Source organism: Oncorhynchus masou, chromosome 3, assembly GCF_036934945.1.
Source record: "Oncorhynchus masou masou isolate Uvic2021 chromosome 3, UVic_Omas_1.1, whole genome shotgun sequence".
NCBI lineage: Eukaryota > Metazoa > Chordata > Actinopteri > Salmoniformes > Salmonidae > Oncorhynchus > Oncorhynchus masou.
In genome coordinates, this window is record NC_088214.1 from 8,007,899 (window position 1) to 8,079,600 (window position 71,702).

The 71,702-nt window shown below is 44.7% G+C and overlaps 3 protein-coding genes and 1 long non-coding RNA gene across 6 annotated transcripts; 3 read left to right on the forward strand and 1 right to left on the reverse strand.

Moving 5' to 3' along the window:
* The first annotated feature begins 8,842 nt into the window (after window positions 1-8,842).
* On the forward strand, window positions 8,843-20,058 carry LOC135509395 (caytaxin-like). Of its 2 annotated transcripts, none has more exons than XR_010450930.1 (9): window positions 8,843-9,032; window positions 9,231-9,389; window positions 9,611-9,713; window positions 10,162-10,293; window positions 10,457-10,543; window positions 11,475-11,573; window positions 12,126-12,184; window positions 13,410-13,451; window positions 18,652-20,058. XR_010450930.1 is itself a non-coding variant. In XM_064930027.1 (9 exons), the coding sequence occupies exons 1-9, from the start codon at window positions 8,843-8,845 to the stop codon at window positions 18,653-18,655; spliced, it is 852 nt and encodes a 283-aa protein (XP_064786099.1). In that variant the 3' UTR covers window positions 18,656-20,058. The 2 variants fall into 2 exon arrangements, 1 of the variants encoding a protein (XP_064786099.1); XM_064930027.1 differs by having other exon boundaries at window positions 12,126-12,161.
* LOC135509404 (uncharacterized) lies at window positions 11,216-46,789 on the reverse strand. The gene is made up of 3 exons (XR_010450931.1): window positions 46,660-46,789; window positions 46,118-46,349; window positions 11,216-11,304 (listed from the first exon to the last, which is right to left on the reverse strand). It is a non-coding gene; the product is annotated as an uncharacterized LOC135509404 (long non-coding RNA).
* LOC135507642 (nicotinamide riboside kinase 2-like) lies at window positions 32,607-35,551 on the forward strand. Of its 2 annotated transcripts, XM_064927224.1 has the most exons (7): window positions 32,607-32,772; window positions 32,982-33,072; window positions 34,030-34,078; window positions 34,345-34,519; window positions 34,740-34,918; window positions 35,056-35,141; window positions 35,239-35,551. In XM_064927224.1, the coding sequence occupies exons 1-6, from the start codon at window positions 32,747-32,749 to the stop codon at window positions 35,139-35,141; spliced, it is 606 nt and encodes a 201-aa protein (XP_064783296.1). In that variant the 5' UTR covers window positions 32,607-32,746; the 3' UTR covers window positions 35,239-35,551. The 2 variants fall into 2 exon arrangements, with proteins under 2 accessions (XP_064783296.1, XP_064783305.1); XM_064927233.1 differs by lacking the exons at window positions 32,607-32,772; window positions 34,030-34,078 and having other exon boundaries at window positions 32,985-33,072.
* Window positions 46,790-50,901: 4,112 nt separating the features above from the next.
* LOC135507653 (protein-lysine 6-oxidase-like) lies at window positions 50,902-57,049 on the forward strand. The gene is made up of 6 exons (XM_064927245.1): window positions 50,902-51,871; window positions 51,963-52,071; window positions 52,404-52,535; window positions 55,376-55,532; window positions 56,681-56,776; window positions 56,930-57,049. The coding sequence occupies exons 1-6, from the start codon at window positions 50,902-50,904 to the stop codon at window positions 57,047-57,049; spliced, it is 1,584 nt and encodes a 527-aa protein (XP_064783317.1).
* Window positions 57,050-71,702: the final 14,653 nt, after the last annotated feature.

Here is a 71,702-nt window from a genome sequence, read left to right on the forward strand (position 1 = left end):
CACATGACTACCCCTGCTGAGCACAGGGCACGCTTCACCAACATTACATCACTGTGCACCCTGTCAGTAAATAGACTATGTTGTACTGTACTGAATGAAGATTGAACCACAGCTTATTGTGATTTGATTACATGATCTATTAAATATAGGTAGACTGAAGCTCAGAGGGTAACCCCTCTTACACAACCCAAATTATGTGGTTCCCTTCCCAGTGCACTTATTTTTACCGGTCAAAAGTAGTGCACTATGTAGTGTCTCTGGTACCGAACTCTTGTTTGTTTTGTCCAGAAGGACCTGTGAGTTGTTCCATTCGAAGAGGACATTATCATTATCCTTGCCCGAAGCACAATGTGAAGGGTCACATCATGAGTTGATTCTGTTTTTTAGTCTCTGATTATTTGTATCATATTTTATATCATCCTTAGATGTTTTATATGTGTTTGTCATCTTCCCGCAGGGTATGGAAATGACTAGCTCTCATCCCCGGGCCTTCCTGTGCAGTCCTACTTAGTGGAGAGATGTGAACTAACTCCCTAGATGAGAGTTAGGAAATTACTTGTTTTTAGGTTCTCTTTGAACCCATTGCCACCACATTGTTTATTATTTCTCTCTCTCTGTGTGTGTCTTGAAAAAAAGTAAAAACTTCCAAACTGTGCTTACCAGCCTTGCCAAAATCCCTTGTGTTTATTAAGTTTACCAGCATGCCAAAATCCCTTGTGTTTATTAAGTTTACCAGCCTTGCCAAAATCACTTGTGTTTATTAAGTTTACCAGCCTTGTCAATATCACTTGTGTTTATGAAGTTTACCAGCCTTGCCAATATCACTTGTGTTTATTAAGTTTACCAGCCTTGCCAATATCACTTGTGTTTATTAAGTTTACCAGCCTTGCCAATATCACTTGTGTTTATTAAGTTTACCAGCCTTGCCAATATCACTTGTGTTTATGAAGTTTACCAGCCTTGCCAATATCACTTGTGTTTATTAAGTTTACCAGCCTTGCCAAAATCACTTGTGTTTATGAAGTTTACCAGCCTTGTCAATATCACTTGTGTTTATTAAGTTTACCAGCCTTGCCAATATCACTTGTGTTTATGAAGTTTACCAGCCTTGTCAATATCACTTGTGTTTATTAAGTTTACCAGCCTTGTCAATATCACTTGTGTTTATGAAGTTTACCAGCCTTGTCAATATCACTTGTGTTTATTAAGTTTACCAGCCTTGTCAATATCACTTGTGTTTATTAAGCTTACCAGCCTTGTCAATATCACTTGTGTTTATGAAGTTTACCAGCCTTGCCAATATCACTTGTGTTTATTAAGTTTACCAGCCTTGTCAATATCACTTGTGTTTATTAAGTTCACCAGCCTTGTCAATATCACTTGTGTTTATTAAGTTTACCAGCCTTGTCAATATCACTTGTGTTTATTAAGTTCACCAGCCTTGTCAATATCACTTGTGTTTATTAAGTTTACCAGCCTTGTCAATATCACTTGTGTTTATTAAGTTCACCAGCCTTGTCAATATCACTTGTGTTTATTAAGTTTACCAGCCTTGTCAATATCACTTGTGTTTATTAAGTTTATCTGCCTTGTCAATATCACTTGTGTTTATTACGTTTACCAGCCTTGCCAATATCACTTGTGTTTATTAAGTTTACCAGCCTTGCCAATATCACTTGTGTTTATGAAGTTTACCAGCCTTGTCAATATCACTTGTGTTTATTAAGTTTATCAGCCTTGTCAATATCACTTGTGTTGATTAAGTTTACCAGCCTTGTCAATGTCACTTGTGTTTATTGAGTTTACCAGCCTTGTCAATATCACTTGGGTTTATTAAGTTTACCAGCCTTGCCAATATCACTTGTGTTTATTAAGTTTACCAGCCTTGTCAATATCACTTGGGTTTATTAAGTTTACCAGCCTTGTCAATATCACTTGTGTTTATTAAGTTTATCAGCCTTGTCAATATCACTTGTGTTGATTAAGTTTACCAGCCTTGTCAATGTCACTTGTGTTTATTAGTTTACCAGCCTTGTCAATATCACTTGTGTTTATTGAGTTTACCAGCCTTGTCAATATCACTTGGGTTTATTAAGTTTACCAGCCTTGCCAATATCACTTGTGTTGATTAAGTTTACCAGCCTTGTCAATGTCACTTGTGTTTATTAAGTTTACCAGCCTTGTCAATATCACTTGTGTTTATTGAGTTTACCAGCCTTGTCAATATCACTTGGGTTTATTAAGTTTACCAGCCTTGCCAATATCACTTGTGTTTATTAAGTTTACCAGCCTTGTCAATATCACTTGTGTTTATTAAGTTTACCAGCCTTGTCAATATCACTTGTGTTTATTGAGTTTACCAGCCTTGTCAATATCACTTGTGTTTATTAAGTTTACCAGCCTTGCCAATATCACTTGTGTTTATTACGTTTACCAGCCTTGTCAATATCACTTGTGTTTATGAAGTTTACCAGCCTTGTCAATATCACTTGTGTTTATTGAGTTTATCCGCCTTGTCAATATCACTTGTGTTTATTAAGTTTATCAGCCTTGTCAATATCACTTGTGTTTATTAAGTTTACCAGCCTTGTCAATATCACTTGTGTTTATGAAGTTTACTAGCCTTGTCAATATCACTTGTGTTTATGAAGTTTACCAGCCTTGTCAATATCACTTGTGTTTATGAAGTTTACCAGCCTTGCCAATATCACTTGTGTTTATGAAGCTTACCAGCCTTGTCAATATCACTTGTGTTTATGAAGTTTACCAGCCTTGCCAATATCACTTGTGTTTATGAAGCTTACCAGCCTTGTCAATATCACTTGTGTTTATGAAGTTTACCAGCCTTGTCAATATCACTTGTGTTGATTAAGCTTACCAGCCTTGCCAATATCACTTGTGTTTATGAAGTTTACCAGCCTTGTCAATATCACTTGTGTTTATGAAGTTTACCAGCCTTGCCAATATCACTTGTGTTTATGAAGCTTACGTGTCGGCCTCACAGCCTTCGTCAGAGCTTCTCTCGGACAGTGACTCCAGCCCCGAGTAAACACGTTGGTTATAATTTCTATCTCTGTGTGTCTGACTGACAGTTACTCAGTTAGCACCTTGGTTAGGAGCAATTGTGTCTCTCTGACAGTGACTCAGTTAGCACCTTGGTTAGGAGCAATTGTGTCTCTCTGTGTCTCTCTGACAGTGACTCGAAGAATGTTTGAGTGAACATGTTGTTTATAATCTCTCTCTCTGAAAGTGACCCTAGGGCCCAGGCTGGTCCTGCTACCTGATTGGAGGATGGGAACGGCAGAGGTCATGTCAGAGGTCACGGCACGCATGGACAGCATGGAGGTCAAGGATGAGTGGCAGGACGAAGACTTCCCCAGGTAGAGGAGCATTGCGATTTATGAGGAAATGATCAAAACAGGGTTTGAACCAGTAACCGTGTGTTTATTGAGCGAGTGCACTACAACCTACTCTATAAAAGGCTGTGTCTCATGGCAGAGGCAACTAACCTACATACAGTGTGGCTATATTGGCACACCTCAGTATTTTCACATTCTGTTTGAATACTAAAACATTTAATAAAAGATCATAACAAGTAATAACAAGGAGGAGGCAGTTCATTAGTAATACTGAGTTTGTTTTCTGTTTAGTTCTATTGAGACGATTTATAATGTTTGATTTCATGTCATTGGGTTCGACTCTCAACCTCCATTTGATAAATTATAAAACAGTACTGTAAATACACAGTTATTACAATGAATGTAAGTGATTAGTGATTAGCATGAACAGAGATGTTGGGTAGTACTACATTGACATACAGTGCCTTAGGAATGTATTCACACCCCTTAACCTTTTCCACATTGTGTTGTGTTACAGTCTGCATTTAACATGGATTGAACTGAGATTTTTCACTGCCTACACAAAATACCCCCATAATGTCAAAAGTGTAATTATGTTTTCTGAAATGGTTTACAAATTAATAACAATTAAAAAGCTGAAATATCTTGAGTCAACAATTATTCACACCCCTTTGTTACGGCAAGCTTAAATAAATTCAGGTGTAAATATGTGCTTAACAAGTCACATAATAAGTTGCATGGACTCACTCCTTGTGCAATAATAGTGTTTAACGTGATTTTGGAAAGGCTACCTCATCTCTGTACCCCACACGTACAAATATCTGTAAGGTCCCTCATTCAAGCAATGTATTTCAAACACAGATTCAACCACAAAGACCATATTGTGTGTAGATGGGTGATTTTTTTTTTATATTTTTGAATCTATTTTGAATTCACCCTGTAACACAGCAAACTGTGGAATAGGTCAAGGGATATAATTCAGGCTATAACACAACAAAATGTGGAAAAAGTCAAGGGGTGTGAATACTTTCTGAAGCAGTATACATGGAGGCTACACATTCAGCTCAGACTCTCATAACTTGAAACTGATTTATCATAAAACAGACCTGTGTTACAATGATATATAATTACCCATCAGTATGTACAGTAGACATGGGTCAGGTGTTCTGGCACACGTCTTCAACCAGGGGGAAAACAATGGGTAGCAGGTGCTTATATAGTCCTTCAGGTCACTCATTACATCATCAGATTACATCGACAGATTACATCATCAGATTACATCATCAGTTATTCACCTCAGGGTTACGCTGGGGAAACAAATGTTTTTTGAAACGTGGCTAATAAAAACCATACACCCTTGAATCTTGAGGGTTGTGTGCAGTAGACATGAAACGTAGGAACCATTTTGAAACACAAATTATCTTGGATGCAGGATGTAGGTATGTGTTCAATAAGGCTTGGAATATGGGCGCAGTTTAAACTCAAGACAAGCTCATGAATCGCATATTTGAATTGATTGGGGTGATATCTCAGGGTATATCTGCAACAGACAATATCACGTTACATTATACACTGCTTCCCCTGATTTTGACTAACTCACTAAAAACTTAACTAAGTCTGGGATTGGTAGAGGAGTAGTGAAAGGAAGCTATTGGATGGTAGAGGAGTAGTGAGAGGAAGCTATTGGATGGTAGAGGAGTAGTGAGAGGAAGCTCTGGGATGGGTAGAGGAGTAGTGAGAGGAAGCTATTGGATGGGTAGAGAAGTAGTGAGAGCAAGCTCTGGGATGGGTAGAGGGGTAGTGAGAGGAAGCTCTGGGATGGGTAGAGGGGTAGTGAGAGGAAGCTCTGGGATGGGGAGAGAAGTAGTGAGAGGAAGCTCTGGGATGGGTAGAGAAGTAGTGAGAGGAAGCTCTGGGATGGGTAGAGAAGTAGTGAGAGGAAGCTCTGGGATGGGGAGAGAAGTAGTGAGAGGAAGCTCTGGTATAGGTAGAGAAGTAGTGAGAGGAAGCTAATGGATGGGTAGAGGAGTAGTGAGAGGAAGCTCTGGAATGGGTAGAGAAGTAGTGAGAGGAAGCTAATGGATGGGTAGAGGAGTAGTGAGAGGAAGCTATTGGATGGGTAGAGAAGTAGTGAGAGGAAGCTAGTGAGAGGAAGCTCTGGGATGGGTAGAGGAGTAGTGAGAGGAAGCTATTGGATGGGTAGAGGAGTAGTGAGAGTAAGCTTTTGCATGGGTAGAGGAGTAGTGAGAGGAAGCTATTGGATGGGTAGAGAAGTAGTGAGAGGAAGCTATTGGATGGTAGAGAAGTAGTGAGAGGAAGCTATTGGATGGTAGAGAAGTAGTGAGAGGAAGCTCTGGTATGGGTAGAGAAGTAGTGAGAGGAAGCTCTGGGATGGGTAGAGAAGTAGTGAGAGGAAGCACTGGTATGGGTAGAGAAGTAGTGAGAGGAAGCTATTGGATGGTAGAGAAGTAGTGACAGGAAGCTCTGGTATGGGTAGAGAAGTAGTGAGAGGAAGCTCTGGGATGGGTAGAGAAGTAGTGAGAGGAAGCTCTGGGATGGGTAGAGAAGTAGTGAGAGGAAGCTATTGGATAGGTGGAGGAGTAGTGAGAGGAAGCTATTGGATGGTAGAGAAGTAGTGAGAGGAAGCTCTGGGATGGTAGAGAAGTAGTGACAGGAAGCTATTGGATGGTAGAGAAGTAGTGACAGGAAGCTCTGGTATGGGTAGAGAAGTAGTGAGAGGAAGCTCTGGGATGGGTAGAGAAGTAGTGAGAGGAAGCTCTGGGATGGGTAGAGAAGTAGTGAGAGGAAGCTATTGGATGGTAGAGAAGTAGTGAGAGGAAGCTATTGGATGGTAGAGAAGTAGTGACAGGAAGCTCTGGTATGGGTAGAGAAGTAGTGAGAGGAAGCTCTGGGATGGGTAGAGAAGTAGTGAGAGGAAGCTCTGGGATGGGTAGAGAAGTAGTGAGAGGAAGCTATTGGATAGGTGGAGGAGTAGTGAGAGGAAGCTATTGGATGGTAGAGAAGTAGTGAGAGGAAGCTCTGGGATGGGTAGAGAAGTAGTGAGAGGAAGCTCTGGGATGGGGAGAGAAGTAGTGAGAGGAAGCTATTGGATGGGTGGAGGAGTAGTGAGAGGAAGCTATTGGATTGGTAGAGGAGTAGTGTGAGGAAGCTCTGGGAAGGGTAGAGAAGTAGTGATTATAATGTTCAGAGTGTAATGAGGCAGGGCCGGACTGGGACCAGAAATCGGCCCTGACATTTCTAACACACCTGCCCATTTTTTTCCTTGATGATCCAATTATTAGCCAGAAAATTCTAATTTTGCACAGAAAACCCAAGCTAGACAGGCCCATTGGGCTAAAAATGGATCAGCACATCTGGCATTTGCCTGAAATGCCTGATTGCCAGTCTGCCCCTGGTAGGAGGCCCAAGGGTCTACTTGACGTTCACTTTGGTTTTGTGTTTTCCTATTGTTATATTTCTGAGATGCAGCTAAGCCCCATGTACACTATTATGATGCAGCTAAACCCAATGTACACTAGTATGATACAGCTAAGCCCAATATACACTAGTATGATACAGCTAAGCCCCATGTACACTAGTATGATACAGCTAAGCCCCATGTATACTAGTATGATCCAGCTAAGCCCCATGTACACTAGTATGATACAGCTAAGCCCAATGTACACTAGTATGATACAGCTAAGCCCAATGTACACTAGTATGATACAGCTAAGCCCCATGTACACTAGTATGATACAGCTAAACCCAATGTACACTAGTATGATCCAGCTAAGCCCAATGTACACTAGTATGATACAGCTAAGCCCCATGTACACTAGTATGATACAGCTAAGCCCAATGTACACTAGTATGATACAGCTAAGCCCCATGTACACTAGTATGATACAGCTAAGCCCCATGTACACTAGTAAGATACAGCTAAGCCCAATGTACACTAGTATGATACAGCTAAGCCCAATGTACACTAGTATGATACAGCTAAGCCCAATGTACACTAGTATGATACAGCTAAGCCCCATGTACACTAGTATGATACAGCTAAGCCCCATGTACAATAGTATGATACAGCTAAGCCCCATGTACACTAGTATGATACAGCTAAGCCCAATGTACACTAGTATGATACAGCTAAGCCCAATGTACACTAGTATGATACAGCTAAGCCCAATGTACACTAGTATGGTGCAGCTAAGCCCAATGTACACTAGTATGATACAGCTAACCCCCATGTACACTAGTATGGGGCATCTAAGCCCAATGTACACTAGTATGATACAGCTAAGCCCCATGTACACTAGTATGATACAGCTAAACCCCATGTACACTAGTATGGGGCATCTAAGCCCAATGTACACTAGTATGATACAGCTAAGCCCCATGTACACTAGTATGATACAGCTAAACCCAATGTACACTATTATTTTCTTCTATCTCATCTCTCTCCTTGGTAATTCAGTAGCATTATCACACCCAAATAAGTCATCTTTATTGTAACCAGAGACTGTGGAGGTGTTAGGGTGTAGAGTTAAGGGTCGGGGATTCGGAAAGGGGGGAGCGAGTGGAGAAACTGGAATCTAGCCATCCACCAGAGGAGTTTAGTGGCACCTTAATTGGGGAGGACAGGCTCGTGGTAACAGCTGGAGAGGAATGGTATCAAATGGATGCTATTCCATTGGCTCCGTTTCAGGTGTTATTATGAGCTGTCCTCCCCTCAACAGCCTCCACTGCCGTCCACCCTCTTATTTCTTCCTGTGTTAACAGTTGGATTCTCTTGTTATAATGTCAGGGGGAGACATGGTACACACTAACTGTGGTTGAGTTCTCCGACTCAAGACATCCCACTGTTTCTATCTACAGAGAACAATAGTCTATCTCCACAATATCGAGGCTCTGAACACAGGAGTGTATTATTACCAGTGACAATCATTTTCTAAAACAATTATTAGAACGTCTTGGCAAACCTCTCTGTCTCTGTGGTCCCTACCAGGCCTCTACCAGAAGATGGAGACATGGAGGACAGGGGGCTCACTGACAACACGACAAGTAACAAGTTTATTTTCTCCAGTCCAACAATTCAAACATTTCTGCCAGTAAAATGTGCATAGTGATAAACTGTCCTCTCCTCTCCTTTCCTCATCTTTCCTCTCCTTTCCTCCCCTCTTGTTTCCTCTTCTCTTCTCTTCTCTTCTCTTCTCCTCTCTTCTCCTCTCCTCTCCTCTCCTCTCCTCTCCTCTCCTATCCTAACCCCTCATCTTTTCTTCTCCTCTTATCTCCTCTTGTCTCATCTCCTCGTCTCCTCTCCCCCCACTCCTCCCCTCCTCTCTTCACCTCTCCTCCCTCCTCTCCTCTCCTCTTCTCTCCTCCCCCCTTGCCTCCTTTCTTCACCCTCGCCGCCCCTTCTGTCTCCTCTACTAGCTCCTCCTAATACCCTGAACGTTGGTGTTTGGGGTGAGTCGTCGGCCATGCGTAAGCGCCGTACTCTGGTAGCTCCGGACATGAACGTGTCATTGGACCAGAGCGAGGGTTCCGTCCTGTCAGATGACTTCTTAGGTAACCCTGACGACCTGGATGTCAACGTGGACGACATGGACACGCCCGACGACAACGACTCCTTGGAGTTTATCACCAACGGCAACGACCTGGAGTGGGAAGGTCAGACAGGGGTCACATGGTCTGTGGGGGAAGGGAACAAGACGTGAAGTATAACTACAATATACAATATACACAATTAGCACATCATTTTGAGATAAAGCAAGACAAGTGAGTAACTGTCAATTTCATGTTCTCTGATGAAACTAAGATGCAAGTATATTGAGAGGATGACCAGCATCCACACCTGGTGGTTTTCAGACGACACTCCTATAGTGAGTTCCAAGGGTCTGCCTGGGGGCCAGACAGAGGAGGAGGAGGAGGCAGGCAGACTGTGGAGGACAGTGACCATAGGAGACCAGGAACAGAGGATAGACATGGCTGTTATCAGACCATACCTGAGGGTGGTCACACATGGAGGTTGGTGTCAGGGGATGGAGGTTAGGTTGGGAGGGGGGGGGGGTGACGATGACAATATGTGTGTGTGTGTGTGTGTTCCGAATCGAGTAAATGATTCCGCCTCTCTCCCTCTCTCTCTCTCTCTCTCTCTCTCTCTCTCTCTCTCTCTCTCTCTCTCTCTCTCTCTCTCTCTCTCTCTCTCTCTCTCTCTCTCTCTCTCTCTCTCTCTCTCTCTCTCTCAGGTTACTACGGTGAGGGTCTGAATGCCATCATAGTGTTTGCGGCGTGTTACCTGCCAGAGAGCAGCTGTGAGGACTACACTTACATCATGGAGAACCTCTTCCTGTAAGAACCCACACCACGTTGTGTTGTGTGTGTTTTCCCTCAGGAATGTGTATTTAATGAGTTGTGTGTATATTTTCCTCCACACACATTATTGAATTACGACTATAACACATTTCATACAATTATATGGTTTCAGGGTGGAATACTTTAGTCATTATCTTAAACATACAAATTATTCTATCAGTTTTCCCTCAGTAATGTGTATTTAATATGAGTTGTGTGTCTGTTTTCCCTCAGTAATGTGTATTTAATATGAGTTGTGTGTCTGTTTTCCCTCAGGAATGTGTATTTAATATGAGTTGTGTATGTGTTTTCCCTCAAGAATGCGCATTTAATAATTATATGGATTCAGGGTGGAATACTTTAGTCATTAACATACAAATTATTCTATCAGTTTTCCCTCAGTAATGTGTATTTAATATGAGTTGTGTGTTTGTTTTCTCATCAGCTATGTGATCAGTAGCCTGGAGTTGTTAGTGGCTGAGGACTACATGATTATCTATCTGAACGGAGCTACGCCTCGCAGGAGGATGCCTGGTATCAGCTGGCTAAAGAGGTGCTACCACACCATCAACAGGAGGTAAATTACAATTTACGGAATGGAACTTTAAATGTTGTGTCAGGTTAATTGTGTTTATGGTGTGTTTATAGATGTGTAATGTCATGATTATAATGTGCTTATAGATAACCTATGCTGTATGAACATACAGTTAATGTAAATGGTATTTAAATGTCCTCTGCAGATTGAAGAAGAATCTGAAGTGGCTGGTCATTGCTCACCCATCCTGGTTCATCCGTACAATCCTGGCCATCTCCAGACCCTTCATCAGGTAAGACCCCTCATTATCATCACTGCACCTGGGGAGGGCATGGGAGCCAGGAGGAGCAGCCTCAGGACTCAGAGAGAGGAGCAGCCTCAGGACTCAGAGAGAGGAGCAGCCTCAGGACTCAGAGAGAGGAGCAGCCTCAGGACTCAGAGAGAGGAGCAGCCTCAGGACTCAGAAGGAGAAGCAGCCTCAGGACTCAGAGGGGGGAACAGCCTCAGGACTCAGAAGGAGGAGCAGCCTCAGGTCTCAGAAGGAGGAGCAGCCTCAGGACTCAGAGGGAGGAGCAACCTCGAGACTCAGAGGGAGGGCATGGGAGCCAGGAGGAGCAGCCTCAGGACTCAAAGAGAGGAGCAGCCTCAGGACTCAGAGAGAGGAGCAGCCTCAGGACTCAGAAGGAGGAGCAGCCTCGGGACTCAGAAGGAGGAGCAGCCTCAGGACTCAGAAGGAGGAGCAGCCTCAGGACTCAGAAGGAGGAGCAGCCTCAGGACTCAGAAGGAGGAGCAGCCTCAGGACTCAGAAGGAGGAGCAGCCTCAGGACTCAGAAGGAGGAGCAGCATTAGGACTCAGAAGGAGGAGCAGCCTCAGGACTCAGAAGGAGGAGCAGCCTCAGGACTCAGAAGGAGGAGCAGCCTCAGGACTCAGAAGGAGGAGCAGCCTCAGGACTCAGAAGGAGGAGCAGCCTCAGGACTCAGAAGGAGGAGCAGCCTCAGGACTCAGAAGGAGGAGCAGCCTCAGGACTCAGAAGGAGGAGCAGCCTCAGGAACCTAAAGAACCATTAGAGAAAACAATGTTAAAGTGGTTCTAATTTGACATAACTAGTATTGCATTTGAGCCAATTATGCAAGATTTTAGTTCTAAGCTTCCGAGGTGAATGTGATTCAGACTATAAAAATCTCTCTTCCTCTCTCCATCCATCTGTCTCTCTCTGCTGCAGTGTGAAGTTCCTGGATAAGATCCGCTATGTTCACACATTGGATGAGTTGAGCCAGCTGATTCCTATGGACCACATACAGATCCCAGAATGTGTCCTGCAGTAAGTCCCCATTGCCACCAGGGGTCACCGATGAGGCACCTTGTTCAGCCTGCTCACCTTACAGGAGACGCAGCTAAGCTATGGAGTGTGTGCTATGTATATCACAGGAGATTGGTGGCACCTTTATTTGGGAGGACGGGCTCGTGGTAATGGCTGGAGCGGAATCAATGGAATGATATCAAATGCATCAATTCCAGTTGTGCCGTTGCAAACGTTATTATGAGCGATCCTCCCATCAGCAGCCTCCTGTTATGTATATGTACAGAATGAGTACATGTATGTAGGTCTATATGGCTGTGTTTACACAGGCAGTCTTATTCTGATCTTTTTCCACTAATCAGATCAGTATCTTTTGCCAGTAATTGGGCTGCCTGAGTAAAAGCAACATAAGAGAGCTTTGAATATAAGGGTCTAAATCAGTGATCCCTCTCATAATCAGGTTGCAAAGATGGTTAGCTGCCAGGAACATAAAATGAAACTAAACTAGTTGTTTCTGAGGTAAAAAAACAACAACAACAACATTATACTCACACTAGTTATATTTATTTCCAGATATGATGACCAGAAGATGATAGCACAAAAAGAAAGGTAACAGAGACATGTTTTATGTGGTAAGCGTAAATACACGACATGATCAAAAAGTATGTGGACACCTGCTCGTCAAACATCTCATTCTGAAATCATGGGCATTAATATGGAGTTGCTCCTCGCTTTGCTGTCATAACAGCCTCCACTCTTCTGGGAAGGCTTTCCACTAGATGTTGGAACATTGCTGCGGGGACTTGCTTCCATTTACCCACAAGAGCATTAGTGAGGTTGTGCACTGATGTTGGACGATTAGGCCTGACTCGCAGTCGGCGTTCCAATTCATCCCAAATGTGTTCAATAGAGTTGGGGTCAGGGCTGTGTGCAGGCCAGTCAAGTTCTTCCACACCGATCTTTACAAACCATTTCTGTATGGGCCTCGCTTTGTGCACGGGGTCATTGTCATGCTGAAACAGGAAAGGGCCTTCCCCAAACTGTTGCCACAAAGTTGGAAGTACAGAAACGTCTATAATGTCATTGTATGCTGTAGCTTTAAGATATCCCTTCACTGGAACTAAGGGGACTAGCCCGAACCATGAAAAACAGCCCCATATCGTTTTCCTCCTCCGCCAAACTTTGGTGCTATGCATTGGGGCAGGTTGTGTTCTGCTGGCATCCGCCAAACCAGATCTGTCTGTCATACTGCTAGATGGTGAAGCGTGATTCATCACTCCAGAGAACGCGTTTCCACTGCTCCAGAGTCCAATGGCGGCAAGCTTTACACCACTCCAGCCGATGCTTGGCATTGCACATGGTGATCTTAGGCTTGTTTGCGGCTACTCAGCTATGGAAACCCATTTCATGAAGCTCCCGACAGAACAGTTCTTGTGCTGACGTTGCTTCCAGAGGCAGTTTGGAACTCGGTGGTGAATGTTGCAACCGAGGACATACTTTTTATTTTACGAGCTACGCGCTTCAGCGCTCGGTGGTCCCTTCTGCCTGCCACTTCGCTGCTGAGCCGTTGTTGCTCCTAGACGTTTCCACTTCACAATCACAGCACTTACAGTTAACCGGGGGAAGCTACGTTGAAAGTCACTGAGCTCTTCAGTACGGGTCTTTCTGCTGCCAATGTTTGTCTATGGAGATTGCTTGGCTGTGTGCTCAATTTTATACAACTGTCAGAGCAGCGGGTGTGGCTGACATAGCCGAATCCAATCATTTGAAGGGGTGTCCACATACTTTTGTAGTGTACATATGTCCTATCCTTTATAATGTCCGACCCATAATAAATATCTCTTATGGAGTCCATAGGCAGGAGATGGAGCATACCAAGTCTGCACCCCCCACGGAAAGGTGAGCCTATTTCACTGTGCAGACAATACAGCTTCTGTACAGTACAAAGAGTTTCACAAATCAATTGATTCCTTCTTTACATTGCCTGAGACTTTTCCAGCGTGCAAAATTGGTTGAACTGATGCCATCTCAATCAGATAACAATCCATTCAGGTTGTAAACTGATCGTAGTGACAACATTTTGACCAGCTTTTGTCGGCTCGGAAGAGGCTTTGCTGAGGTAAAACAGAATGAGTCATTTCTGCATAAATGCACATAACGCCCTGGACCAGAGCTATGCGACCAACTGCTTTTCGTCACCGTCACAAGTTCGTATTGAATTGTGGCAACAACAGGCTACAACACAAACAGTAGGAGCTGTAGGTATGACGTTTCCGCTGAGAAGTGTTTACAGGCCGAGTTTAATGTTAGAGGACACAGGTCACAACCTTTGAGGTAACATCTCTCCCTATCAGTTCTAACAACTGCACTCTGTTTTAACTGACCACAAGGTTTTCATGTCAGTCAATTTCACTGAACTTTATGATCTATTAAGAGGATGTCATTAGGACATGTATCTACAGGACAACCTCTTCTTAGGTTTTTAACTGTGTCAGCCTGTTCACATTAGGACATTAGGACTCTCCATTTAAATGTACGTACCTGGGTACCTCCCCCCATTAATTTAAAGTCTGTTACATAAAGCTCATCTGCTCCTCTCCTTAGCACATTGTATCTCTCTATCCCCGCCAAAGTTCAGGGCTATTTATACTAGGAAACATTACTAGGACATAACTAGAACAGAGTTGCAGCCGGTTGAAAAACAACACGGTTGAGACGAGGGAAGTACCCTCCCCCTAGAGTCTCATCACCCTAGTGTCCCACCACCCTAGTGTCTCACTGCCCTTGTGTCTGAAAGTACCCTCCACCTAGTCTCTCATCACCCTAGTGCCACAGCCCTCAACAACCCTTCTGTTTCCTCACCCTAGTATCTTAGCCCTCCACCACCCTAGTGTTTCCTCACCCTAGTGTCTCAACACCCTAGTGTAACCACCCTAGTGTCTCACCTCCCCAGTGTCTCCCCACAGCTAGTGACCCAGTTTCTCACCACCCCCAGTGTCTCCTCACCCTAGTATCTTAGCCCTCCACCACCCGAGTGTTTCCTCACCCTAGTGTCTCATCACCCTAGTGGTTCACCACCCTAGTGTCCCATCACCCTAGTGTTTCACCACCCTAGTGTCTCACCACTCTAGTGTCTCATCACCCTAGTTTTTCACCACCCTAGTGTTTCACCACCCTAGTGCCTCATCACCCTAGTGTTTCACCACCCTAGTGTCTCATCACCCTAGTGTCTCAACACCCTAGTGTCTCACCACCCTAGTGTCTCATCACCCTGGTGTCCCACCAGCCTAGTGTTCACCACCCTAGTGTCTCATCACCCTAGTGTTTCACCACCCTAGTGTTTCACCACCCTAGTGCCTCACCACCCTAGTGTCTCATCACCCTAGTGTTTCACCACCCTAGTGCCTCATCACCCTAGTGTCTCACCACCCTAGTGTCTCATCACCCTAGTGTCTCAACACCCTAGTGTCTCAACACCCTAGTGTCTCACCACCCTAGTGTTTCACCACCCTAGTGCCTCATCACCCTAGTGTCTCACCACCCTAGCGTCTCATCACCCTAGTGTCTCAACACCCTAGTGTCTCACCACCCTAGTGTCTCATTACCCTGGTGTCACACCACCCTAGTGTTCACCACCCTAGTGTCTCATCACCCTAGTGTTTCACCACCCTAGTGTTTCACCACCCTAGTGTCTCACCACTCTAGTGTCTCATCACCCTAGTTTTTCACCACCCTAGTGTTTCACCACCCTAGTGCCTCATCACCCTAGTGTCTCACCACCCTAGTGTCTCATCACCCTAGTGTCTCAACACCCTAGTGTCTCACCACCCTAGTGTCTCAACACCCTAGTGTCTCACCACCCTAGTGTTCACCACCCCAGTGTTCAAGCACCCCGGCAGGTGTTTATTTTACAATGCCCTCTCTTCCTCATCAGCAAACCACTGTGCTCACCCCACCACCTCAATGTCTGAGCTCCCCACCTCCCCAAAACCCCAGCAGCATTACACCACCAGTGTATCTGTCTGTCGCAGACTGTGCTATGTGTCCTAGTGGTCTATATATCACAAGCCATAACCCTTACCACAGCTGCCATTGAGTTAGGCTGATACACCAAGGGCCTTGGTTGGTAACCCTGGGATGGCAGGGGGACGGAGGGGGAGGGAGGGACACTGTCGCTTGTGTACAGGGGGGAGAGGATCAATAAATAAACTGAAATATAACACAAGGAGTAGCTTACCTCAGTGGAATGATATTAATGAGGAATTAGCCACGGCAGCATGTTGCGTTGTATTTATATAGTAGACTGTGGGCTGTACTGTATACTCACTGTGGGGTATTGAGTAATATTTATATAGTAGACTGTGGGCTGTACTGTATACTCACTGTGGGGTGTTGAGTTATATTTATATAGTAGACTGTGGGCTGTACTGTATACTCAATGTGGGGTATTGAGTTATATTTATATAGTAGACTGTGGGTTGTACTGTATACTCACTGTGGGGAGTTGAGTTATATTTATATAGTAGACTGTGGGCTGTACTGTATACTCACTGTGGGGTGTTGAGTTGTACAGGTGTGGCCAAAAGTTTTGAGAATTACACAAATATTTATTTTCACAAAGTCTGCTGCCTCAGTTTGTATGATGGCAAATTGCATATACTCCAGAATGTTATGAAGAGTGATCAGATGAATTGCAATTAATTGCAAAGTACCTCTTTGCCATGCAAATGAACTGAATCCCACAAAAACATTTCCACTGCATTTCTGCAGAAGGCTTCATGGCACCCAAGAAAGTCCAGCAAGTGCCAGGACCGTCTCCTGAAGTTGATTCAGCTGAGGGATCGGGGCACCACCAGTACAGAGCTTGCTCAGGAATGGCAGCAGGCAGGTGTGAGTGCATCTGCATGCACAGTGAGACGAAGATGTTTGGGGGATGGCCTGGTGTCGATAAGGGCAGCAAAGAAGCCTCTTCTCTTCAGGAAAAACATCAGGGACAGACTGATATTCTGCTAAAGGTACAGGGATTGGACTGCTGAGGACTGGGGTAAAGTCATTTTCTCCGACAAATCCCCTTTCCAATTGTTTGGGGCATCCGGAAAAAAGCTTGTCCGGAGAAGACAAGGTGAGCGCTATCATCAGTCGTGTGTCATGCCAACAGTAAAGCATCCTGAGACCATTCATGTGTGGGGTTGCTTCTCAGCCAAGGGAGTGGACTCACAATTTTGCCTAAGAACACAGCCATGAATAAATAATGTTACCAACACATCCTCCAAGAGCAACTTCTCCCAACCATCCAGGAACAGTTTGGTGCCGAACAATGCCTTTTGCAGCATGATGGAGCACCTTGCCATAAGGCAAAAGTGATAACTAAGTGGCTCGGGGAACAAAAGATCGATATTTTGGGTCCATGGCCAGGAAACTCCCCAGGCCTTAATCCCATTAAGAACTTGTGGTCAATCCTCAAGAGGCAGGTGGACAAACAAAAACCCACAAATTCTGACAAACTCCAAGCATTGATTATGCAAGAATGGGCTGCCATCAGTCAGGATGTGGCCCAGAAGTTAATTGATAGCATGCCAGGGTGAATTGCAGAGGTCTTGAAAAAGAAGGTTCAACATTGCAAATATTGACTCTTTGCATCAACTTCATGTATTTGTCAAAAAAATACTTTGACACTTCGAAAGAGGAGTGGGAGGCCCCGGTGCACAACTGAGCAAGAGGACAAGTACATTAGAGTGTCTAGTGTGAGAAACAGATGCCTCACAAGTTCTCAACTGGCAGCTTCATTAAATAGTACCCGCAAAACACCAGCCTCAACGTCAAGAGTGAAGAGGCGACTCCGGGATGCTGGCCTTCTAGGCAGAGTTGCAAAGAAAATGCAATTTCTCAGACTGGCCAATAAAAATGAAAGATTAAGAAGGACAAAAGAACACAGACACTGGACAGAGGAACACTGGACAGAGGAACACTGGACAGAGGAACGCCTAGAAAGTCAGCATTGTGGAGTCGCCTCTTCACTGTTGGCGTTGAGACTGGTGTTTTGTGGGTACTATTTAATGAAGCTGCCAGTTGAGGACTTGTGAGGCGTCTGTTTCTCAAACTAGACACTCTAATGTACTTGTCCTCTTGCTCAGTTGTGCACTGGGGCCTCCCACTCCTCTTTTGATTCTGGTTAGAGACAGATTGCGCTGTTCTGTGAAGGGAGCAGTACACAACATTGTACGAGATCTTCAGTTTCTTGGCAATTTCTCACATGGAATAGCCTTCATTTCTCAGAACAAGAATAGACTAATGAGTTTCAGAAGATTCTTTGTTTCTGGCCATTTTGAGCCTGTAATCGAACCCACAAATGCTGATGCTCCAGATACTCAACAAGTTGTTCTTTAATCAGAACAACTGTTTTCAGCTGTGCTAACATAATTGCAAAAGGGTTTTCAAATGATCAATTAACCTTTTAAAATTATAAACTTGGATTAGCTAACACAACGTGTCAATGGAACACAGGAGTGATGATTCCAGAGGGGGGCCAACCTCACGTACTTTGTGCCCCCTCTAAAATAATGTATGCATGATTCCCCTGCCCATGAAGGTGGTTAACGTTCAAGAACGCCCCGGTTACACTAGAGACCAAAGCTCTGCCCGCAAGCGGCGGTGTTCTTTGATGTTACACTGTAGTGTAGGAGTAAGGTTAATGGAAGCTGCCATTTAGGCAGGGACATACACCAGGGATCTGGGCTGGAATAGAGGAAGGAACACGATCTGTTCTGTACAGGAAGTAGAGGACACTATAAATAATTAAACTGAGGCGGTGTAACTCAAGGTGTTCCTCAGTGGAATGATATCAATGATGAGAATTCAGCTACTGGGCTCAGCTATTGTTCTTTATATGAAGTTGTTGTTGGTGGTGGTAGTGATGGTGATGATGATGTTGGTGATGATGATGATGGTGGTGGTGATGGTGGTAGTGATGATGATATTGATGATGACGATGATGGTGATGACGACAACAATGAGGATGGTGGTGAGGAGGATGATGATGATGGTAATGATGGCGGTGATAATGATGATTTAAATGTTTCTCTATCTAAAACCATTCCAGGTAAAACAAGAATCCACAACCCTGCTGAGGATTCATGAGGATACTGTCTATCAATATAGGGGAAAAGACTTCTTGGCTGAAGATAAAGGACTGATGGAGAAATGATGAGGACTGGTGTGTGGGTGAAGAGGGCTCCTGACATTACATCAACATCATCCTACCTTGTCTTACTTTCCACACAGCAGATAGCCTGGTCTGTCTGTCCCATGGAATAAATCTACCCTGGCAGATAGCCTGACCTCTTTCCGTTTGGAATAAACCTACCCTGGCAGATAGCCTGACCTCTTTCCGATTGGAATAAATCTACCCTGGCAGATACCCTGACCTCTGTCCCATGGAATAAACCTACCCTGGCAGATACCCTGACCTCTGTCCCATGGAATAAACCTACCCTGGCACATACCCTGACCTCTGTCCCATGGAATAAACCTACCCCGGCAGATAGCCTCGCTTCCACTCACCATTTCTTCTTGCATGGATCAATCAGCTGTGATCTAGCCTGCTGCATGATGAACATGCATTGGGCTGATGCAAGATGGCTGGATGAACTCTGTTAAATGTGTTTATTTCCTTCGAAGGGACAAGAACAGGCTTTAGTTGGTACAAGCCAGATGTACATAGTTGTAATAACATTGTAATAATGTAATAACATTGTAATAATGTAATGTAATAACATTGTAATAATGTAATGTATTAACGTTGCTGTAATACAAGTATGAAGGTATATGTGTGCAACAAGCAATATGTTTGATATAAATGTTATCTTTTTTTCTTCAATGTATAAATGCTATTGTTTTTAAATAATGTGCAATATAAGCAGTTCCTCTTCTGAACTGACCAAATTAATTCAGAGGTTGTTACTACTGTAACGAATGAAATATGTTTTAGTTTTCTCTATTGCTCCTCTGTGTGTTGTTGTGTTTTCTGAAGGTTACTAGACAGATGGCATGCTGGTTAAAATGTTCTTCCTCGTCATCTGGGATATTTAAAAAAAACTAGCCTCAGTAAAAAACTAGCCTGGGTACCAATCTGTTTCTGTTATCATTTCACGCCTCGCCACTTCTTGTCATGCCATGTTTGGAGTGGCAAGGAATGGAATGATAGTACAGACTGGTACACAGGACAGATCAAAACATTACTGATGATCTTAGTTTCCTGGTTTATTGATGATCTGTCTCAATTCCTCTATTTCCATGTAGAGATCTTACTTTACATTTATCTATTGTTACACCTATGATGCAATGCATTTAAATAACATAATTAACTGTTTAAATTATGTGAACTTATATATATTAGTGTGTGCTGTTCATTGTTTGTAATACAATTTTGTTGGAAAAATCCAATTAAGATACTCCAGTTCTTACTATCAAACAGCCTCTCCATATTATTTGACCTATTAAAGTGTGATTGTTATCGTGAGTGAAATGTTATTAATTAGTAGTTTAATTGACTGGCAGCTAAAAACAGAGAGCTTTTATTGCTGTTATTTATGTTAGGCGGAGCGACACAGGGGAACCCAAGAGCAAACTCAGATGAGGAAACAAGGATGAATGAAACAAAATACTTATAGTTACACAGAGAGATATGCAGTGCAGATCCGGGGAAGCTTAGATGAGTTGCAGAAAAACAGCTGTGGGGACTGAGGTTGGAGTTAGCTGAGTAGAACAGGGTAAACAGGTCCTGAGGGGAATCAAAGATAGTGGTGGTGAGTAAAATCCAGAGCAATGTAGTTGGGTGGTGGAACAGGAGACAGGAGCCAGAGGCAGAGCAGTAATGAGCAGAGATTACGATCTGGCAGAGTGCAAGTGGCAGGACTGAGTATTTGTTGAGGTCTTGATTATGGAACGAGTTGCAGCTGGTAGGGATCTGCGCTGACTCCAGCACACCTTTCTCCAACCACACAAAAAGGGATAGGGAGAGTGTACATGGGGGATTAACTGCATGTCAAGACACCGGATGAACACCAGAGGGCGTAGCAGAAGCAGATGTGACAGTACGCCCCCCTCTACGGACGCCACCTGGCGCACGACCCGTCTTGTTTGGGTGTGAGGTATGAAAATCTTGTAAGAGGGAGGGATCCAGAATGTGACGGCGGGGCACCCAGCAGCGCTCCTCAGGCCCGTATCCTTCCCAGTCCACCAGATACTACCGAGGTTGGCAGTATGGTCGTCAATGAGCCGAGGGGTGGAGGAGCAGCTGCAGGAGGGGACAGGAGCAGACTGGTTTAATTAAGGCTACATGGAAGGTGGGGTGAGTTTTGAGAGAGTCCGGGAATTTCAGATGAACAGCAAAGGGGTTTATGACACGATCAATCTCAAAGGGGCCAATGAATCAGGGAGGTGTTTTTTTGGAAACCACTTTCAGGGGCAAGTCCTTAGATGAAAGCCATACCTTTTGGTCTGGAGTGTAGACTGGGGCTGAAGCATGGAGACGGTTAGCTTGGGATTAGGTCCTGGTGGAGGCATGAAGAAGGGCAGCCCGGGCCCTCCTCCAGGTGCGCCGACAACGACGCATGTGGTCCTGGACTGAGGGTACCGCTACTTCGACCTCTTGGGCAGAGAACAAGGGAGGTTGGTAACCCAGAGCACACTCATAGAGTGTGACACCTGATGAGGCGTTGATTAGGGTGTTGCGGGCATATTTCATCCAGGTTAGCTGGGCACTCCAGGAGGAAGAGTTAGCCGAAGTCACACAGCGTATTGCAGTTTCCAACTCCTGGCTGGCCCACTTGGTCTGGTCATTGGTCTGGGGGTGATATCCAGACAAACGGCTGACATTAATAACCAGAGCTGTGCAGAAGGCTGTCCATACCTGGGATGTAAACTAGGGTCCTCTGTCAGAAACAATGTTACTAGGGATGCCATGCAGCCGCAAAACATGGGATACCAGCAGGGCCACAGTCTCCCGGGGGGACGGCAGATTGGAGGGGAATGAAGTGAGCCTCTTTGGAAAATCAGTCAATAATAGTGAGGATGACTGAGTTACCATTCAATGGGGGAAGCCCAGTGACGAAGTCCAAAGCTATGTGTGACCAGGGCCGACTATGTATGGGAAGAGGACGAAGCAGACCAGATTAGCTTTGGTGGAGGTTTTGTTCCAAGCCCAGACCGAGCAGGCTGAGATGAATTCCCGAGCGTCTTTCTCCATGGTGGGCCACAAAAATCGCTGACGCAGGAAGGCGACAGTCCGGTTCATGCCAGGGTGACAGGTGAGGTGTGTAGAATGGGCCCATTGAAGATCATCAGAACAAACTAAATCTGGCACAAACAGAGCCTTACAAGGACTGTTTCTAGGATCAGACTGGTTCAGCTGAGCCTGACGAACACGGGACTCAATCTCCCAGGAGACAGCAGCAACGATACAGGAGGATGGCATAATGGTTTCTAGCCCGGAACTTGTGTTGTCTGCGGTCAACTGACGGGTGAGGGCGCAAGGCTTGGTATTCTTAGATCCGGGGTGATAAGTGAGTGTGAAGTTGAATCTTCCAAAAACAATGTCCACCTGGCCTGCCGAGAGTTCAGATGATTGGCGGTCTGGATGTAGGCTAGATTTTTGTGATCCGTCCACACAATGAAGGGAAGGACCGAACCCCCTAACCAGGGACACCACTCCTCAAGAGCCAGCTTAACATCCAGGAGTTCCCGCTTACCTATGTCAACATTTCGTCTTTCGGGACAAGAAGGGACAAGGATGGAGCTTCTGATCCGAGGAAGAATGTTGAGACAGGACTTCACCTACCCCGGTGTCAGAAGCGTCCACCTCGAGGACAAACTGGAGTTCTGGGCCTGGCTGGGAAAGGATAGGAGCAGAAGTGAAGCGATGCTTGGATTCCCAGAACACTGCTTATGCCTCAGGGAACCAGTGGAATGGAGTGGAGGTGAGTGGTGATTGGTGAGAGGCGCTGCCAAACGACTGTAGTCACGGATGAATAGTCTATAAAAATTGCCAAACCCTAGGAAACGCTGTAACTGCTTCAGATTCGTGGGCACAGGCCACTCTGTGACTGCCCTAACCTTGGCAGGGTCCATTCGTAGCTGTCCTTGAGCAATAATGTAATCCAATAAGGTCACAGAGGAAACATGAAACTCACATTTCTCAGCCTTAACAAACACCTTATTCTCCAATAGACTTTGGAGAACTTGGTGGACGTGTTGCTAGTGAGCCTCAAGGTCCTTCGAAAAAATAAGAATGTCATCCACATAGACAAAAACAAAACGCCCAATGACACCCCTCAGGACATCATTAACCAGGCTCTTTAAAAAACAGCAGGGGCGTCAGTGAGACCAAAAGGCATAACCAAATACTCGAAATGTCCAAGTGGTGTGTTGAACGCCGTTTACAACTCTTCCCCTTCTCTGATGCGGACAAGGTGGTAGGCATTCTGGAGTTCAAGTTTAGTAAACACTGTGGAACCATGGAGGGGGGTCAAAGTAGCACTGATAAGTGGCAAAGGATACTTGTTCATGACAGTGATCCTATTCAATCCACGGATGTCTATGCATGGTCTCAGTGACCCATCCTTCTTCTTGACAAATTCTTCCATAACCTCTTGCTCGGGCGAGAGAGGTTATACAACCTGCTACTAGGGAGGGGAGCTCCAGGCTGAAGCTCGATAGCACCGTCGTACGGCCGATGGGGCGGCAGAGATGGAGTGTGGTGCTTACTGAATACAGGAGCTAAACCGTGATATTCTGGAGGAACGGAAGACAGGTCTGGGGGTTCTGGAATGGACTGGGGTGCAGACAAGGCAGGAGGAAGGGCAGAATGTAGACAATTAGAATTTCTCAAATGTACTCCAAGTAGTTACCCTCCCGGTGGACCAGTCAGTCTGTGGGTTGTGTAGCTTTAACCATGGATGACCCAGAACCAGAGGTGAATGAGAACAGTCGATGATGTGGAAACTGATCTTTTCCTGGTGATTTCCAGAGAGACGCAGGATAACAGGAACAGTTCTCTCCAAAACACGGAAGAGTAGTTTTCCATTGAGAGTGTTGGCATCCAGAGGTGAAGTGGTAGTGGTGGTGAGTAAAATCCAGAGCAATGTAGTTGGGTGGTGAGATGTGGAACAGGAGACAGGAGCCAGAGACAGAGCAGTAATGAGCAGAGATTGCGATCTGGCAGAATGGAAGTGGCAGGACTGAGTATTTGTTGAGGTCTTGATTATGGAACGAGTTGCAGCTGGTAGGTATCTGCTCTGACTGCAGCACACCTTTCTCCAACCACACAATCACACAGAGAGGGAGAGGGAGAGAGAGAGTACAGGGGGAGTAACTGCAGGTCAAGGAGACACCGGATGAACACCAGAGGGAGTAGCAGGAGCAGATGTGACAATTTATGAGTACATTATCTCTTATACACACACACGCGCGCGAGCACACACCCACACCCACACATAAGCCTGCTGTTGCTGATGAGGCTGCAAGCACAATGGTATCAAAGCCATTTCCCGGTAATAAAACTGAAGAGACTGCCACATTTTCATATATCCTTTTAGATTAACTCCAAGCCTATATAGAGCCAAGAGTTGTTCCTGGTTAGGTTTGAGCATTAAATTAGGCTCTGCATGGGTCAACTCCTGGCCCACTTGACAAAAGCAAAGCCTATAAAAATATCAGTCATTCTGTGAGTCCTTACATAATTCATGTCCAATAAAAAAATTATTTATAAATACAGGTTAGAATATTGTCCTCACTTGTTCTGTCCTGTTCTGTCCTCTGCTGTCCCCTATCCAGTCCTGTCCTTTCCTGTCAGCCTATGTCCTGTTCTGTCCTCTCCTCCCTGCTATCACACCCTTAAACATGAGACCTCCATGTTATCACACCCTTAAACATGAGACCTCCATGTTATCACACCCTTAAACATGAGACCTCCATGTTATCACACCCTTAAACATGAGACCTCCATGTTATCACACCCTTAAACATGAGACCGCCATGTTATCACACCCTTAAACATCAGACCTCCATGTTATCACACCCTTAACCTTTGGAACCCCTCGACAACATTCCGCTAAAAAGGCAGTGCGCGAAATACAAAAAATATTTTTTAGAAATATGTAACTTTCACACATTAACAATTCCAATACAGCAAATGAAAGATAAGCATAATGTTAATCTACCCATCATGTCCGATTTCAAAAATGCTTTACAGCTAAAGCACAACATATGATTATGTTAGGTCATAGCCAAGTCGAAAAAACACACAGCCATTTTTCCAGCCAAAGATAGGAGTCACAAAAATGAGAAATATAGATCAAATGAATCACTAACCTTTGATGATCTTCATCAGATGACACTCATAGGACATCATGTTACACAATACATGTATGTTTTGTTCGATAATGTGCCTATTTATATCCAAAAATCTCAGTTTACATTGGCGCCTTACGTGCAGTAATGTTTTGATTCCAAAACATCCGGTGATTTTGCAGAAATACTCATAATAAACATTGATAAAAGATGCAAGTGTTATCCACAGAATTAAAGATAGACTTCTCCTTTATGCAACCGCTGTGTCAGATTTTTTAAAACTTTATGGAAAAAGCATACCGGGATTTCTTGTTGATTCCAAAATGGCGGATATTCCTCTGGCTGTTTTGGGTTCTGAGCGCCTTTCTCAGAACCCAAAACAGCCAGAGGAATATCCGCCATTTTGGAATCAACAAAGTTAGAAACAACACCATAAATATTCACTTACCTTTGATGATCTTCATCAGAAGGCACTCCCAGGAATCCCAGTTCAACAATAAATGACTGATTTGTTCCATAAAGTTCCATCCCAGTTCAACAATAAATGACTGATTTGTTCCATAAAGTTCCATCATTTATGTTCAAATAGCCAAATAGCGCAGGCACTTCATCCAGACAAAAACTTGAAAAGTTCCCTTACAGTCCTTTAGAAACATGTCAAACGATGTATGGAATCAATCTTTAGGATGTTTTTAACATAAAACATCAATAATGTTCCAACCGGAGAATTCCTTTGTCTTCAGAAAAGCACTGGAACGAGAGGTAACTCTGTCGGGGACGCGCATCATGAGACCAAGGCACTATGCCAGGCCACTGACTCAAAGAGGTCTCATGAGCCCCTCCTTTATAGTAGAATCCTCATTCAAGTTTCTAAAGATGGTTGACATCTTGTGGAAGCCGTAGGAAGTGCAACTTTATCCATATCTCAATGTGTATTCGGTTGGCCAAGCTTTGAAAAACTACAAACCTCAGATGTCCCACTTCCTGGTTGAATTTTTTTCTCAGGTTTTCACCTGCCATATGTCTGTTATACTCACAGACATCATTCAAACAGTTTTAGAAACTTCAGAGTGTTTTCTATCCAATACTAATAATAATATGCATATATTAGCATCTGGGACAGAGTAGGAGGCAGTCGACTCTGGGCACGCTATTCATCCAAAAGTGAAAATGCTGCCCCCTAAACCAGAAAGGTTAAACATCAGACCTCCATGTTATCACACCCTTAAACATGAGACCTCCATGTTATCACATCCTTAAATCAAATCAAATCAAATTGTATTCGTCACATGCTACAAGCCCCAAACCAACAACGCAGTTTAAATAAAATACGGATAAGAATAAGAAATAAAAGTAACAAGTAATTAAAGAGCAGCAGTAAAATAACAATAGCTAGACTATATACAGGGGGGTACCGGTACAGAGTCAATGTGCGGGGTCACTGGTTAGTTGAGGTAATATGTACTTGTAGGTAGAGTTATTAAAGTGACTATGCAAAGATGACAACAGAGAGTAGCAGCGGTGTAAAAGAGGAGGGGGGCGATGCAAATAGTCTGGGTAGTCAATTGATTAGGTGTTCAGGAGTCTTATGGCTTGGGGGTAGAAGCTGTTTAGAAGCCTCTTGGACCTAGACTTGGTGCTCTGGCACCACTTGCTGTGCGGTAGCAGAGAGAACAGTCGATGACTAGGGTGGCTGTAGTCTTTAACAATTTTCCTCTGACACTGCCCGGTTTAGAGGTCCTGGATGGCAGGAAGCTTGGCCACAGTTATGTACTGGGCCATTCGCACTACCCTCTATAGTGCCTTGCGGTCAGAGGCAGAGCAGTTGCCATACCAGGCGGTGATGCAACCAGTTATGGTGCAGCTGTATAAAATTTTGAGGATCTGAGGACCTATGCCAAATCTTTTCAGTCTCCTGAGGGGGAATAGGTTTTGTCGTGCCCTCTTCACGACTGTCTTGGTGTGCTTGGACCATGTTAGTTTGTTGGTGACGTAGACACCAAGGAACTTCAACCTCTCTGTGGTGTCATCGGTAAACTTAATGATGGTGTTTGAGTCAAATCAAATCAAATCAAATTTATTTTATATAGCCCTTCGTACATCAGCTGATATCTCAAAGTGCTGTACAGAAACCCAGCCTAAAACCCCAAACAGCAAGCAATGCAAGTGTAGAAGCACGGTGGCTAGGAAAAACTCCCTAGAAAGGCCAACACCTAGGAAGTCGTGCCTGGCTATGCAGTCATGAGTAAACAGGGAGTACAGGAGGGGGCTGAGCACACACCCCTGATGGGCCCTTGTGTTGAGGATCAGCATGGCGGATGAGTTGTTACTAGAGGTTGACCGATTCATCGGAATGGCCGATTAATTAGGGCCGATTTCAAGTTTTCATAACAATCGGTAATCTGCATTTTTGGAAACCAATTATGTGTCCACGAGGAGACTGCGCTGACTACCTGTTACGCCAGTGCAGCAAGGAGCCAAGGTAAGTTGGTAGCATTAAACTTATCTTATAAAAAACAATCAATCTTAACATAATCACTAGTTAACTACACATGGTTGATGAAATTGCTAGTTTATCTAGCTTGTCCTGCGTTGCATATAATCGATGCGGTGCCTGTTAATTTATCATCGAATCACAGCCTACTTCGCCAAACGGGTGATGATTTAACAAGTGCATTCGCAAAAATAGCACTGTCGTTGCACCAATGTACCTAACCATAAACATCAATGCCTTTCTTAAAAATCAATACAGAAATATATATTTTTAAACATGCATATTTAGTTAATATTACCTGCTAACATGAATGTCTTTTAACTAGGGAAATTGTGTGACATATCTTGCGTTCTGTGCAAGCAGAGTCAGGGTATATGCAGCAGTATATGCAGCCTGGCTTTTTGTGAACTGTGTGAAGACCATTTCTTCCTAACAAAGACTGTAATTAATTTGCCAGAATTGTACATAATTATGACATAACATTGAAGGTTGTGCAATGTAACAACAATATTTAGACTTAGGGATGCCACTTGTTAGATAAAATATGGAACGGTTCCGTATTTCAGTGAAATAATAAACGTTTTGTTTATTATAGTTTCTGGATTTTACCATATTAATGACCTAAGGCTCGTATTTCTGTGTGTTATTATATTATAACTAAGTCTATGATTTGATATGTGATAGAGCAGTCTGACTGAGAGGTGGTAAGTTTCTGCAGGCTCGTAAGCATTCATTCAAACAGCACTTTCCTGCATTTGCCAGCAGCTCTTCGCTGTGCTTCAAGCATTGCGCTGTTTATGACTTCAAGCCTATCAACTCCCGAGATTAGGGTGTCAATACTAAAGTGCCTATAAGAACATCCAATAGTCAAAGGTATATGAAATACCAATAGTGTAGAGAGAAATAGTCCTATAATTCCTATAATAACTACAACCTAAAACTTCTTACCTGGGAATATTGAAGACTCATGTTAAACATGAGACGTCCATGTTATCACACCTTAAACATGAGACGTCCATGTTATCACACCTTAAACATGACATGTCCATGTTATCACACCTTAAACATGAGACCTCCATGTTATCACACCTTAAACATGAGACCTCCATGTTATCACACCTTAAACATGAGTCCATGTTATCACACCTTAAACATGAGACCTCCATGTTATCACACCTTAAACATGAGACCTCCATGTTATCACACCTTAAACATGAGACCTCCATGTTATCACACCTTAAACATGAGACCTCCATGTTATCACACCTTAAACATGAGACCTCCATGTTATCACACCTTAAACATGACATGTCCATGTTATCACACCTTAAACATGAGACCTCCATGTTATCACACCTTAAACATGAGACCTCCATGTTATCACACCTTAAACATGAGACCTCCATGTTATCACACCTTAAACATGACATGTCCATGTTATCACACCTTAAACATGAGACCTCCATGTTATCACACCTTAAACTTGAGACCTCCATGTTATCACACCTTAAACATGAGACCTCCATGTTATCACACCTTAAACATGAGACCTCCATGTTATCACATCTTAAACTTGAGACGTCCATGTTATCACACCTTAAACATGACATGTCCATGTTATCCGATAGCTCCAATCCAGTCCAGCTCTCTAAAGCCTAACAATAATAATCACAGGGATGAGGGTTGTAGTAAAAGGTTTAGCCTCTGATCCATGTCACCCTCTCCTGTCCAAGGAAATTAAGCACAAGCTACACCACTCCGCCCGGGCGAAGTGCCATACATGTACAATTCATGAACCTTTTAAATGGTTAACTAGTGACCCAGGCCTAGTAATAGCATTACTACAACAAGATGACTGAGAAGCTTTGAAGTTCAAAGGGTTTTACAGTTCAGAAACAGAGATGTAGTTTGTTAGACAAGACATCCTATCTAGTGGGACCCCAAACAGACAGGCAGGCAGGCAGGCAGACAGACAGACAGACAGACAGACAGGCAGGCAGGCAGCACAGGCAGGCAGGCAGGCAGGCAGGCAGACAGACAGACAGGCAGACAGGCAGGCAGGCAGGCAGGCAGGCAGGCAGGCAGGCAGACAGACAGACAGACAGACAGGCAGGCAGGCAGGCAGGCAGGCAGACAGACAGACAGACAGACAGACAGACAGGCAGGCAGGCAGGCAGACAGGCAGGCAGGCAGGCAGGCAGGCACAGACAGACAGACAGACAGACAGACAGACAGACAGACAGACAGACAGACAGACAGACAGACAGAAACACACACACACACACCGGCAGCAAAGAGGCATGAGGCCACATGGTCACATGGACAAGGGCCATGCCACTATACCGTCTTCCAACCAAGCCTTGGTTGCATCAGAAGTATGTGTGACTCAGTGCCAACAGCCGAGCCTGATCCTGCCGAACCCACCAGCCCATACCGGCCTAATGTTACTCCTAAATATAGTCCCACTGGTTTTCCCCACCACCAAGCTGTCGAATCGTGGGCATATTTACCCTCTCAAATACTCCTGCCAGCCTACAGGCCAGGGTGGTCAAAATATGATTGTTTTTCATTTGGTTTACTTCATTACTTTAAGTGGGGTTGATTTAGTTTGCCTTGCATATCGGATATGCCATTGCGCTGGGAAAGCTAAATTAAGTTCACCATAAAGTATCTGAAAGAAATCAAATGGCCTCACATAGACCCAGGTTGAGTGAACCAAATGGATTCATTAAACACACTGCGCTGATGCACTACAGACCATTATATACAAGCCTGGAGAAGGAGAGTAAATCATCCATACTGGTCTCTAACCGTAACCTAACCATCTCTGTTCCTGTAAATGATTAGCCATAGAGCCACACCCTTTTCTGCACATTTCCTGCTCTTTGTATAGTGACTGGAGGTCAAGGCAAGGAAAGACTGGAGGTCACGGCCAGCTAGAGCGGAGGTCAAGGCTAGTGGACACAGCAAAAACCAACATTGGGCTTTATCACTTGCATGGGGCTGTGTATTTTTATTTTCCTGTCATTTAAGAACATAGAATAACATATTCATGACAACAATAACAGACCTAGTCACAAATCCCAGGATAGGAGAATATAATAACTTTATTTTCAATAAAACCTACTTAGTGAGACTGTAAGTCACAGTCACATTTCCCATAATATTATGATCAGCTTGAGCAATAGCAAATCTGATCATGACTACAATATTGTTATCTTGCATAATATCTAAAGTCAGCAAAAAAAGAAACGTCCCTTTTTCAGGACCCTGTCTTTCAAAGATAATTCATAAAAATCCAAATAACTTCACAGATCTTCATTGTAAAGGGTTGAAACACTGTTTCCCATGCTTGTTCAATGAACCTTAAACAATTAATGAACAAGCACCTTTGGAACGGTCGTTAAGACACTAACAGCTTACAGACGGTAGGCAATTAAGGTTACAGTTATGAAAACTTAGGACACTAAAGAGGCCTTTCTACTGACTCTGAAAAACACCCAACAAAAGATGCCCAGGGTCCCTGCTCATCTGCGTGAACGTGCCTTAAACATGCTGCAAGGAGGCATGAGGACTGCAGTAAATTGCAATGTCCGTACTGTGAGACGCCTAAGACAGCGCTACAGGGAGACAGGACGGACAGCTGATCATCCTCGCAGTGGCAGACCACGTGTAACAACACCTGCACAGATCGGTACATCTGAACATCACACCTGCGGGACAGGTACAGGATGGCAACAACAACTGCCCGAGTTACACCAGGAACGCACAATCCCTCCATCAGTGCTCAGACTGTCCGCAATAGGCTGAGAGAGGCTGGACTGAGGGCTGGTAGGCCTGTTGTAAGGCAGGTCCTCACCAGACATCACCGGCAACAATGTTGCATGTGCACAAACCCACGTCACTGGACCAGACAGGACTGGCAAAAAGTGCTCTTCACTGACGAGTCACGGTTTTGTCTCACCAGGGGTGATGGTCGGATTAGCGTTTATCGTCGAAGGAATGAGCATTACACAGAGGCCTGTACTCTGGAGCGGGATCGATTTGGAGGTGGAGGGTCCGTCATGGTCTGGGGCGGTGTGTCACAGATCATCGGACTGAACTTGTTGTCAATGCAGGCAATTCTCAACGCTGTGCATAACAGGGAAGACATCCTCATCCCTCATGTGGTACCCTTCCTGCTTGCTCATCCTGACATGACCCTCCAGCATGACAATGCCACCAGCCATACTGCTTGTTCTGTGCATGATTTCCTGCAAAACAGGAATGTCAGTGTTCTTCCATGGTCAGCAAAGAGCCCGGATCTCAATCCCATTGAGCACGTCTGGGAACTGTTGGATCGGAGGGTAAGGGATAGGTCCATTCCCCCCAGAAATGTCCAGAAACTTGCAGGTGCCTTGGTGGAAGAGTGAGACAACATCTCACAGCAAGAACTGGCAAATCTGGTGCAGTACATGAGGAGGAGACGCACTGCAGTACTTAATGCAGCTGGTGGCCACACCAGATACTTACTGTTAATTTTGATTTCAACCCCCCCTTTGTTCATGGACACATTATTCTATTTCTGTTTGTCACATGTCTGTGGAACTTGTTCAGTTTATGTCTCAGTTGTTGAATCTTGTTATCTTCGCACAAATATTTACAAATTTTAAGTTTGCTTAAAATAAATGCAGTTGACAGTGAGAGGACGTTTCTTTTTTTGCTGAGTTTATATGATGTATGCATATCTAATCTCCGTAATCTCGTTCTTGTCCCTATCATCAGTTAAAGCATGGTGATTTGCCTGGAGAGAATTATCATTGTGTTTCACAGCTTAGAGTCAAGCTATTTATCCTGTTGTCTTCTAGGAAGCCAATGATGCCTGACATAGCTCCCGTATCGGCTGGCAAAGGTTTGACATGCAATGGAAGGGGTGGTCTAGGTTTTCAGACGGGGTGTGTGTGTGCGCGCGCATGTGTGCATGTGTGTGTGTGACCGCTATGCTGACTGAGTTCAAGTAACAGGTGGAAAAAATCGGAGCTATACAAATCTAGTGCAGTAGCACTGCACTCCAATTGGACATAGTTCCGGAGTACAGTAGAAGCTAATTGGCTACAGTAAAACGGACTGATTGGACTGAGTTGAGCCACGAGGTGTGACATGAATAGTGACGCTATGGTGAATCCTTTATATGCTAGGCAGAGATGCTCTATCAATGAAGTAGTAAAAGGAGGGGACATTATAGCAATAAGAGAAAAAAATAAAGTTTAAAGGACTTTTCTTTTGAAAGTTAATGTTTCTATAGGGGTTCCTTTCCTTCGTCTAACACCGACGTAGAGTAGTTACTGCTACGGACCAAGATCAAGATATCATCATGAAATTCATTATAGGAATTGGCGGGTAAGTCATATCTAATGAATATTAATATTAAAAACAAGTTTACTATTTTACTATTTGTTATGACGGTAAGAACATAATTCAGCGTTTCTAATATTGATAATACCAAACGTATTTCTGTAGCCGAAATTAATGGTCCACACAAGATCAAGTGGACCGGGGATAATTTATAGAAAATGATGTTCATTGTGTTTTTTAATTATTCTGTCTAGCGTGACCAACGGTGGGAAAACCACTCTAACCAATAAATTGATCCAGGCGTTGCCCAACTGTTGTGTGATACATCAGGATGACTTTTTTAAGGTAAGATGCTTCATCACGTTTATGTCTCTCAGCCCAGAAAGCTTCCTGTTTGAGTAACCACTTTCATTTGATTCATATCATTATTTTAAAGTCATAACATCGTGTTCACTTGTTTTACCATCCGTTTTTAGGATCGAAAACGAACAGATTGTATAGCCTACAGTAGCCTATTTAATTGGAGTTTCAAATAAAGAAAAATTGGCCTTGAACACTTAATATCGCCACCTACTGGTGGCAAGTCAGTAACGGATGACCAGACAGAGCTACCATATTCCACCTGATATAATGTGCTTAACATTGTCTCCTGACGAATCAATGAAAATGTTGAAATGTTTACATCATTTGAAGTTCAAACATTGCATTCACTTTTCATGTAATGCAACAATTGTTTTACTGCATGACAGTTATTAATGTTCATTTGACTTTGAACATTTTCATTCACCCCATAATGATCTGTATACTCTGTGTTGTCAATGTCAACAACTTATTGCAAATTAAGGATCATTTAAAAAAAGGGCTTATTTTTATTTAAATGTCAGTGGATGAATATCGCTGACTGTCAACAGCTGACACCGCGTACCCTCTCCAGTACGACTACAGTGCCCTGCCCACATGTTGAGCAGTTAGGCCATGTGCCAGCAGCATGGTTGGGGTCAATTCCATTTCAATTCAGTCAATTCAGGAATTGGAGTTGGATTTCGGAATTCAGAATTGGAATTTAGAATTGGAATTTAGAATTGGAAATGGAATTTACTTCCTGATCCCATCCCTGGTCTTTACAAGACATTATTTACGGTGCACTGAGGGTGCAGGTTAGCCTTTAGCTGTTTGCCTCAGTGGGGACGCTGGCGTCGTTAACTTAGCTCATATCCAGGTGTGATCAGCACTGACTGGTTACTACTCTGTCATCATCACCTTGAGGTTGCAGCAATGTTTTCTTGGTGACTGTTATTTCAGAAACCCGATCAGATAGAAGTCGGGGAGGACGGCTTTAGACAGTGGGATGGTAAGAGTTGGATTCGCTGTAGGAATGAAAACAAACACTACGAGTAATGTACTCTTTCCCTTTAATTGACATCTTCAAAAGTTCCTCTGATACTTTTGTAATAGACAACAATTTACCTGCAATTTTAAATTCAATTTTTACAAAAATTCTGTGAATGCTACGCCAGTTACTAGAGCTGACTGTTGTGTTCTGAAACACATTGGCTGCTGTGCTGTTTAGTTCCCTGGTGGTGAAGCGTGTCGTTCTGTCTATTCCCTGTTCTCTAGTGATCACATCCCTGGATATGGAGGCCATGGTTAACACTGTGGAGGGATGGCAAGAGAACCCAGTCAAGTTCGCCCGCTCCCACGGCATCTGCGTCACACCTGAAGCAGAGGACTCCATACCTGACAACGGTATCCACATCCTCATTGTGGAAGGGTTTCTGCTCTATAACTACAAGTATGTTGTTTTCCTACAACATTTACATTGACCTGTTAAAGACAACAACATTTTGCCTGAAGTTAGTCTGTCGTTAGACTCTCTCTCTCTGTCTTCCCTTCGAGGACAATAACATTCAATCGTATCTTACTATACACTACTATTGACTTTATCGATGAAAGTTAACTAGTTTTCACAACTCACGCCTTGTTCTGACCACCGTTTGTTTTGTTTCTTGCAGGCCTATTGTTGATGTCTATGACAAAAGCTACTACATTGCCATTCCGAAAGAGGAGTGCAAGAGGAGGAGAAGTACAAGGAACTACACAGTCCCTGACCCCCCTGGTCTGTTTGAAGGACACGTCTGGCCCATGTACCTGAAACACAGGAAAGAGATGGAAGAAAACTACCATGGTATAGGTATGTACTGGACACCACTGCAGAGTTCATGTCATGTTTATTATGATCAATTATTATAATATATGTGTGTATTTCACTTTTCCACTATTTTTACTATGGTTTATAATGACTAAATTTGAGGCATTTTCACCCCTCAGAGTACCTTGATGGCTTGAAACCTAAAGAGGAGATCTACAACCAAGTGTATGAAAACATACAAAACACCCTGCTCAACAACTTATAGGTAAACAAATACATATATTGGATCACTTACATGTACACATATAAATCGGCATTAATGTATTGATTGTTAATAACTGTTATATTTCTCTCTTCCACAGCAGGAAGTTCAAAGACTTGTGTACAAACATGTAAATAATAATGTTGTGGGAAGTGCAACATCAGTCCCAATACTACTGCCTGAAATGAATATGCATATATGTAAATAGTTTAAGGCCTAACTTATTGAGAGAAAAAAAAAACTGAACGGCAGAAGCATTGTATTTTGTATAATCAAATGTAACCTTTTCTAAGATGATTCACCAACTGGAAGTGTTGAAACACATGAAGAACAGGTCTATGTGCTTCCTGTGTTTTCATGGTTAAAAAAAGATCTTCCCACACTGAGAGGAAAGAGTGTGTCTACAACATAAAGAGACCTATGAATCCATCTACTGTGTTCTGTGGTTATTCTCAATCCAATGAACGTTCAGTTTACAGCTTTCTAAACGAGGAAATGTGGCAACACAAGACGAGTATCCAGTAGACTATATTACAGTGAGAGCATTTAGAAGTATTATATTGATACCTACAGAAACATATACAGCTGTTACATCTTCATATCATTTTGTACACTGAAGACAGATTCAAGATCAACACAAATGCTTAGTCTCTGTTTTTGTTGTTGTTTTTTTACATCATTTTACATCAGCTGCTCTGATACCACCCTGAACTGTCATCTGATACCACCCTGAACCATTGTCTGATACCACCCTTATCATCTGATACCACCCTGAACTATTGTCTGATACCACCCTGAACTGTCATCTGATACCACCCTGAACTGTCATCTGATACCACCCTGAACCATTGTCTGATACCACCCTTATCATCTGATACCACCCTGAACTGTCTTCTGATACCACCCTGAACTATTTTCTGATACCACCCTGAACTATTGTCTGATACCACCCTGAACTATTTTCTGATACCACCCTGAAACTATACCAACCTGAACTGTCTTCTGATACCACCCTTATCATCTGATACCACCCTGAACTGTCTTCTGATACCACCCTGAACTGTCATCTGATACCACCCTGAACTATCGTCTGATACCACCCTGAACTGCCGTCTGATACCACCCTTATCATCTGATACCACCCTGAACTGTCATCTGATACCACCCTGAACTATCGTCTGATACCACCCTTATCATCTGAACCTGAACTGTCATCTGATACCACCCTGAACTGTCATCTGATACCACCCTGAACTGTCATCTGATACCACCCTGAACTGTCATCTGATACCACCCTGAACTGTCCTCTGATACCACCCTGAACTGTCATCTGATACCACCCTGAACTGTCATCTGATACCACCCTTTCTGATACCACCCTGAACTATTTTCTGATACCACCCTTGTCATCTGATACCACCCTGAACTGTCCTCTGATACCACCCTGAACTGTCATCTGATACCACCCTGAACTGTCTTCTGATACCTCCCTGAACTGTCATCTGATACCACCCTGAACTATCGTCTGATACCACCCTGAACTGTCATCTGATACCACCCTGAACTGTCATCTGATACCACCCTGAACTGTCGTCTGATACCACCCTTTTAGCATCCAGGAAAAGGGAAAGAAACCAGAACAGAATTTATTCCTGATGAATTTTGAACATTGAACCAAAAACTCTCCACAAACATAAACAACAACAACAAAATCAACAACAAAACTAGCCCTACTGTGATGTAGTCGTAACTACTTCATACTGACACTGTGCCGACCTGCGTAAACGGCCATGTAAATGCAGAGATATCTGGGACATATTCATCAGTGGAAAAGGCTCTCGGTGATTATGAGAGGTTTTACACTCCATGGAAATAGTTAACATCTCTTCTGAAGTTAAATTGAAGCCACCGTAAATCGTTCCCTCCAAGACATTTTTTAAAAAGTTATTCTTTCGTAAAATGCATATTTGATTGTGTTTAGCATTTAACAACAGCGCTCCATCCCATAAATGAGGGGAGGCGGTCAAAACAAACCATTGGTTGTGTTTGTATTTCATCATTCAAAGCCCATCACATCTGTCATCTACAGTTCCTTCTCTCATAAAGGACCTTGCGTGTGGCAACGCACCAAACAGCCATGTCGGTGGTTCTGTTAGCTCATTTGGTTGCAGTTCTTGTACCCAGGGTTCTGGGTTTGAATCCTACTGAATATGTTTTATTTATTTCACCTTTATTTAACCAGGTAGGCTAGTTGAGAACAAGTTCTCATTTGCAACTGCGACCTGGCCAAGAAAAAGCATAGCAGTGTGAACAGACAACACAGAGTTACACATGGAGTAAACAATTAACAAGTCAATAACACAGTAGAAAAAAGGGGAGTCTATATACATTGTGTGCAAAAGGCATGAGGAGGTAGGCGAATAATTACAATTTTGCAGATTAGCACTGGAGTGATAAATGATCAGATGGTCATGTACAGGTAGTGATACTGGTGTGCAAAAGAGCAGAAAAGTAAATAAATAAAAACAGTGTGGGGATGAGGTAGGTGAAAATGGGTGGGCTAATATGTTTTTAAGTGCCACTCGCTTGGGATAAAAAGCATCAGATAAATTATTGTCTGGCGAACAACGGCTGGTCAATGATATCTAATCTATTTACAATATGACCTCAACTATCAAGAAAGTGGGCTTATGTTTTTATCCATGATACTGGTAATGACAGTGTAATTTAATCCTTATAGCTTGTCAACCATGACCTGGAATTTCAATAACTACAATACGGTGTGAACAGCCAACCCAGCAGTCTTCCAGCGGGTGGGTGGTGACCAGCTGGTGTGAGTGGTGACCAGCTGGTGTGGGTGGTGACCAGCGGGTGCTGGGTGGTGACCAGCGGGTGCTGGGTGGTGACCAGCAGGTGTGGGTGGTGACCAGCGGGTGTGGGTGGTGACCAGCGGGTGTGGGTGGTGACCAGCGGGTGCTGGGTGGTGACTAGCGGGTGCTGGGTGGTGACCAGTGGGTGGTGACCAGTGGGTGGTGACCAGCGGGTGTGGGTGGTGACCAGCGGGTGCTGGGTGGTGACCAGCGGGTGCTGGGTGGTGACCAGCAGGTGTGGGTGGTGTCCAGCTGGTGTGGGTGGTGACCAGTGGGTGGTGACCAGCGGGTGTGGGTGGTGACTAGCGGGTGCTGGGTGGTGTCCAGCTGGTGTGGGTGGTTACCAGCGGGTGCTGGGTGGTGACCAGCTGGTGTGGGTGCTGACCAGCTGGTGTGGGTGGTGACCAGCTGGTGTGGGTGGTGACCAGCGGATGCTGGGTGGTGACCAGCTGGTGCTGGGTGGTGACCAGCTGGTGTGGGTGGTGACTAACGGGTGCTGGGTGGTTCCCAGCTGGTGTGGGTGGTGACCAGCTGGTGTGGGTGGTGACCAGCTGGTGTGGGTGGTGACCAGCGGGTGCTGGGTGGTGACTAGCGGGTGCTGGGTGGTGACCAGCTGGTGTGGGTGGTGACCAGCGGGTGCTGAGTGGTGACTAACGGGTGCTGGGTGGTGTCCAGCTGGTGTGGGTGGTGACCAGCTAGTGTGGGTGGTGACCAGCGGGTGGCGACCAGCGGGTTTGGGTGGTAACCAGCTGGTGTGGGGTGGTGACCAGCAGGTGTGGGTGGTGACCAGCTGGTGTGGGGTGGTGACCAGCAGGTGTGGGGTGGTGACCAGCGGGTGTGGGTGGTGACCAGCAGGTGTGGGTGGTGACCAGCTGGTGCTGGGTGGTGACCAGCTGGTGTGGGGTGGTGACCAGCTGGTGTAGGGTGGTGACCAGCTGGTGTGGGGTGGTGACCAGCTGGTGCGGGGAGCTGGGCCTTTTGTCTTGTGACACATAACTGGGAATTTTTTTGGGTGCCTGACGAGGACAAGCTGAGGGTGGCTGGTGGCAGCCTGCTGGTGGGTGTGGTGTGTGTGTGTGTGTGTGTGTGTGTGTGTGTGTGTGTGTGTGTGTGTGTGTGTGTGTGTGTGTGTGTGTGTGTGTGTGTGTGTGTGTGTGTGTGTGTGTGTGTGTGTGTGTGTGTGTGTGTTATATTTAGGCCAGATGCCTTGGGTGTCAGGGGAGTATTATTAGGCCTTGTACAGAGAGGTTCCGGGGGAGGGGTTGTGATCTCTACGTGCCCTCCTGCCTGTCTCACGGCCCTATCTCCTGCACCAGCCAATCAGGCTCTCCAGGCGGACGGAGGCGGAGGCAACAGGGGAAAGGTGAGAACCGGAGAGGCATGCGATCCATGTGCTCCCACGTCACACGACGGCTCCATGGTAACCGGGACATAACCATAGAGTAAAGCCTGTTCTTCCATATTTGGGTTGGAAGGAGGGGAGCCGGGCTGTAAGGCTGTCACACGCTTTGCCCTCCAAATGAGTCAGTCCCCTACTAACCAACTACGCTACGACCCTACTACCCAACTGCCCTACTACACTACCACCCAACTACCCTACTAGACTACCACCCAACTACGCTACTACACTACCACCCAACTACCCTACTACACTACCACTCTACTACCCAACTACGCTACGACCCTACTACCCTACTACCCAACTACGCTACCACCCAACTACCGAACTACCCTACTAGACTACCTCCCTACTATCCAACTACCCTACTACACTACCACCCAACTACCCAACTACCCTACTACACTACCACCCAACTACCCTACTAGACTACCACCCAACTACGCTACGACCCTACTACCCAACTGCCCTACTACACTACCACTCAACCACCCAACTACCCTACTAGACTACCACCCAACTACCAAGCTACCCTGCTACCCAGCTACTCAACTACCCAGCTACCCTCCTACCCAACAACCCTGCTACTCTACTACCACCCAACTACCCTACTACACTACCACTCTACTACCCAACTACGCTACGACCCTACTACCCTACTACCCAACTACACTACCACCCAACTACCCAACTACCCTACTACACTACCACCCAACTACGCTACTACACTACCACCCAACTACCCTACTACACTACCACTCTACTACCCAACTACGCTACAACCCTACTACCCAACTACCCTACTACACTACCACTCAACTACCCAACTACCCTACTACACTACCACCCAACTACCCTACTAGACTACCACCCAACTACGCTACGACCCTACTACCCAACTGCCCTACTACACTACCACTCAACCACCCAACTACCCTACTAGACTACCACCCAACTACCAAGCTACCCTGCTACCCAGCTACTCAACTACCCAGCTACCCTCCTACCCAACAACCCTGCTACTCTACTACCCTGCTACCCAGCTACTCAACTACCCAGCTACCCTCCTACCCAACTACCCTACTACCTAACTACCCAACTGCCCTACTTCCCAACTACTCTACTACCCTGCTTCCCTACCACCCACTACCCTAGTACCTAACTACCCAACAACCCAATTACCAACTCCAAAGACATGTGAGCATTTTTGATGATGCTACTGCTGTTTTGTGTCTAGGCTGGGTTACTTTAAAGCAATTTGTGACAACTGCTGATGTAAAAAGGGCTTCATAAATACATATGAACTTTGATTGAATTTAAATACATGGAATCCTTTTGACAAGCATAACATGATGAACCCAAATGTCATTCACCAGACACTACCTCCTATGCACAGTTGCCTGGTAACAAAGTTAGATATCCCAAAATTGTGGCAACATTTTGTGACCTTAGGCCAGGGGTCTCCAATAGCTAGCTACCAGTAGCTCACAGGCCAACTACCAGTAGCTCACAGGCCAACTACCAGTCGCTCACAGGGCAACTACCAGTAGCTCTCAGGCCAACTACCAGTAGCTCACAGGGCAACTACCAGTAGCTCTCAGGCCAACTACCAGTAGCTCTCAGGCCAACTACCAGTAGCTTGCAAGCCAGTAGCTTGCCAGCCAACTACCAGTAGCTCGCAGGCCAACTACCAGTAGCTCGCAGGCCAACTACCAGTAGCTCGCAGGCCAACTACCACTAACTCACAGGCCAACTACCAGTAGCTCACAGGCCAACTACCAGTAGGCTACCAGGCCAACTACCAGTAGCTCGCAGGCCAACTACCACTAACTCACAGGCCAACTACCAGTAGCTCACAGGCCAACTACCAGTAGCTCGCAGGCCAACTACCAGTAGCTCGCAGGCCAACTACCAGTAGCTCGCAGGCCAACTACCAGTAGCTCGCAGGCAAACTACCACTAACTCGCAGGCCAACTACCAGTAGCTCGCAGGCCAACTACCAGTAGCTCACAGGCCAACTACCACTAGCTTGCAGACCAACTACCAGTAGCTCGCAGGCCAACTACCAGTAGCTCGCAGGCCAAGCTCGCAGGCCAACTACCAGTAGCTCGCAGGCCAACTACCAGTAGCTCACAGGCCAACTACCACTAGCTCGCAGGCCAACTATCAGTAGCTCGCAGGCCAACTACCACTAACTCGCAGGCCAACTACCAGTAACTCGCAGGCCAACTACCAGTAGCTCACAGGCCAACTACCACTAGCTTGCAGACCAACTACCAGTAGCTCGCAGGCCAACTACCAGTAGCTCGCAGGCCAACTACGAGGAGCTCGCAGGCAAACTACCAGTAGCTCGCAGGCCAACTACCAGTAGCTCGCAGGCCAACTACCAGTAGCTCGCAAGCTAACTACCAGTAGCTCGCAGGCCAACTACCAGTAGCTCGCAGGCCAACTACCAGTAGCTCGCAGGCCAACTACCAGTAGCTCGCCAAACAATTATGAAGGTAAATGTATTTTTTATGTGTACCTCCAAACACTGTCATGAACTAATCTCACAAGTATCAGACACCTCAAGCTCTGAGCTACTAACCCAAAAAAATACACACTGATGTTTTTCTTTACCCTAAAAAAATGTTATTCTGATGTGATTTAAGTATTGACACTGACTTATAGCATCCAATTTAATTGTTTCTTTATGAATACTTTTATTTGAATACTTTCTTTATGAATACTTTTAATTGAATACTGAAAAACGTTTTTTTTTTTTATCCCACACCAGAACCGAATAAAACCAAGATAGGAAAAATTTGCAGTAGCTCAAAAAGTTTCATAATTAAAAAGTAGGTCTTATGATAGAAAAGGTTGGAGACCCCTGACTTAGGACATACCCAGTTCTGTTTAATTTACCACTGTGCTGTTAGATAATCAAGGCTGTATAGGGCAAAGGACATTAGTTATGAGTTGGCCCTTTCCATAGAACCTGATCTTGAGCCATATGCACGGGGGATATTTGGCACAACTTTGGCAGAAACTCTGTCTGGTTTTTGACAGTTAAATTGATGGCATCCAACGGGATCAACTTCACTAAGGTAAAAGAAGTAAGTCACACACACACACACACATTCTACTAAGCTCTATGTAATTGTTTTAAGAAAGTCATACCAAGGACCATTTAGCTATTTGATTTTGAATTCCAAGACCCCTTGAAGTATCACTTTTTTCTTTTTCTTTTTTTACAAATAATTTGATTAAAAAAATATGTTTGGCCTTTCTGCTATTAGCCCATGCAAACGCATTGAACAACAGATTCACTACATGGATCAAAAGACAGTCCCCCCAAAAAATCCAAAGGAAATTTGTTCTGAAGTGTCTGTCCTATATCAGAGATATATAAGAAAATCGGGAAACATATATACATATATACATGTTTTCTTGTACATGTATTTAACCCCTTACTTTTTGCCACCAAACACTCTCCATATATACTGTACTTCCTGTAATTTTTTAAAGTGGCACCAGGAGACCTTAAAACGAGTCTTGTGAGGCCTGTGGGCGTCCGAGAGCAAAATGACACGTACGAGTTTGTGAGAATCTCACCTTTACACAGAGAGGTCATATCAGTGTGTAAATGTCCGGACGCTACAGACAGAAGTTTGGTAGATTGGCTGTACAGAAATTCAGACGAGTCCCAAGACACTTGTGGGGGGGGGGGGGGTCGTAGAGCAAAACGGAAACCAACATCCTGTTCATGAGTCTGATCTTTCCATAGAGGGGTTATAATAGTTTGTAGGCCAAACCGTTCAGACTCTACAGGCAATTTTGACCGATTTTCGAGATGTCTCATGGTCTGACAAACACCACTCTGGCTTATTTGTATTATGCTAAGTAGATTTCCACGGGGGCGCGGACATTGTCTGTAGTTTTTATATATATATATATATATATATATAGAGAGAGAGAGAGAGAGAGATATTTTACTTCCTAAATTTCCCAAACACTTTCCTAGACTTGTGTAGGATGATAAATACTGTTGTTTTTTTGGGGTTTTTTAATCGCTTTGGTAGTATTTTCAAAACATTTAGTTCAAAACTCCAAACTGGTAACATTTGTAATAATGCAGCCAGTCTAACATTCAAAACCTTTCATTGTGCATTGATTTTGTTTGTAGACATCTTTCACCACACAACCATTGATCCAAAATATACTTTACTGTGAAATATAATGAGCGCATTGGTTTACTCACCTTAACACAACATAATGAAATCTCCTCAATTTAGTTCATTTAACAACCAGTTTATCCAATAGCAAAACATTTAAAATGCATGTTTCAAAATTACCCTTTGAATGTAGTATGCGACAGTAGTGTACCATTAAACCCATTAAAACATTAAAATTGACTGTCCATCATTTCTATCACAGGTGTGATCACTGAAGACATCTTTCACAATGCAATCAAATGAAAGCGAAGAAAGCAACACATTTTTTTTATCTGGCATTAGTTTACATCAAGTTCACATTTGGGGTGGCAGTGTAGCCTAGTGGTTAGAGCATTGGACTAGTAACCAAAAGGTTGCAAGTTCAAATCCCCGAGCTGACAAGGTACAAAATCTGTCATTCTGCCCCTGAACAGGCAGTTAACCCACTGTTCCTAGGCCTTCATTGAAAATAAGAATTTGTTCTTAACTGTCTTGCCTAGTAAAATAAAGATAAAAAAAGCCTGTCTTGAGCATTTGGCCATAGGTTCTCCTCGAAATCACAGTAAATATACCAACTGGTCATGCACCTGGGAAAAACCTTTTGGAATGTGTCGTAGTCCAGCCTGACATAGGTCTGGATTGAATTCATTGCATGCCTCATCCGTGCCCTGAGGGAGGTTGGTACACCCATGGGAATGGCAATCAGAACATCTTCCACCTGTACAGTCATTGTGTATTGTATTTTACAGTGTTGTATTGTAGCGGTCCTGTACGTGGCCCAGTTCATTAGAGCATGGCACTAGCAACACTAGAGTTGTGGGTTCGATTCCCGCTGAGGTCACATACCAAAACTTTGTGGACTGTTGTTGTCCCCGTTTGATGAAAAAGTGACTGTGTGATTTTGTACGTTGTAATTAGTCAATTGAAAATGTGCTTAAGAGTTTTCAAACAACTGTCCTTTTGATGATCTGTTTTGAGTTTTGTACTAAGTTGTCAAAATGTACCACATACCTGTGAAAATTTCACCAAAGCAATAAAAACAACTTGCAATACAGCAATAGTCTTGGCACTTTTCATCATATTATTGGTGCTGTATTATGGAATGATTAAAGAAACATAGAAACGTGCATGGCAACCGAACAACTACAATCATGTGTAACCGATGTAACCGATGTGCGAGTTAGCGGTGGTGCGCGCTAATAGCGTTTCGATCGGTGACGTCACTCGCTCTAAGACCTTGAAGTAGTTGTTCCCCCTTTGCTCTGCCAGGGCCGCGGCTTTTGTGGAGAGATGGGTAACGATGCTTCGTGGGTGTTAGTTGTCTGTGTGTGCAGGGGGTGAGGGAACGGACGAAAGTTATACTGTTACACAGGCCTACTACAGTGCTTGAAAGGCAATTTCAATAGATCCATTATTAACTATATATGACTGTGTTATTAATAACTGTAAAAACTATACATAAACGTTAATAATTAAAGTTAGACTTAAAAGGTGATACATAGGCCTAAGTGTTTATATGAATGATAATAGCCATCACACTATCTGTGTCACAACAGAGTATCACGAGGATTAGTTGCCACATGTCGGTTATCAAAGCAAGGACACGCCATCATAAAACGCCCCCCTGGCAAAGCAACATATTAGTTACAACTAGAGGTAAAGTTCATTGCCTGGAATATCATTTTATGACGTCTGGTCCACGCGAGGTTGCTGGCGCCTTAATTGGGGAGGAAGGGCTCGTGGTAATGGCTGGAGCGAAATTTGTGGAATGACAAGGTTGTTTGATACCATTCCAGCCATTATTATGAGCCGTTGTCCCCTCAGCAGCCTCCACTGGTCTGGTCACGTTCGGAGTCAATTAAAGGTACACCCTATTGCCAGATGAAACCGTGAAACCAAATGAATCCAAATCGTCCCACTGACCTTGGTATGTAGCCTAATATAGAAGTGATAGGCCTACATGTCTTACTGAAAACCTGTCATGTCGCTGTCAACGTTAGTGTTGGCTTTCAAATGCCATCAGTGTGAGCTGAAAACTGTCCACTTGCAATGTCAATTTTAGATAGGGGCAGTGGTAGTATTAGTATATATATTTTTCTTAAAATCAAAATAGATGTTTTTTTGGCCTGAATAAAAAACGTCAAACATGCGCGTCTGGTCATTCACTTAAGAGAAGCCATCCGAGGGTTACAAGTAAACATGTTTAGGTGAATAGACAACGGCTAGCATATTACATATAGCCTATTCCTCAAATGTCGTTCTTTCACTTTGGAACCGGAAGAATATACGTTCACCTGCAGACACGTCTTCATTAGCCTACATAAACCACTACAACATGAATATGAGCGTGCTTCAGCTCATGACAAAATGGAAAAACACTCGAAGGCAGAACTTGGCACTGAGTGACCGGTCAAGCAATAACAGACCGTGGAGCATAGACCGAAAACATGACGTTTGTAGGCTACAGTATACGATCTTTCTCAAGGAATATATCGGTCTTTTGTTGTTTTGTCTCACCTTGAAGTTTGTCTTCCCGTGATGTGATCTGTAGTAATGTTATGGTGACCCCGTCATACCCTCCGGGTTTATCAATTAGATGTATACTCCGCATGATATGTCTTCTGGTGTCACAGTAACGGGAAGGAAAACAGGTGTATTCCTTTGTGGGTTTCTTGTGGTATAACCATTATAGACCTTCATCTTCGTTTAATCGCACAAGAATCAAAGATTCTGAGGAGCCCTGGGATACCTAGATTTATGGAATGAGATATATTCAAAGCGTACAACAATTAGTTTTTATTCGGCCAGCATCACAAGGGGAAGTCTAACTAACAGGTGTTTTAATATGAAAGCAACCCGAAGAGCAACAACAACAAAAATATTTCAAATCCTTTTATTAAAAAAAAAACACTATTTAATTTAAAACAGATAGGCTATTGTTCAAGTGGCAACAGTTTGTTGTGATTTGTTCACTTTCTTTTGTTTAATACTTTTTTTGTTCACTAGTTTTTTTCACTTCAGACACACAAGTAAAGACTCAATATAGCATATATACTTACTGTCTATACTTTGTATCTGTCCTGCTCGAGAGGGGAAATCTGTGCCAAACCCGTTGCAAGGCGCCGCCGGTCTTATACTGGCTCGGTGAGCGGAGCGTTCCCTGGCTCTATTCTAGAACGTCCCACCAGGTATCGGGTTTCTGACTAATCATAGCCACCAGACAGACAGAGACAGTCGTTGAGCTTTTGCCCTATTTGGAGCGTGGCTACATTTACTAAGTCCTGAATATCCGATATACACACTTGCCAGCACTTCTCTCTCCTTGTGACCCATATACAGTATGTTCCAGTCAATTGTTTGAACCAACAACAAACGTTCTTACTGCTGAGTGTTTTTTTCTCTCGCATTGTTGTTATATGCCAGTTCATTTTGACAGAAAGCACACTATACTGGCCAGTAGGCTACCCTACAAAATACAATTTACACACGGTTTTCGCACAGCCTTCTTCTGGTCTCCCCAAGTTGCCAGATGGCCAATAGCCAAATGTCATATGAGTGATACTGTATATCTGAGGTACCATATCAAAAATATTGTTCCCATTAAAATGTGTCCACACACCCCGTGTACTACTATTTATAGGCTATGTGTCAAGCATAAAGAACAAGAAATACTTCATTGATTTGATTTGGAAACCTACAGGACACCTACAGCACCCAATGTCACAGGAAGGCCAAAAAGATCATCAAGGACAACAACGGCCTGTTCACCCCGCTATCGCCCAGAAGGCGAGGTCAGTACAGGTGCATCAAAGCTGGGACAGAGAGACTGAACACTTCTATCTCAAGTCCATCAGACTGTTAAATAGCCATCACTAGCACATTAGAGGCTGCTGCCCTATATACATAGACTTGAAATCACTGGCCACTTTAATAAATGGAACACTTGTCACTTTAATAGTGGTTACATATTTTGCATTACTCATCTCATATGTATAGACTGTATTCTATTATATTCTACTGTATCTTAGTCTATGCTGCTCTGACATTGCTCTTCCATATATTTATATATAGTTAATTCTATTTCTTTACTTTAGATTTGTGTGTATTGGGTATATGTTGTGGAATTGTTAGATATTACTTGTTAGATATTACTTCACTGTCGGGGCTAGAAACACAAGCATTTCGCTACACTCGCATTAACATCTGCTATACACCTGTATATGGCCAATAGAATTTGATTTGATTTGATTATACGTCAATATGCTCTGAAATACAGATGCACACTGCCACCCCATGGCCTAACCATGACAGCCTGAAACACAGATGCACACTGCCACCCCATGGCTGAAATACATGCTCTGAAATACATGCTCTGAAATACAGATGCACACTGCCACCCCATGGCCATGCTCTGAAATACAGATGCACACTGCCACCCCATGGCCATGCTCTGAAATACAGATGCACACTGCCACCCCATGGCCATGCTCTGAAATACAGATGCACACTGCCACCCCATGGCCATGCTCTGAAATACAGATGCACACTGCCACCCCATGGCCATGCTCTGAAATACAGATGCACACTGCCACCCCATGGCCATGCTCTGAAATACAGATGCACACTGCCACCCCATGGCCATGCCCTGAAATACAGATGCACACTGCCACCCCATGGCCATGCTCTGAAATACAGATGCACACTGCCACCGCATGGCCATGCTCTGAAATACAGATGCACACTGCCACCCCATGGCCATGCCCTGAAATACAGATGTTTATTCAAGTGTACAGACAGAGGGTTGAGAGATGGTCAAATTTAGAGATGTCATGTCAGCATTTAGAGATGTAGTAGCCTACCAATGTCGTTCACAATGACAGATTCATTGAGACATTTGTCATTCTGTGATTAGGCTTAACAAATTGTTAAAAAGGAAGATGGATCCCCTGAAGAAAAGGTATAAGATGTTGTAGCCAATCAGGGAAATTGATATTGAATTTATTGAATTTATTTGGAACAATTTACAGCATTCCACATGTGTTTATTATATAGTTTACCAAATTGTATATCTTTATTCATAGGGACAGTAGGCTTGTTGAGTGCAATTGTTATATCTCATGGTGGATACAGAGTAGCCAACCTGGTCTCAGAGCATTTCATATTATTCTGTATGTAAATCCAGAATCTCAATTTAGTATGATACAGTATGTTATGTTTGGTATGTTATGTATTAATTTGTGGATGTTTCTCACCCATTTTGTATGATATGTTACGAATTACAATTTGTACTATATGTTACAAATTTGCAAACTGTACAAAATGTTATACATTTGCTAAACATATTTTAAGTTATGAATTTGCAAAATGTATGATATTTTATGAATTCTAGCTAGCTGGCTAACGTTAGCTAGCCTAGGGGTTAGGGGTTAGGTTTAAGGTTAGGGTTAAGTTTAGGAGTTAGTGGATGGGGAAGGGTTGAAGGGTTAAAGGGTTTAGTTTAGAGTTTGGGGGAAGGATTAGCTAACATGCTAAGCAGTTACAGAGTAGCTAAAATGTAGTAAGTAGCTGAAAAGTTGCTAAAGAGCTAAAATGCTAAAGTTGTCCATGAGTTGTACTCACAAACTTTCGGTTGCAGACTTTCGCATTATACACCCACCCATCCACCCCAACCAACCAGTTAACTAGACATTCACATTATACGCCCACCCATCCACCCCAACCAACCAGTTAACTAGACATTCACATTATACGCACACCCATCCACCCCAACCAACCAGTTAATAGACATTCACCCCAACCCCCAACCAGTTAACTAGACATTCACATTAGTTAACTAGACATTCACACCCATCCACCCCAACCAACCAGTTAACTAGACATTCACATTATACGCCCACCCATCCACCCCAACCAACCAGTTAACTAGACATTCACATTATACGCCCACCCATCCACCCCAACCAACCAGTTAACTAGACATTCACGTTATACGCCCACCCATCCACCCCAACCAACCCCACCCATCCACCCCAACCAACCAGTTAACTAGACATTCACGTACGCCCACCCATCCACCCCAACCAACCAGTTAACTAGCCCACCCATCCACCCCAACCAACCAGTTAACTAGACATTCACGCCCACCCATCCACCCCAACCAACCAGTTAACTAGACATTCCACGCCCACTCATCCACCCCAACCAACCAGTTAACTAGACATACGCCCACCCATCCACCCCAACCAACCAGTTAACTAGACATTCACATTACGCCCACTCATCCACCCCAACCAACCAGTTAACTAGACATCCACCCCATCCACCCCAACCAGTTAACTAGACATTCACATTATACGCCCACCCATCCACCCCAACCAACCAGTTAACTAGACATTCAGGTTATATGCTCAACCATCCACCCTGACCAACCACCCTACTTTTGTTTTGCCTTAAGTAACCATTTGTTTTATATAACCATACCAAACGTATTATATCATACGAATTTGAATATCCCGGATCAACGTTTACTATGTTACGTCTAATCTATGAGACCAGGTTGGGATAGCCTACTGACTGACTTCCCACTGTGCACAGACATCAGATTAACGTTTAGTTTTGATTTACATTTGGTTGAGTTATCAACTAACGTGAATTCAACGTGAAATCAACGACAATGTTCATCCTGTCATTGGAGTTAGGTTAAAAGTTGGGTTAAAAAAATAAGAGATTCCCTAACTTTGATGACTTTTAAGAAAAAAATTGCCAACATGATAAGAGAAAATAACCGTCAAATAAAGTACTGCTTTTTATATAGATTACTTGCATTGAAATAATGCCCAAGTTGATCATGAGAAACACACAAAAGTGGCGTTGCTATTCAGATGACCCTAGATGACACCAGTGCGTAAAGTTTGCTAAGTAAACTCTAGGCTTGTGTAAGCTACGTAATAAGGCTTGTGTAACTGAACTGCACAGTGAGGAAAGAGTTAAGTATTTTCTCTCGAACCTCAGGCTTTCTGTGCATGCTTAAGTAAACTAGCCCGTTTTGATAAATGGCTGAGAAATTCAAGCTTCCTGACCTCTCCAACCATCAGTAGTGCCGCACACAGAGAAAACAGGCAGGCTATGCCGCATATTCACTGGAACGGAAAGTGCACGCGCTCCTCCTTAGAACTTTGAACTCCTCCACAGAACCATCTTAGCCTATTCTGTGCAATACAAATGTCATACACGTAGGCTTATTGATTAATGTTGTAGTTAATGAGTTCTAGAGAGGGTTTAGTACGTTTAAATGATCAGTTATGGCGAAGTGGTCTGTTTTACTCTTCTACCTCCTCCAAGGACTGGTTCATCTCATTACCGGGCAGCAGCAGCCGCCACGCGAACGACAGGGGCCTTGGCGACAGAGGATTCAGTGGGAGAATAACGGTAAGGTGTACAGTTTGATGAGCACCGGGTCAGAGTATCAACCACCGGCGCGGCCGAGAAGCCAATCCAGAGTCTACATGAGCACTGGGAGGGATGGCACCGGTCAGACGCAGCCTGGAACGCGGGAAGGCACAATGGCGCACAGAAGACCTGGACCAATCGAATCGAACGTAGGTGGACATTTACGGGACCAAACCAACAACGTTCTAGATCCTGCATCAGCACATTTAGGACATGATAGTAGACAGTATCTGGTACCCAATGCTCGCCAGTCAGGGGCCAGGTCGCAGCCCGAGGTGCCATACCGAGCGGGAGTGGCGGGGTCCCCTGGCGCACGGCGCTACTCACCAGAGAACACTTACCGTGTAAACGCCTCGGTCCCTGGGCTGCTCCCCGAGTTCTCCGGTAGCGGCGTACCGAGGAGAGGAACCCCTGTCACTCAGGATGTTACCTGGGATGCTCGCTCGGGGCTTCCCGCCTCTTCATCCCGAGGCATGGAGGTAGTGCCTGTACCGGGCGTAGAATACCAAGAGATGCGCGCGGAGCCCGGTGCATCCATCTCCAGGCAACCCGCACTAACGGATAATTCCAACGCACGTTATGTCATCCCTAACCGGAGGGGTACTCCTCCAGGACCCGGACCCGTTAACGCTGCTGAGACATCGAATGAGGCAGCAAGTAATGGCGAGGACATGGTCTCGGACGACCCTCGGAACCCGTTTAAAAACCACCGGAATTCCGTCTTCTACAACATGTATTCCTCCAGAGGCAGAACGCCCGTAGCACGCACGCGGCGGCCGCGTCCCCCGGCGTCCGTCCCCGGCACTAGATATTTTCAGAATGGTATGTAATTGGCGCATAAAAGTGTAAACGCTACAGTGACAACCGTTATATGTGCTTGTACGGCTTATGTGATGGCATTGTCTCTCTTTAGGGCTCCCAGATCTCGTCCCAGACCCGTATGCCATCCAGGCAGGTGCATACATCCAGCGGATGCAGATGTACTCGCTGCGCTGTGCGGCCGAGGAGAACTGTTTGGCGAGGTACGTTATACTGTAGTTGCCCAACTGGCTTTGTGCGCAATTTTTTCACAGCATATGTTCTCTATTTGTCTTCATCCGCGAAACACTTTGAGAAAAAAAGTCTGCATTATCCCATTGTCTCTTCAATTCCTGAAATGTGTGGTTACTGTACATAATGCCTTCAATTGGTAGTTTGCCACTCAATAGGCAACATAAAAAGGATGTCACATAGGTACTTCCGTTTTGCACTGCCAATAAACTTAAAACATACTCATTTTTTACAATTGTAAACGATTACCTTATCAGATATAATATGACAGTTAATGAATCTTTCCCTGAATGGTCTGTCCCAGGTCAGCGAGCACAGCAAGGGACATAGACTACAGAGTACTGCTCCGCTTCCCCCAGAAAGTCAAGAACCAGGGCACCACTGACTTCCTTCCTGTTAAACCGAGACACCAGTGGGAATGGCACAGCTGTCACCAGTGAGTAAATATATTCCCATTGCATATAGGAAGTAGAAATGACTAGCTATTTGTCTCAGGTCTTCCTCACTCGTGACAGGCAATGGCAGCTGGCCAGATGCACTTATAACAACTGTATATGTATGTATGGGGAAACTTCAGAGGATAGATTAGACCAGTTCCTTTTTTTGTAGAACCTGAATTTTTACTTAATCCAGATCATTGTACATCATTATTCCTGTACCCTGTCTCTCTCCCCTCTCTCTCCTCTCCTTTATCGCTCCTCTCCTCTCTCATGTCTCTCTCCTCTCCTGTCTCTCTCCCCTCTCTCTCCTCTCCTTTATCGCTCCTCTCCTCTCTCATGTCTCTCTCCTCTCCTGTCTCTCTCCCCTCTCTCTCCTCTCTCCTTTATCGCTCCTCTCCTCTCTCATGTCTCTCTCCTCTCCTGTCTCTCTCCCCTCTCTCTCCTCTCTCCTTTATCGCTCATCTCCTCTCTCCTGTCTCTCTCACCTCTCTCTCCTCTCTCCTTTATCGCTCCTCTCCTCTCTCTTGTCTCTCTCCTCTCCTGTCTCTCTCTCACTCTCTCCTTTTTATCGCTCTCTCTCCTCTCTCCTGTCTCTCTCCCCTCTCTCTCTCCTTTATCGCTCATCTCCTCTCTCCTGTCTCTCTCCTTTATCGCTCATCTCCTCTCTCCTGTCTCTCTCCTCTCTCCTTTATCGCTCCTCTCTCCTTTATTGCTCCTCTCCTGTCTCTCTCACCTCTCTCTCCTCTCTCCTGTCTCTCTCCTCTCTCCTTTATCGCTCCTCTCCTCTCTCCTTTATCGCTCCTCTCCTCTCTCCTCTCCTTTCTCGCTCTCTCCCCTCTCTCTCCTCCTCCTTTATTGCTCCTCCTCCTCTCTCCTTTATCTCTCCTCTCCTCTCTCCTTTATCGCTCCTCTCCTCTCCTTTATCGCTCCTCCTCCTTATCCTTTATCTCCCTCCTCTCTCCTTTATCGCTCCTCTCCTCTCTCCTTTATCGCTCCTCTCCTCTCTCCTTTATCGCTCCTCTCCTCTCTCCTTTATCGCTCCTCTCCTCTCTCCTTTATCTCCTTCCTCTCTCCTGTCTCTCTCCTCTCTCCTTTATCGCTCCTCTCCTCTCTCCTTTATCACTCCTCTCCTCTCTCCTGTCTCTCTCCTCTCTCCATTATCGCTCCTCTCCTCTCTCCTTTATCACTCCTCTCCTCTCTCCTGTCTCTTTCCTCTCTCCTTTATCGCTCCTCTCCTCTCTCCTTTATCGCTCCTCTCCTCTCTCCTCTCTCCTGTCTCTCTCCTCTCCTCTCCTCTCTCCTCCTTTATCGCTCCTCTCCTCTCTCCTTTCTCTCCTCCTCCTGTCTCTCTCCTCCTTTATCGCTCCTCTCCTCTCTCCTTTATCGCTCCTCTCCTCTCTCCTTTATCGCTCCTCTCCACTCTCCTTTATCGCTCCTCTCCTCTCTCCTTTATCGCTCCTCTCCTCTCTCCTTTATCGCTCCTCTCCTCTCTCCTGTCTCTCTCCTCTCTCCTTTATCGCTCCTCTCCTCTCTCCTTTATCACTCCTCTCCTCTCTCTCTCCCCTCTCTCCTCCTCCTCTCTCTCTCCTTTATCACTCCTCTCCTCTCTCCTGTCTCTTTCCTCTCCTTTATCTCTCTCCTCTCTCCTTTATCACTCCTCTCCTCTCTCCTGTCTCTTTCCTCTCTCCTTTATCCTCTCCTCTCCTTTATCACTCCTCTCCCTCTCCTGTCTCTCTCCTCTCTCCTTTATCGCTCCTCTCCTCTCTCCTTTATCTCTCCTTTATCTCCTCTCTCTTTATGTCTCCTCTCTCCTGTCTCTTTCTCCTCCTGTCTCCTGTCACTCTCCTCTCTCCTTTATCGCTCCTCTCCTCTCTCCTGTCTCTCTCCTCTCTCCTTTATTGCTCCTCTCCTCTCTCCTTTGTCTCTCCCTCTCCTCTCTCTCCTCTCCTTTATCGCTCCTCTCCTCTCTCTTTATCGCTCCTCTCCTCTCTCCTTTATCTCCCTCTCTCCTCTCTCCTTTATCTCTCTCTCCTCTCTCCTATCTCCTCTCCTCTCTCCTTTATCTCCTCTCCACTCTCCTTTATCCTCCTCTCTCTCCTCCTTTATCGCTCCTCTTCTCTCCTTTGTCACTCTCTCCCTCCTCCTTTATCACTCCTCTCCACTCTCCTTTATCGCTCCTCTCCTCTCTCCTTTATCGCTCCTCTCCTCTCTCCTGTCCTCTCCTCTCTCTCTCATTATTCTTCCTCTCTCCTTTATTGCTCCTCTCCTCTCTCCTCTCTCTCTCCTCTCTCCTTTATCGCTCCTCTCCCTGTCTCTCTCCTGTCTCTCTCTCTCCTTTATCGGTCTTATCCCTCTCTGTCCTCTCCTCCCTCTCACTCCTCTCTCCTTTATTGCTCCTCTCCTGTCTCTCTACCTCTCTGACTCCTTTATCGTGACAACTCTCATCTCTCTTGTCTGAGGGACACAAGGCCCTGTCTCCTGTCTGGAGGACTTTATGTGATGCTGGATTTCTCCTGCCTGCACCGCCCATTTATTGGTTAGTTCTCTTGCTCCTACACAGGTTAGTTCTACACCCTCTCTCCTCCTCACAGGTCTAGTTCTGCACCTCTCCTCTCCAGGTCCTCTCTCCTGTCTCAGCTCCATTCTCCTGTCTCTCTCCAGGTTAGTTCTCACTCTCCCCTCTTTCTCCTCTAGTCCTGTCACTTGCCCGGTCACCTCCTCTCCTGTCTCACAGCCCTCTCATGGTTAGTTCTTCACCTCTCATTCTCTCTTAGTTCTCCACCGCTCTACACTCTCTGTCTCTCTCTCCGGTCTCCCCCTCTATGTCCTCTCCCAGACACTACCACAGTATGGATGCCTTCAGTAGCTATGACCTGCTCGATGTGACAACAGGAAGGAAGGTAGCTGAGGGACACAAGGCCAGCTTCTGTCTGGAGGACACAGGATGTGATGCTGGATTTAGACGCAGATATGCCTGCACCGCCCATACACAGGTTAGTTCTGCACCGCCCATACACAGGTTAGTTCTACACCGCCCATACACAGGTAAGTTCTGCACCGCTCATACACAGGTTAGTTCTACACCGCCCATACACAGGTTAGTTCTACACCGCCCATACACAGGTTAGTTCTACACCGCTCATACACAGGTTAGTTCTGCACAGCCCATACACAGGTTAGTTCTGCACCGCCCATACACAGGTTAGTTCTGCACAGCCCATACACAGGTTAGTTCTACACCGCCCATACACAGGTTAGTTCTACACCGCCCATACACAGGTAAGTTCTACACCGCCCATACACAGGTTAGTTCTGCACCGCTCATACACAGGTTAGTTCTACACCGCCCATACACAGGTTAGTTCTGCACTGCCCATACACAGGTAAGTTCTGCACCGCTCATACACAGGTTAGTTCTACACCGCCCATACACAGGTTAGTTCTGCACAGCCCATACACAGGTTAGTTCTGCACTGCCCATACACAGGTAAGTTCTGCACAGCCCATACACAGGTTAGTTCTGCACAGCCCATACACAGGTTAGTTCTACACCGCCCATACACAGGTAAGTTCTACACCGCCCATACACAGGTAAGTTCTGCACAGCCCATACACAGGTTAGTTCTGCACAGCCCATACACAGGTTAGTTCTACACCGCCCATACACAGGTTAGTTCTGCACCGCTCATACACAGGTTAGTTCTGCACAGCCCATACACTGGTTAGTTCTGCACAGCTCATACACAGGTTAGTTCTGTACAGCTCATACACAGGTTAGTTCTGCACAGCTCATACACTGGTTAGTTCTACACCGCTCATACACAGGTTAGTTCTGTACAGCTCATACACAGGTTAGTTCTGCACAGCTCATACACTGGTTAGTTCTACACCGCTCATACACAGGTTAGTTCTGCACAGCTCATACACTGGTTAGTTCTGCACAGCTTATACACAGGTTAGTTCTGCAACGCTCATACACAGGAAAAACTCTGAGTCAAGAGTTTTTCTCCCTCCTTTCACTATAGAACAATACAGCCAGATAAATGTGATGATGTCTCATCACTGGGTTACCTTCAAACTCTTTTCACGTTATTGTTTTTTGCATATTGAGCTGTGGCTGTGTTTTATCTTGCGTTGACAGGGGCTGAGTCCAGGCTGTCATGACACCTATGCTGCCAATATTGACTGTCAGTGGATCGACATCACTGATGTTCCTGCAGGAAACTACTTCCTGAGGGTAATGTCATTCAATTATTATTGTATTTACAACAGCAACTTGGTAATGGTCTATTCCTTAATGGTATAACAGTTCTGCCCAGTGCAATCTGAATGAGGTCTGACCATCTCCTCTAAGCAGCGTTGTTTACACACACATCTTTTCATTGTTCAGGTCATAGTGAATCCCAGTTATCATGTTCAAGAGTCGGATTATTCCAACAACGTGGTGCGGTGTGATATCACATACACGGGTACTCAGGTTCAGACACGGAACTGTCGGGTAACCAGGTAAGAGATGCTCTGTGATTGGTTGGCCACGATATGAGATTCTTTGTGATTGACCAATATATCATGGACTCTCTGTAATTGGCCATGATGCCATAAATAACAAGGTCTCAGCCCTGTGTAGGTTTTTCCACCCCAAAGGCCATGTAAGTGCAAAAAAATAGAGGCTGGGTGGCAAATATAGATGTTTTTGGTAATGGTAATAGCATAAACATTAATATATATACTGTGTATATTGTATATATATATATATATTAGATATGTTGTATTTAACTAGGCAAGTCAGTTAAGAACAAATTCTTATTTACAATGACGACCAAACCCGGCCAAACCCGGACGAGACTGGGCCGATTGTGCACCGCCCTATGGGACTCCAGATGTGACACAGCCTGGATTCAAACCAGTGACTGTAGTGATTCCTCTTACACTGAGAGGCAGTGCTTTTAGACCGCAGCACCACTCAGGAGCACACTTGGAAATATAACAGAATACATTTGATTTGATACACTACATACCACTATTTCTTAAAGTGATCTCTTTCTTCCTCTCTCCACAGGGGTTAAAACATCCCATGGATTCCGGAGGTATTTTTCCTCTTGTCCCTTTAAGTACTGTAAACAGCAACAATCTCAACCGGTTGTTGTGGCCAATAGCTGTTGTAGATAGATTATTATTATTTTTTACATTCCTCTGTTGATGACATTCCTTCAATTCTTTAGTGTGTTATATGTTTGGAAATCTGTACTAAAAAAGGCATTTTGTGACTAAATACCGAGGATTTTTTTTATCGATATAACAAATCCGTTGAAGAAGAGGGATATTTTTGTATTATTTAGCGTGATCTTGGAAAATGAAATGGAAAAAATGACTGTGCTTGAATTAGACATTATGCTCGAATAATATTATTTGTATGCTTTGATGTTTGATCTGCACTTGTAGTATCGTTAGATGCAGTTGAGTACGTCTTTAATAACCACTTCGTGGCCATAATTAATAAGTTGCAAACGCCTGGTCCTGTATGTGCTAAGTATCAATGTAATAATAGATTTTCTTTTACTTTGTAAGTATGTATGCATGTGTGAGCGAATGTCATTTTATTTTACATTGTAATGTAAAATGGTTTATATGCCGCTCAAACCTACATTTTACAATTGTTGTTGTTTTTGTTGAGGGTGTTGTTCTAGATACAATAAGCATGGTGAAGAGTGAGTGTATTAAAAATACATTCACCTCCGACTATTCTTTTCTTTTGTCACATGGAAAATAGAGCGCACACTAGTGAAGCACCCGCAGTCCCCGTGGTTCGGCCTATATTTAAAAAAAATGTTTACCTTTATTGAACTAGGCAAGTCAGTTAAAGAACAAATTATTATTTTCTGGTTAGGCCTATATCTGGTTAGGCCTATATCTGGTTAGGCCTATATCTGAGGGACGATGGGTTTAGGGTTGATCATGAAATATTGTGTGGATGAAATCCGGGTGGGTGGCGGGGCGGGTTGAATTAGGAGAAAACAATATCTTAAAAAATCTGTAAATGTATACTTCTAGTGCAATTTATATCTATAGGCTACATGTAGGTTTTAATTTCATTATTAAAGGCATTAGTGCGTAAGCCTAAGCTTACGGACCCAACTGTACACGCTCCAAATAGCCTACACGCTACTCAACAAATGCTTTTCGGAACAGGCAGCAAAAGTTTAGCGTTGATCCACGGAGGCAAAAAAAGGAAAATGTCAGAGTTGAATTCAATAAGAGAAAGGCTGCGAAATTGAGAGTTGAAAATAAAGAGAAGGGAGGACCAGACGAGTAACGTTTGGGAAAGATTAGGTGAAGTGGTAGAAGAGGATGATAGCTAGGTTATGTGTGATGATTGAGAATACACTAAACAAATTCTCAAGTTACAAGACGGGGACTTCAAATAGGCCTAGAGCACATCAAGGGAACTGTAGCATACTGTTGAGATGGGTTAAATGGAAACTGACTGTCGGTCTATAACCTCTCACATAGCCGAAAACATTCAAAGGAAAATTCCAACCCCCCTCAAAAAACTAGCGTTTGGTATTTGTTTCATTAGTCCATTGTTGACATAGTCCCAAAATGTTTTGTTTGTCAACAATCAAGTTTGCAAGATATGTCGCTTTCAAAATACAGAAATCATCCCCATGTGATGCATTCTGAATCACATGATGCAAAACAGCAATGGATCTAATGAAACAAATACCAAAATATCGTTTTTGGGGTGGAGAATTACGCAATTCCGGCAGTAAAAATGATACATCAAATGTAGGCAACATTTTGACTCGGGAACAGGAGTGGAGAAACAGGATTTCTTTCTTTCAGCATCTTGAGCGAATGAGAATGAGCAGTTAGATAGGCTACCGTCTGTAGAGGTGCTGTCTTTATCAGCATCATGAAAGCAAATAGTATTTTAACCACATAAAATATGCATCCAAGCCGAACTGAAATCTGATCAGAAACACTTTGGGTTGTTTTCACAGCTTTCTATTTCCTTACAACTGGTCAAACTGATGTCATTTTGGACAGAAAATCTTTCCTGTTTTTTTTTTAATGGTTATTTTCACACTACATCAAAACTATTGGTGTGTTTCAGTTGGACAAGTGGAGGAAAAAAAAACCACTTAATGTTGCTTCCTAAATACTGCAATGCAATTTTGGATAAACTGATTTTTTTTGAGAGTATCTCCTCAATTTGACTCAACCCACCTTTTGAATGAAGTCTGCTGGGAGTGGAGTACGTGCGGTGCAGATTGTGCCTGGTCTTAAGAGAGGCTGAGCCCTGCAACACCACATTTCACAAACACAGAGGAGAGCTGCTGTGCCGTGACAGTTTGTTTGCTGACAGGCCTATGTGGAGACAGAGGTCAGAGGTTGTTATACAGCCATGGGTTGGTTTGAGTTGGAAAGTCCTTATCTACAAAGCTATTTATAACACATTTTGTCACTGAAAAGTTTTTGAATATTGAATCAAGATTTGAGAACACTACCTGCATTCAATAAGAGAAATATATACGATGCCACCAGAAGACATAGACTCTGTTGTAAAAGAACAGCAAATATCTAAGATGAACTGGTTTACACTGCAAGCCTCTAATGTGTGTCTATGCCAGAATAGATTGTCTATGTTATTGAAAGAGTCTGACTGGAAAATCCTCTTCAACTCCATTCCATCCCGTCTGTCTAGGAATTCCAACTCAATATTTACAGACAGTCAGTGACAATCTAAGTCAAAGCTCCACTCTGTTGTGGAGGTACAGATTTTCTACTTTTGTGGTCAACAGAAACAGGACAGTAATTTTCTTAAATGATTTAGATGCACTATTTAAAGTGGCTGTTCCACTGGATGTCAGAAGGTGAATTCACCAAAACTGGATAAGAGCGTCTGCTAAATGACTTAAATGTAATGTAAATGTAGTCAGTAGACTAGAGAATCAACCATTGAACATGTCAACTGTTTAAACAAAAACATTAGATGCTACAAAGCTTTGTTTCCTACTACCCAGGTCTTCTAGAGAGGCCCTGTGATTTCAAACATGCCATGTAGAAGAGAAGACAGTGGCTGTTTGCTCAGCTGTGAGCCATGCAGCATGCAGACGGACGGGAGCAGCTAGTTCAGACATCAGGAGCGTCCAGCTCCTCCTGGCTAGGGACTTCAGCGCTACTACAGTAGATGGAGATGGAAACGCCAGGTTGTCCCCTTCTGCTTAACATCACTCAGACATCATTACATCAACCCCAGGTGTTGTTGGCAGGAAGGATATCAGTCTCTGTGCGTCCCAAATGCGATCTTATTCCCTATATAGTGAACAACTTTTAAGTAGGGCCCATAGGGAGTGGACAAAACTTTAGGAACACCTGTTCTTTCCATGACATAGACTGACCAAGTGAATCCATGTATTACTGATGTCACCTGATATATCAAATTCAATCAGTATAGATGAAGGGGTTAAATAAGGATTTTTAAGCCTTGAGACAACTGAGACATGGATTGCGTATGTGTGCCATTCAGAGAGTGAATGGGCCAGACCAAAGACTTAAGTGCCTTTGAACGGGATATTGTAGTAGGTGCCAGCAGCACTAGTTTGAGTGTGTCAAGGATTGCAATGCTGCGGGATTTTTCACACTCAACAGTTTCCTGTGTGCATCAGAATGGTCCACCACCCAAAGGACATCCTGCCAACTTGACAACTGTGGGAAGCATTGGAGTCAACGTGGGCCAGCATCCCTGTGGAACGCTTTCGACACCTTGTAGGGTTCATGCCTTGACGAATTGAGGCTGTTCTGAGGGCAGAAGAGGGTCCAACTCAACATTTGGAAGGTGTTCCTAATGTTTTGTCCACTCAGTGTATAGGAAAAAGGATGCCGCCCGGGACACAGACTCTGAGACATAATGACATATTGGGCCAAATACAGGTAGAATAGACAGAGAGAAGCCCAAAGCTCATTCTACTTGTTATACTACAGTGTGGTTAGTAACTGTTGCTGTTGCTTAGCAAATTCTAATGAGGAACAGCCCGTAGTCGAGCTAACTGTTTCAGAGTAATTTCTCTGCTCGCTCCTCTCTGAGTCATGCTACTGATCCGGTAGAAATGCTCTGGTAAACACAGACATTCCCTCCGCTGCATCTGCACGTAGGTGGGTAGTGTGGGGAACGGGTGTTAAGGTTTGGCGAGGTATTTGGGCCACGTGAGCATGGGCTGAGGCAGCTGTAGAGGGAGAGTGCGCTGGACTGCGATGTGCTGTGCATACCTGGGTCCAGGAAACCGGGGCCTGGGGTTGGCCTCCTCAGGCAGGTTGGTTTAGGCACTGCGAAGAGAAATTCCACAGTTACTCTGTCATCTCATTGAGATGAGAAATATTGCTGAGTTCAGCCATAATATACATCAGAGCTACGGCCGGTATCCTACAGCTCAGACAAACAGAGAGATGGTCCAGTTCAGACATATTATACATCAGAGCTACGGCCGGTATCCTACTGCTCCCCCATAATATACATCAGAGCTACGGCCGGTATCCTACTGCTCCCCCATAATATACATCAGAGCTACGGCCGGTATCCTACTGCTCCCCCAAAATATACATCAGAGCTACGGCCGGTATCCTACTGCTCCCCCATAATATACATCAGAGCTACGGCCGGTATCCTACTGCTCCCCCAAAATATACATCAGAGCTACGGCCGGTATCCTACTGCTCCCCCAAAATATACATCAGAGCTACGGCCGGTATCCTACTGCTCCCCCATAATATACATCAGAGCTACGGCCGGTATCCTACTGCTCCCCCAAAATATACATCAGAGCTACGGCCGGTATCCTACTGCTCCCCCAAAATATACATCAGAGCTACGGCCGGTATCCTACTGCTCCCCCATAATATACATCAGAGCTACGGCCGGTATCCTACAGCTCAGACAAACAGAGAGAGGGTCCAGTTCAGACATATTATACATCAGAGCTACGGCCGGTATCCTACTGCTCCCCCATAATATACATCAGAGCTACGGCCGGTATCCTACTGCTCCCCCATAATATACATCAGAGCTACGGCCGGTATCCTACAGCTCAGACAAACAGAGAGAGGGTCCAGTTCAGACATATTATACATCAGAGCTACGGCCGGTATCCTACTGCTCCCCCATAATATACATCAGAGCTACGGCCGGTATCCTACTGCTCCCCCAAAATATACATCAGAGCTACGGCCGGTATCCTACTGCTCCCCCATAATATACATCAGAGCTACGGCCGGTATCCTACAGCTCAGACAAACAGAGAGAGGGTCCAGTTCAGACATATTATACATCAGAGCTACGGCCGGTATCCTACTGCTCCCCCATAATATACATCAGAGCTACGGCCGGTATCCTACTGCTCCCCCATAATATACATCAGAGCTACGGCCGGTATCCTACAGCTCAGACAAACAGAGAGAGGGTCCAGTTCATACATTACGGCTACAACTATGGGCCAGCAGCCTACAGCTAAGTCGGGACAGAGATAGAGAGAGAGAGAGAGCACGAGACAGGGAGAGTGAGAGACAGAGAGGAAATGTCCACCCGGCATAACATGGGCCTGGGCGACTTATAGAACTGGCAGGCAGAGACAGGCAGACACCTCGACCAACATACAGAATTTAATAAACAATGGCCCAATGGCCTAGTCCAACGCTCTAACCACTAGGCTACTCTGCCACCCCATATGGCAGATGAATGAAGTATGGAGGACCGGTCAGGAATTTGGTCTGTGTGTTAGTCTGGTGGTGTATGAGTGGTGAATACACCTTCACATCTGTATAATGACCTCTTCTCCGGTCACCCAAGTCATAGACTGCGGTACCGGAGCGCTAAGTCTAGGTCCAAAAGGCTTCTACCCCCAAGCTGTAAGACTGCTGGCCGCCCGAACTATTTACATTGCCCCCCCCCCACACACACACACTTTGTTTTTAAACTGCTGCTACTCGCTGTTTATCATCTATGTATTTACCCTTTACCCTTACCAATATGTACAAATTACCTCACTAACCTGTACCCCCACACATTTACTCTGTACCGGGATCCCTGTATATAGTAGCCTCGTTATTGTTATGTAATTCTACTGTGTTACTTTTTATTTTCACTTTATTTTATTTAGTAAATGTTTTCTTAACACTATTTCTTGAACTGCACTGTTGGTTAGAGCCTGTAAGTAAGCATTTCACGGTAAGGTCTACCTGTTGTATCCGGCGCATGTGACAAATACAATTTAATTTGATTGAACCCTCCCTTAATTTATCAGAATCCCAAGACAATTTGTTATATGTTGCACACATTCTAAGCTGTGACTTGAACCATTATTACACAGCATCATGGAGTTAGTTTTCCAGAACTGAATGCCCAGGGGTAAGGAGAACAAACAACACGTCTTTTATCAAACCCAGTGTTTTAACACCCAGCTGCTGTTCAGGACAGACAGACAGGTAGACAGACAGACTGAGGCAGGCAGGCAGGCAGGCAGGCAGGCAGGCAGGCAGGCAAACAGAGGCTGCAGGGGCGAGGTCGGCTGGACTATTTTTAGTTGGGTCGGAAGTTGAGATACTCTTAGGTCAACCACTCCACTAAATTATTGTTAACAAAATATAGATTTGGCAAGTTGGTTAGGACTTGCAAGTCGGTTAGGACTTCGACTTTGTGCAATGACACAAGTAATTTTTCCAACAATTGTTTACAGACAGATTATTTCACTTTTAATTCACTGTATCACAATTCCAGTGGGTCAGAAGTTTACATAAACATAGTTTGTGCCTTTAAACAGCTTGGAAAATTCCAGAAAATTATGTCATGGCTTTAGAAGCTTCTGATAAGCTAATTGACATAATTTGAGTCAATTGGAGGTGGACCTGTGGATGTATTTCAAGGCCGACCTTCAAACTCAGTGCCTCTTTGCTTGACATCATGGGAAAATCTAAAGAAATCAGCCAAGACCTCAGAAAAAAAATTGTAGACCTCCACAATTCTGGTCCATCTTTGGGAGCAATTTCCAAACGCCTGAAGGTATCACGTTCATCTGTACAAACAACTGTACGCAAGTATAAACACCATGGGACCACGCAGCCGTCATGCCGCTCAGAAAGGAGACGCGTTCTGTCTCCTAGAGATGAACATACTTTGGTGCAAAAGGTGCAAATCAATCCCAGGACAACAGCAAAGGACCTTGTGAAGATGCTGGAGGACACAGGTACAAAAGTATCTATATCCACAGTAAAACGAGTCCTATATCGATATAATCTGAAAGGCCTGGTCTGATGAAACAAAAATATAACTGTTTGGCCATAATGACCATCATTGTGTTTGGAGGAAAAAGGGGGAGGTTTGCAAGCCAAAGAACCACATCCCAACTGTGAAGCACGGGGGTGGCAGCATCATGTTGAGGGCATGCTTTGCTGCAGGAGGGACTGGTGCACTTCACAAATTAGATGGCATCATGAGGATGGAAAATGATGTGGATACATTTAAGCAACATCTCAAAACATCAGTCAGGAAGTTAAAGCTTGGTCGCAAATGGACAAGTGGACAATGATCCCAAGCATACTTCCAAAGTTGTGGCAAAATGGCTGAAGGACGACAAAGTCAAGGTATTGGAGTGGCCATCACAAAGCCCTGACCTCAAACCCAAGATGGCATAGCAGTGTAGATGTGGTTTGTCGTCCTCTCATTTACTTTTTGTACTTTTCGTCTTTTTTGTATGTATTTCAATTTATTTTCAATTCTCATTTCCATTTTTAAATTAAATATACCTTCCGGTAACCCGCCTCGCCCAATGTGACCCGGATCCGCTATTTTTTAGACCTTATAGCCAGAACCTCCATCAGAAGCTAACCAGCTAATTAGCTACCAGCTATTAAGTCATTGCTAGCCACTGCTAGTGGCCTTTACCTTCTGCACAGACACCAGACGTTTTTTGTAGCCTGGATAACACTTGCCAGCCTGCCAGTATCGGACTGTTTTCTCCACTACAACGCCGGATTCCTGCCATAAACCCTGGACCATTACTCCTGATCATCACAGCTGCCTCAGAGTGACCCAGCCCCGAAGCTAGCCCTGAGCCAGGCCCACCTCCCGGCCTACTCTGTGATCACTCGGCTACTCAGCCGATGCCTCCCGGACTCTACCTAGAATCCAATACTCCACCGGATCATTGCCGTAAGCTCTGGACCTTTGCATCGGATCATCACTGCTAGCTAGCTGCTACCGAGTAGCTATAGTGGTTAATGCCCCTGCCCCAAAGCTAGCAGCAGTTAGCCACGAGCCAGGCGCATCTCCTGGCTAGCAAACGAAATTACTACTCTTTTGCCATCTGGCTCAGACCCTTTGTCGACACGGCGCCCCGCCGTACCACCACAACTGGTCCGCCGACGAAACTCCATCTGCCCTCAAACCAGCCGTTGCCGAACGTTGACGCAGAAGCTTCTACTTACCCCGGCCTGCTAACTTTAACCGCTGTGTCTCCCGCTTGCTAGCGTAGTAACGACTACCCCGTGGCTTCCATGTTCCATCTATTGCTGTTCACTGGACCCAATGATCACATGGCTACATAGCTGCTGCCTGCTGGATTGTTCATTAATCACGGTACTCCATTTTGTTTCTTTTTTGATTATCTGTCGGCCACAGCCTCGAACTCAGGCCCTGTGTGTAGTTAACCGACCCTCTCTGCCCATTTGTCACCTTTTACCTGTTGTTGTTGTCTTAGATGAATAGCTGTTGTTGTCTTACCCGTTTTTGTCTTCGCTAGCTCTCCCAATCAACACCTGTGATTGCTTTATGTCTCGCTTTGTCTCCTCAAATGTCAATATGCCTTGTACACTGTTGTTTATGATAGTTATCATTGTTTTAGTTTACTGCGGAGCCCCTAGTCCCACTCAACAGGCCTCAGATACCTTTGTCCCAACTCCCACACATGTGGTGACTTCACCCAGCATAACAAGCCCATCCAGATATGCAACCTCTCTTATTATCACTCGGTGCCTGGGTCTACCTCCACTGTACCCTCACCCCACCATACCCCTGTCTGTACATTGTGCCCTGAATCTTTTCTTCCATGCCCAGAAATCTGCTCATTTTATTCTCTGTCCCCAACGCACTAGACGACCAGTTTTGATAGCCTTTAGACGTACCCTTATCCTACTCCTCCTCTGTTCCCCTGGTGATGTAGAGGTTAACCCAGGCCGTGCGTGTCCCCAGGCACTCTCATTTGTTGACTTCTGTAACCCAAAAAGCCTTGGTTTCATGCATGTCAACATCAGAAGCCTCCTTCCTAAGTTTGTTTTGCTCACTGCTTTAGCACACTCCGCCAACCCTGATGTCCTTTCCATGTCTGGATCCTGGCTTAGGAAGGCCACCAAAAATTCTGAGATTTCCAAACCCAACTACAACATTTTCCGTCAAGATAGAACTGCCAAAGGGGGAGGAGTTGACATCTACTCCAGAGATAGTCTGCAAAGTTCCGTCATACATTCCAGGTCTATGCCCAAACAGTTCGAGTTCATTTAAAAAATGAATCTCTCCAGAAATTGGTCTCTCACTGTTGTTTCCTGTTATAGACACCCCTCAGCTCCCAGCTGTGCCCTGGACACCATATGTGAATTGATTGCCCCCCATCTATCTTCAGAGTTTGTTCTGTTAAGTGACCTAAACTGGGATATGCTTAACACCCCGGAAGTCCTACAATCTAAGCTAGATGCCCTCAATCTCACACAAATTATCAAGGAACCCACCAGGTACAACCCTACATCCGTAAACATGGGCACCCTCATAGATATTATCCTGACCAACTTGCTCTCCAAATACACCTCTGCTGTATTCAATCAGAATCTCTGCGATCACTGCCTCATTGTCTGCATCCTCTATGGGTCCATGGTCAAACGACCACCCCGCATCACTGTCAAACACTCCCTAAAACACTTCTGGGAGCAGGCCTTTCTAATCGACCTGGCCCGGGTATCCTGGAAGGATATTGACCTCATCCCGTCAGTCGAGTATGTCTGGTCGTTCTTTAAAAGTAATTTCCTCACCATCTTAAATAAGTATGCCCCTTACAAAAGAAATGTAGAACTAAGAGCAGATATAGCCCTTGGTTCACTCCAGACCTGACGACCCTCGACCAGCACAAAAACATCCTGTGGCGGACTGCACTAGCATCGAATAGTCCCTGCGATATGCAACTTTTCAGGGAAGTCAGGAACCAATACATGCAGTCAGTCAGAAAAGCTAAGGCTAGCTTTTTCAAACAGAAAATGCCTCCTGTAGCTCTAACTCCAAAAGGTTTTGGGACACTGTAAAGTTCCTGGAGAATAAGAGCACCTCTTCCCAGCTGCCCACTGCACTGAGGCTAGGTAACACTGTCACCACCGATAAATCCACAATAATCGAGAATTTCAAGAAGCATTTCTCTACGGCTGGGCATGTTTTCCTCCTGGCTACCCCAACCCCGGCAAACAGCTCCGCACCCCCCGCAGCTACTTGCCCGAGCATCTCCAGCTTCTCCTTCACCCAAATCCAGATAGCAGATGTTCTGAAAGAGCTGCAAAACCTGGACCCGTACAAATCAGCTGGGCTAGACAATCTGGACCCTCTCTTAATAAAATTATCTGCCGCCATTGTTGCAAGCCCTATTACCAGTCTGTTCAACCTCTCTTTCGTATCATCCGAGATCCCTAAAGATTGGAAAGCTGCCGCAGTTATCCCCCTTTTCTAAGGGGGTGACACTCTCGACCCAAACTCTTATAGACCTTTATCTATCCTGCCCTGTCTTTCTAAAGTCTTCGAAAGCCAAGTTAATAAACAGATCACTGACCATTTCGAATCCCACCGTACCTTCTCTGCTGTGCAATCCGGTTTTCGAGCTGGTCACGGGTGCACCTCAGCCACGCTCAAGGTACTAAATGATATCATAACCGCCATCAATAAGAGACAGTACTGTGCAGCCGTCTTTATTGACCTGGCCAAGACTTTCGACTGTCAATCACCGTATTCTTATCGGCAGACTCAACAGCCTTGGTTTCTCAAATGACTGCCTCGCCTGGTTCACCAACTACTTGTGTCAAATCGGAAGGCCTGTTGTCTGGACCTTTGGCAGTCTCTTTGGGGGTTCCAGAGGGTTCAGTTCTTGTGCCGACTCTTTTCTCTGTATATATCAACAATGTCGCTCTTGCGACATGATTCCCTGATCCACCTCTACGCAGACGACACCATTCTGTATACATCTGGCCCTTCTTTGGGCACTGTGTATTTGTGAGGGGTATTCGTTAGAAGAATGTCCAGTAGCGTTGATTTGTTAGATGCTTTGGGATTTGGTCTTGAAGGGGCATTAATTAATTGTGTAAGATTCAGAGAGTCACACAGTTATTCAAAAGAGTCCAATACAGATGTAAGCATGTCTCAGTTCAGATCTACCTAAAATAATTAATTCAGAGTCATTAGCTTGTGCAGGACATCAGAAAGAGAGTTAAGTGCGTCTCACGAAGCCGGTCTGTAGCAGCTGTTATTGTGTTACTTTTCTATATAAATCTTTTTTACATTAGTTGGCAAATATTTCCTCAACTCTTGGTTAAGGGCTTGAATTTTTTTATTTACACATTATTTAACTTACATTTACGATGACGGCCTACCGGTAAACAGTGGGTTTAACTGCCTTGTTGAGGGGCAGAATAACAGATTTCTACCTTGCCAGGTCAGGGATTTGATGCAGCCACCTGTTGGTTACTGGCCCAACGCTCTAACCACTAGGCTACCTACCACCACAAAAAGTAAGTAAGCATTACACAGTAAGGTCTACAGTTGTTGTATTCGGCGCATGTGACAAAAAAAGTTTGATTTGATTTAATGAACACTTAGGGTAGGTGATGATTCAGGGGAACATGTTAGTCTGGAGCCCTGTAATAGTGATGAACACTTAGGGTAGGTGATGATTCAGGGGTAAATGTTAGTCTGGAGCCTTGTAATAGTGATGAACACTTAGGGTAGGTGATGATTCAGGGCTACAGTGCCTTGCGAAAGTATTCGGCCCCCTTGAACTTTGCGACCTTTTGCCACATTTCAGGCTTCAAACAGATATAAAAGATATAAAGATATAAAGATATAAAACTGTATTTTTTTGTGAAGAATCAACAACAAGTGGGACATAATCATGAAGTGGAATGACATTTATTGGATATTTCAAACTTTTTTAACAAATCAAAAACTGAAAAATTGGGCGTGCAAAATTATTCAGCCCCTTTACTTTCAGTGCAGCAAACTCTCTCCAGAAGTTCAGTGAGGATCTCTGAATGATCCAATGTTGACCTAAATGACTAATGATGATAAATACAATCCACCTGTGTGTAATCAAGTCTCTGTATAAATGCACCTGCACTGTGATAGTCTCAGAGGTCCGTTAAAAGCGCAGAGCATCATGAAGAACAAGGAACACACCAGGCAGGTCCAAGATACGGTTGTGAAGAAGTTTAAAGCCGGATTTGGATACAAAAAGATTTCCCAAGCTTTAAACATCCCAAGGAGCACTGTGCAAGCGATTACATTTTACATTTACATTTAAGTCATTTGGCAGACGCTCTTATCCAGAGCGACTTACAAATTGGTGAATTCACCTTATGACATCCAGTGGAACAGCCACTTTACAATAGTGCATCTAAATCATTTAAGGGGGGGGTGAGAAGGATTACTTTATCCTATCCTAGGTATTCCTTAAAGAGGTGGGGTTTCAGGTGTCTCCGGAAGGTGGTGATTGACTCCGCTGTCCTGGTGTCGTGAGGGAGTTTGTTCCACCATTGGGGGGCCAGAGCAGCGAACAGTTTTGACTGGGCTGAGCGGGAACTGTACTTCCTCAGTGGTAGGGAGGCGAGCAGGCCAGAGGTGGATGAACGCAGTGCCCTTGTTTGGGTGTAGGGCCTGATCAGAGCCTGGAGGTACTGCGGTGCCGTTCCCCTCACAGCTCCGTAGGCAAGCATCATGGTCTTGTAGCGGATGCGAGCTTCAACTGGAAGCCAGTGGAGAGAGCGGAGGAGCAGGGTGACGTGAGAGAACTTGGGAAGGTTGAACACCAGACGGGCTGCGGCGTTCTGGATGAGTTGTAGGGGTTTAATGGCACAGGCAGGGAGCCCAGCCAACAGCGAGTTGCAGTAATCCAGACGGGAGATGACAAGTGCCTGGATTAGGACCTGCGCCGCTTCCTGTGTGAGGCAGGGTCGTACTCTGCGGATGTTGTAGAGCATGAACCTACAGGAACGGGCCACCGCCTTGATGTTAGTTGAGAACGACAGGGTGTTGTCCAGGATCACGCCAAGGTTCTTAGCGCTCTGGGAGGAGGACACAATGGAGTTGTCAACCGTGATGGCGAGATCATGGAACGGGCAGTCCTTTCCCGGGAGGAAGAGCAGCTCCGTCTTGCCGAGGTTCAGCTTGAGGTGGTGATCCGTCATCCACACTGATATGTCTGCCAGACATGCAGAGATGCAATTCGCCACCTGGTCATCAGAAGGGGGAAAGGAGAAGATTAATTGTGTGTCGTCTGCACAGCAATGATAGGAGAGACCATGTGAGGTTATGACAGAGCCAAGTGACTTGGTGTATAGCGAGAATAGGAGAGGGCCTAGAACAGAGCCGTGGGGGACACCAGTGGTGAGAGCGCGTGGCGAGGAGACAGATTCTCGCCACGCCACCTGGTAGGAGCGACCTGTCAGGTAGGACGCAATCCAAGCGTGGGCCGCGCCGGAGATGCCCAACTCGGAGAGGGTGGAGAGGAGGATCTGATGGTTCACAGTATCGAAGGCAGCCGATAGGTCTAGAAGGATGAGAGCAGAGGAGAGAGAGTTAGCTTTAGCAGTGCGGAGCGCCTCCGTGATACAGAGAAGAGCAGTCTCAGTTGAATGACTAGTCTTGAAACCTGACTTATTTGGATCAAGAAGGTCATTCTGAGAGAGATAGCGGGAGAGCTGGCCAAGGACGGCACGTTCAAGAGTTTTGGAGAGAAAAGAAAGAAGGGATACTGGTCTGTAGTTGTTGACATCGGAGGGATCCAGTGTAGGTTTTTTCAGAAGGGGTGCAACTCTCGCTCTCTTGAAGACGGAAGGGACGTAGCAAGCGGTCAGGGATGAATTGATGAGCGAGG

What these genes read in the sequence shown, in the direction of transcription:
- LOC135509395 (XM_064930027.1), top strand. Translation starts at nt 8,843, where the DNA reads ATGCGTAAGCGCCGTACTCTGGTAGCTCCGGACATGAACGTGTCATTG. An exon ending in CAACGACCTGGAGTGGGAAG is followed by an intron (nt 9,033 to 9,230) that starts GTCAGACAGGGG and finishes GGTGGTTTTCAG; the next exon opens with ACGACACTCCTATAGTGAGT. An exon ending in GAGGGTGGTCACACATGGAG is followed by an intron (nt 9,390 to 9,610) that starts GTTGGTGTCAGG and finishes TCTCTCTCTCAG; the next exon opens with GTTACTACGGTGAGGGTCTG.
- LOC135507653 (XM_064927245.1), top strand. Translation starts at nt 50,902, where the DNA reads ATGGCGAAGTGGTCTGTTTTACTCTTCTACCTCCTCCAAGGACTGGTT. An exon ending in GAATGGCACAGCTGTCACCA is followed by an intron (nt 52,536 to 55,375) that starts GTGAGTAAATAT and finishes GTCCTCTCCCAG; the next exon opens with ACACTACCACAGTATGGATG. An exon ending in CCTGCACCGCCCATACACAG is followed by an intron (nt 55,533 to 56,680) that starts GTTAGTTCTGCA and finishes TTGCGTTGACAG; the next exon opens with GGGCTGAGTCCAGGCTGTCA.
- LOC135507642 (XM_064927224.1), top strand. Translation starts at nt 32,747, where the DNA reads ATGAAATTCATTATAGGAATTGGCGG. An exon ending in TTCATTATAGGAATTGGCGG is followed by an intron (nt 32,773 to 32,981) that starts GTAAGTCATATC and finishes TATTCTGTCTAG; the next exon opens with CGTGACCAACGGTGGGAAAA. An exon ending in AGAAAACTACCATGGTATAG is followed by an intron (nt 34,919 to 35,055) that starts GTATGTACTGGA and finishes TTCACCCCTCAG; the next exon opens with AGTACCTTGATGGCTTGAAA.